The sequence below is a fragment of the Ischnura elegans genome, chromosome 4, assembly GCF_921293095.1.
Source record: "Ischnura elegans chromosome 4, ioIscEleg1.1, whole genome shotgun sequence".
NCBI classification, from domain to species: domain Eukaryota; kingdom Metazoa; phylum Arthropoda; class Insecta; order Odonata; family Coenagrionidae; genus Ischnura; species Ischnura elegans.
This window is the reverse complement of record NC_060249.1, coordinates 92,059,231-92,120,178: the sequence shown is the minus strand read 5'-3', so window position 1 is coordinate 92,120,178 and position 60,948 is coordinate 92,059,231. Positions and strand designations below refer to the sequence as shown.

The 60,948-nt window shown below is 40.9% G+C and overlaps 1 protein-coding gene across 1 annotated transcript; it reads right to left on the bottom strand.

Annotated features, from left to right (window-relative positions):
- Positions 1–15,965: 15,965 nt before the first annotated feature.
- LOC124158186 (leucine-rich repeat extensin-like protein 5) lies at positions 15,966–54,185 on the bottom strand. The gene is made up of 2 exons (XM_046533374.1): positions 51,215–54,185; positions 15,966–16,941 (listed from the first exon to the last, which is right to left on the bottom strand). Exon 2 carries the CDS (start codon positions 16,716–16,718, stop codon positions 15,966–15,968), a length of 753 nt encoding a protein of 250 aa, XP_046389330.1. The 5' UTR covers positions 16,719–16,941; positions 51,215–54,185.
- Between the last annotated feature and the right edge of the window lie 6,763 nt (positions 54,186–60,948).

Below are 60,948 nucleotides of genomic sequence, written 5' to 3'. Positions count from 1 at the left end.
GACTGCTGACGATGATGGCAGATGATGAGCTTAAGACTCGACAGGGTGAAAAAATTAAGCTAGAGCTCACGAGCATCTCTCGAGGTATATATGATGGTATATGAAGACTCGAGGAACAATGACGCTCCCAATTTCGCACCGTGCGAAAAAGGGAGGAACGCAAGACTCGCTAAGGAAATTAAGGAGAGTTTAGTACCGTGAATGACTAATTAGGCCTTCATCTCATGGACGACGACGTACTTCAACTAAGGATTTTCAAGAGGATCGTTTCAGCTCACTCCTCAGCCCTGTTATCTTGGATATCGCTTTCGCTCAATGGTTTTTCGGGCTGTTTCCGAAGGCCGTCGAACCTGTGGCTCCTTCCTCAAAGTCGTCCTCACGCTTTCTCGAGAAATGAAAAAAAAGGGAAGAGGAGGCTCGATTTATGACGCGGCCGTTTGGTGGGTGAACTCTAGGGTCGCCCATCTCCAAGATGGATGTCCTTGGATGTTTGGAGGTTAAGAGAAGAGATCTCTCGGGAGTGAAGGGTTGATTGTCCCGACCCTCCTCGCCTCGTCTCCCCAGAAAATGAGCGTCGTGCGGAGTGCGTCGACAAATTGGTTACGTATACCTCGACCCTTGACTCTATCCTCTGTTTCCCCGGAAAACACTCCGCTATCCTCTCAAAGGGAAAATCCACAAATATCACCACTTGAATAGATATGAACTTCCTACGCTATCCCTCTCATCGTTCAACTAACTTCCAGATTGTTGGAAGCAATTCGTGGAATTTGTGGATTTAGTGATTTGTAAAATATATTCACCTTGTAATTATTACGGGCAAATGTTTATAATATACTTTTTGCGAACGCTTTTTTAGCCATTATCTCAAGAAGTCGTATTTATTATAGCTCCAAAATTGTTTTCATAAACCCAAATGTACTGATGATATCATTGTGAGCATTGATCAAAAGTTTTTGTATGAAGTGAACACTGCTTTTATTATTTTTCCATATAATTAGGAAATGATTAATTGGCAAAAATATGCTCTAATTATTAAAGAAAATCTTAATTGGAAAGGTGAATTGGTAAGTATGCATTAAATAATTCTTTGCTCACGCGTTTTCATCTAAATTTCAATTATCCACTAATTTGTTCCTAATAACGAGCTAAAATGTTTATTTTTTCTTTGATTTTCTAAATTTGTATCAGTTTTTGCTTTGAAAGGATATGCACATTCTACTGCGATAAATTCTGTTATAACTTTCTAAGTATGTTAACCGGAAAGGCTTGTTTCAGGAATCCACTCTATATACATATATCTCGTTTGATATGCCCATCTCGTCTGGGGCCGGAAAAAAATAGGAGAATGGGATAGCAATCAAGGTTGGCCCGGGGGAAGGAAAGCGATTTCTTTCGTCTCGTACGGAGAAAAAATTTTGGGGTTAAGATTTACGCATGGCACGCCTGTGGTTTTGATAAAATGATGGAGGCGGTTGAATGTTTTTGAAGGACGGATGGAGAATGATGGAGGAGGTTCGTGATTCAATACCTAACTCTACGATAGTCACTTGGTAACCTCAAGATCAACTCATTGCCATAAAATAAATCTTGCCCTAAAATTGACAATATATTAGATGGTGTTGTGAGGCAAAATATAGAGAACGTGTTTGAAGTTTGAATAGACAAATTTTGCCAATGAAAAGGTTAGTCTTTAAAATAATATTTATAAGCATTTTAGATTTACGATAAATTTCATGAATACGAGTTTACGATTAAGATTGAGTAAGTGATTAAGAAAACTCTCGTCACATTTCAGTAATATAAGCAATATTTTAAAGATGTTAGACTTGTGGTTGGTACCTTGTACCTTGCACGAGGTAGTGGTATAGTGTTCCGATGTCATACTCACTTTGCGGCTCCTGGTGGCAAAGTGGGATGAGCAGTTGACTATTGATCGAAGGGTTGTGGGTTTAAATCCCGGGTGCAGCTTTCGGGCATCCCAAGCAAATTTAAGGTGGCCTAGGGAAATTAAACGGTCCCCCAACTATCTTGATTACGTGAAATTCATATACCTGTGGCTGAGTAAGGGGTTAGGCCCACCATCACCTATCCAAACCAGTCTTTGGGATATGTGAATGTGATATTAAACGATGCGCTAAAGAAAAATTCCCCGTGGCTAGTTTGAATTAATATATAATTGGTAACAAATGTCACTTAATCATTTTAACAGTTTGAATGGCATATAAAGGTTTAATGATTTTAAAAAATCGTTTACCGTTGAATGTTTAACTTCATTATTAATAGAACTAACCGCTCTGTTCAAAGATTTTAGAGTGTTTTATTGATCAAGAATACAAAATATTGGTGAATGTGTTACATATAAAACACGCATAAACTTCATTCTGGGCTAGGAAATATATGTATTCCATAATCGATTATCCTCACGGACGTCACGAGTTTAGATGGATCGCAGTTTAGGGGGGACGGCGTTGGGTTCTATATCCCATCGGAAATTCAGCGGAAGGGAAGGAAAGGTGGTTTTCCTACGGCATCCGCGTGAGAAATGTCATCCCTTTGGGAATATATATCCACAAACAGTCGTATCGGAGTCTGGAAAAGTTCGCAGATAGCTGCATATAAAAAAAAATCTCGAGGTTCCTTGCCAAAAGCGTCGGAAACTCTCTCTCTCTTGTGCGTGTGGAAGCTCACTGAGAGTTTTGGTTTTTCCCCGGGGTGTCATTAGATCGTTGAACGATCGACTCCTTTCGAAGATCCTTATCAGATTTCCCGGAAGCATCATGTGGGTGTGTGTGTGCGTGTGGAGCCTCTTTACTGGTATCCCGCTCTCGCCTTTATAACATCATTTTCCACCCGTTTCCCCCAGGGTGATCGGATAGTCTCGGGCTCGTCCTCTTTCGTGAACAGGGGTCGTCAAACTTCTTATCCCGCGCGGCAAACACCATCTTCGAGATGCTCGAACCCCGCGGAGTGTTGGAAACTTCCAGGAAATAGAGTTTGTCCCCAATTAATGGAGACGGTAAAGTACGAGCTCCAAAGACTTGCGCTCGGCATGCCGGTAAAAATTGAGTCTCAGGCTAAAAATTATATTTTACACAACCTCTAGGCATGTATACGTATTTACATATCTATCGAGCTCTTTGGTATATGTATGGCTTATAATCATATGATAAGTATTAAATTTTACAAAATTAACTACTTGAACAATAAGAAACTCTCTTCACAGATATAATCAGTAGTTGAGCCGCATTTCTCAGAAAGAGCTATCATTCATATCAGATTAAATTTTTCATTGTATACTGCATTAGAACACAAAATGTATTCTAAAATTTCAGACTTTGGAAGTGCGCTAAAGAGTTCGCGTCGATCACAATATTATAATGAAAGGATATAGATCGGTGTTTTAATAAAACTCGCAGAAGTACGCTGATATTGTTCTCGGAGCGTATTGAATGGAATTTTCCTTGGCTGATCAACCGCATTGCAGCTTCAACGAAAACCTTAGCTTTTCATATTTAATGAATAACTCACATTACTTTTATAATTCGAATATTCTCTCCAGAGTATGGACGTCAAGCCAAAATCCACAAATTTGGAGGTGCGTGGTAATTTGTACGCAAGGGAATATCATGATATCTTATAATCCGTCTTTCAATGTATTTCATTCATTAAGATGTTTACGCATAATTTCTCGGTGTTGCCTATTTTAATATACTAATGGATATTTTTGATGTGTGAGTAATGTAGGTAGAAATAATAGAGACAGAAAGGAATTGCAGAGGGGGCAAGCAAATCATTCCAGTAGCGATATTGAAGCATTATATTTGAGCATTCCTGTCCATTGAAAATATTTCCCGGTCAACTGTAAGGCATAACATTCCAGCATATCATTATTAACATTTACGAATATACCTACCACCTGGCAGTAGATTAAACTTAGAATGCCTCCCTCACCTTCATCTTTGACCTTCAGTTAATGGTGAAATACTTATGTGGATGGCCCCTATAGATACCCATTACATGTATTCATGAGGGAAACTCATAAAATTAGTTTTTGAAGCAATGGGCGGATGAATTATTCAGCGTTGAGAGCACGAATTATTTTCTCCCACGAGCATCAACTCCCTTCTTTCCCGCATCCCTTCGGAGTCCTTCATCTCCCGGTCGTCGGCACTGGACTGATGAAAATAAACGGGACTTCGGGTAAAAGTTTTAGAGGTGGATAAGTTAGACGCGGATTATTGATTCGAGGAGCGCCCAGGGAAATGCAGGGGGAAAAAAATTATGAATCCAGAATTGCCTCTTGGAAGGACCTCGTCTCCTATCGTAATTATTTTAGGAGTAATCAGTGGGTGAAGCGAGAACTTGTTTTTTTTGCATACGATGAAAGAAAATAGCTTCGAAATGTGATCCCCCAGACTATTTTCGACGAGTTACAAAGAACACTGAATTCTCGTTTTATTTTCTCAGGAACGGAGATGGAAGAGGGAGTGAAACTTGTGGATTTCGTGGAGCGACAAATGGGCTCCTACAAATTTGACTAAATTATTCTTCGATTTAAGCCCTTTAGCTCAAGAAGGTTGGAGGAAGGTTTTTTTTTTTTTGAAGCGACTCTTTGGCAGCTGAATCCTACGCCCGAGTCTAACCGTCTGCATAACTGTTTCTAATCCCCTTCTTCTTCCTCTTCCCTTGTTCCTTCCCTCGATATTCCTTCCGTTTCGCACACCATTTTCTGCTATATTCCTATCCCTGGGGGGGAGAATGGCTTGTGCGAACACCCTGCGAACCGGAGCCCTTGGAACGTTCGGAATGGGTTTATTTTGGAGAGACTGCTTCAGCCGTTCTCCAGGCGTTCGCTTACCTCAACCTCCCTCCAATAGTCCCACCTCTCTCTCTCCCTCCTTTAATGGTTGGGGGTGTTTAAGGGAGTGAGGATTATGGCCTTGCCAGGGGACCCGAAGTTCTACCGAGCTATTTTAGGGGGAGGAGGAAAGGTTGGTGGTGTCGAACTTTCCCCCCACCCTCTCCGCAAAAGCCTAACGGGGGACGATTGAGACTTCGGAGCGTGGTTGTGGGTGGTAGTTTTGGCATCGTCAGGTCACGAATTCAAACAAATGAACCGAGGCATCCGCCCTCAAAGGAGCGGAGGATCAAAACAATCACTCCCTGAGCTGAATGGTTTCGAGGGGATTTTGACGGAATCTGGAAAAGCGTGCCAAAGGCGTCGTGAATGTCAAAATAACCTGCCGTGCAAGAAGGTTTCTTGGCATTCCAACGGAGTGACAGGCTTCATGGTTACCGGAATTAGGCTAGGCCATTCGCACTCATCAGTCAGGGCTGGATTGATAATGGATGGGTTAAAGCTATTTAGCACATGTACTATTTGAAGTCAGCGTAATTTATGAGAGCAAGAGCCATTAACATATCCTCTACTGAGTAGGAGTTCGATCATGCGATCAGCAAGTCCGTTGTCAAAGCAAAGTATTCGTATCAAAGTCAAATCTTTTTCACGGCATGTCATTAGGGACAAGTCATTAGTCACATGGCTACGTCCCTAGCTTCATGAATTTTTTTTTATTCAGCAAAATTCTTTTACCCCTTCTATCTTTTCTTCACTTGCACTGATCCACTGGCTTCAATCGCGTGATGTGTGATGACATGCACGATCCGAATTAGTTGGCCTAATACTTTGTTATGAATGGGCTCCCCAGATGGATATATAAACAGCGTGACGTCGCTTCAGTGGCCCGGGTTGTTTTTGGAACTAACTGCCTTAATTGTGAATTGAACAATTTAAAGGAGCGTATCTGTTTCCATAAATGATCGATGGATTGGAGTAAATAAAAAACTAAAGCTTTAAATCTTCCAAGCAAATTCCCCTTCCACCTTTTCTGTTTTTCTACCGCTTTATTGGCTAAATTTAATGTGCTAAAATATCTCTGCCATAACAACCTTGGTATTCTGAAGTAATTCCTCTTTACCCAATTACAACATTTTTATCTTGTGCTAAATTCGGCATGAACGGATTAAGAATTGGTATTTGTCTCTATTTTTCACTTTTGGTTCGCCATTCTGAAAATCGACCAGCAATTCATGAAATGTGTGCCATTGAGAAGTGCTGAGAAGAAGATTTTCAGGGGAGCGAAGGAAGGCAGGCGAGCATCCTGAATATAACGTTAGTCCACTCATTGCGAAAGGTCTAGATAAACGAAAAAGTTTTCCACCTCAGGCAGTGGAAAACTTCGTAAGTTCTTCTCGTAAGTAAAACCTTCTCCTCGCATGATCGAGGTAAAATTTCGATCAATCAACCTTATCCACGTCAGGATCCAAACATCGTTAATAGGAATTCACTGAATTCTCATTCACATTTCGTACGGAGAAGTAACTTTTTTGCTTTCATAAATGGCGGCCGATGTTATAAACTACTACGTTCCATTTATAAAGGTGTATATGAGGGTATTTGAATAAATAGCGGGGGAAAAACATATCGCGTGATATCAAAATATCCTCCCCACTTCTAAGGTATTCAACCCTACCTTAGCTCCTTGATACGTCTCTATATCCATGTTCCACCTATGGCATCTCTTTCATTAATCATATCTCATCCACCATCTCTTCGTCGTCGCCATTTATTTTTTCTTTCGTTGATTGAAATATCGCAGTTTGGTTTTAGAAAAATGTTGTCCGTTAGCTCGCTCACATCCTCCTTTGTTCTCCCCAAACATTTACCTGTAATATATGTTCATTCCACTCAAGGTTCCTACTATTCTATACTTAAAGTTAATCCTTGTAATTAGCCTTTTTTGGTAATCCTTTCCCTATTATTGCCATGTTACCCATATAGCCTAGCTATAATTTTCATTTTCTCCGAGCATATAAACTACCACGTTCTCCTGCCTTACCTATCCTTTTTGGCGAGGATATCACCGTTTGTACCTAGCCAAAGGAGCGCCTTAGCGTCCTGTTTATTACTTATTCCGGGACATGGCTGCATCTCTGGCTACATGCAAATCTAATTTTTTTCATTAATCAGGATATTATATCTTTTCCCTCTATTCCCTCCCTCTTTTCATCCCTTCTAAAGTCCCCTAAAATTCCTCCATTATATCCCCTCTTTCGGTATTTAAAAAATGTAATATCATTGCTCATTCTTCTTTCCTGCATTTAGATATACGAATGGTATTGTAGCGTACTTCAAATAATTATTTTGTACAACCTTAGGTTAGTTTCTTAATTGGACTGCTTGAATTATTTTGTCATTTTAACAGCGAATTTTTTCTTTCTGCTATAGCTACTGTATCTAATAAATGAAATATCTGACGAATTTTCCTCCGAGGTATTCATGATATTAAGCAAGAATTCTCCTAGTTCTCAACAATTTATTTTCATTCCTTTCCCTTTTAATAAATATCCTCTCATATTTTGAATTAGTGCTAATGTAAGTTTTTTTGTGCGATTAATCTGAAGCTTCAAATCAAAGCTTCTTGCATTTCGAAGTCCTGATCTTCCATTGTTTACGCATCGGCTAAGAGCGCATTATTTCGTACAATTTATTATAAAATTCTTATAATATTTAAAAATTTCCTAGATACTGAGGAATGCTGTTTGTAGCAACTCGAAACGTCTCCCCCACTCGTGCCTTTACTCATTTGGCTTATGAAGCATATTGACTAGGTAGTTTTATTGCAAAATTTAAATTCAACAGTGCTCGTAGATGCATAAAAATAACATCCAATTACCCCGATAGCCCACCGCTTTTCGTTGGACATTAACGCTGTGCAAGGACTGGTAGGAACAACGCTTTTCCGCCCACGTTCCATGGGGTTTTTCCCCAGCCGGCGAGAATGGACGAGTCCTCGCCAATTCTCCGGTGCTACCGGATTGAGAAATAGGGATTATTGTCAGCTCTCTCTCTCTCTCTCTCTCTCTCTCGGGCGTTCCCGTTGGTTGCGACACGGTCAGGAAAGAGAGAAAGAAAGAGGCTTGAGTCGATGGGAGGGTAGAGAAAAAAAAAACCAATTAGGCCCCACGGCTCTAAAAGGATAATTCTGATTTCCCAAAGGCGGGCCCGTGCTTGGGAACGCGTGGTCGGATTTCGCTTAATTTCGGCTTTACCCGAATTCCATCAGTTTCCACCTCCAGTCCCCATGCTTATCGACCACGGGCTTGCTAGGTCCCGTGCGATATTGCGATGCAGAGGATTCGATGCGCGATATAGTGGAGAGATCGTGTTGTGATATTGATCGTCCAGCTTACGCGGCACAGTGAAAGATCACGGGATGAAGTAAGTTGATGTATGTTTTCGACATGATACCACGTTAGAGTACAGCGGAAGCATAGGTCCTGGGATTATGACATCCTAAGCATGATCAGAATCGGCATATTGTAAGATACCTTCAATTTTTGCGAAGTATTTGCTTGCTCAAATGCTACCTCATCAGTATATGTGTCTTACGTCTAATTACGTCTAACTTCTTTTTGGAGATTTGATTCAGCTTATATAATTATTGATGCTACTGCCGGATACCTCGGATAAGATTAATTTAGGTGTCTAGAGAAATCAATTCGTCTTCAAATCATCTGATAAACGTATTACATCACAATGCTCATTTCTGTGAAATGGCAGAAGCGTTTAAGTTGTATTTACTCCTGTTAAATCCCATAATTTTTATTCGTAATTGATCGGCTGTAGCATAATTATGTTATTATCAATATTTACCTGACGGTTGCCACTGTTGAATTTAGGCTAGAAAAATTAGAGGAAACGAATGGTGAATTGTGATACATTTTTCTTGAGATTTCTACTAAGGTATGATCAATCTTGTCTTTTTCATATATATAATATTAATTAAGAAACATGATATGGGATAAATATATTTTCTAAATGTATGCGTCATTTGCACCTCAATTTGAGTTTTTCCATAGTCCATATTGTAGCATAAACACAATAAATACTATCGTTGTTTTGCAGATAAACTGTAATTAAATTAGTCCCGGGATCAATGTCCCATATTTTAATTGAAATTAAACCATGACTTGGTCATGTGCTCTCATGATGCTGGCAACAGAGGAAGGGCAAAAGGATAGTTGAAAGGATAGGACGCACTAGTTGGTGAAATTGTAAGCATAATCTTAGATGCACTATTATTGTATTGTTCCAGATATTTTTAATGGTCCGACCCAGGCTTCGACACTGTACACAATGTTATTCTCAAAGGTAGAATTATAGAATTTCGAATGCTACCGCTGGATACCACGGATATGATTAGTTATAGCTCCGTTCTCCTCACCTTAGAGAATGACGTGTAGTGTCGAAACCTTCGTCAGGCCGTTCAAAAAACTGTGGAACATACAGTATTAGAAAATATGTGTTTCCTGTAACAAAGTTCCATCAAATATCACCATCTACCCTTAAGTTTATTAGTGAAATGGCTTACGTAGCTTAGCGGATACTTTAAGCGGTTGATTAATGTTAAAAATAATTTATATTAATTTTTATGGAAAATTCAGTCCTGCACATCGATGTCTTAGGTCCGTGCCGCGAAAGGAGCGATATCGCCTATAATAATTAAACTATTACTTTGTCGTGTTCTATCATAATGCCGATTACTATCATAATGACGATGAAGTGATGGTGGAAAGATGGATGGATAGGTCGCTGTGATTAGTGAAATGCCCTATGTACTTAAGCGTATACCTTATCGGCTGTTCAATTTTAGTATTAATGTGTATGCATGTATATGGAATATTCAGTCTTGCGCATATTGCTGACGGCAGGAAGAAGGAAAGGTAGGAAGATATTATAAGGATAGTTAGCAGTGCTTAATGAAATTCTCCATATACCTAAGCGTATACCCTAGCGCCTGATTAATGTTAATACGAGTTAATCGTAATAATTTATATTCATGTGGATGGAAGATTCAGTCTTGCGCATATTGCTGAAGACAAATAGAAAGAAGGGTGGGGAGATAGCTGGAAGGATGGATCGCAGTGTTTAGCAAAATGCTCTACGAACCTTAATGTGTACCTTTAGCGGTGTATTAATTTTAACAATAATTTATATACATGTGTATAGAAAATTCAGTCTTGCGCAACTTACTGAAAGTAGGAAGAAGGAAAGGTCGGAGGATAGTTGGAAGGATAGGTAGCAGTGTCTGTTGAAATACCCTTTAGCGTATACCTTAGGCGGGTGATTAATGTTAACAATAATTTATATTCATGAGGATGGAAAGCTCAGTCCTGCGCATCGATGCACTAGGGTCCGTGCCGCGAGTGGAGAGATATCGGGATTTTAATATCGCACAGCCCGAGCGCTTGACTCGCATCTCCCCGCTTTCTCGTTACGGCTCAAAAAGCCCAGACGTCGCTTTACTTTCTCTCTCTTTTCTCCTTCCCCTTTCGCCTGTTCAACTCTCCCTCTCTTTCTCCCTCCGCTCCCCTCACCTTCCCTGGAGCAACGATTCTCGCGTTTTTAACTCCCCCTCCTCTCCTCGCCCACCCATCCCACCCCCTTGTATTCTCCTTCTTTCCTCATTCCCTCCCCAGTCCATCATTCCTCCCTCTTCATATCCCTAACCCCATTTTTATTTATGCTTTTTAGTCGAGTTAAAAAACTGCATTTCTCTTTAAAAGTACGCGTACATACACTAAAGGGCATCTTCTGGCATAGTGTTACTAATTTTAGTTTTACCAGTCCGTTATGCCGAATGATGCAGCCTCTAGCTCAAGACCGAAATCTGAGAAGACGAAGCTTTACGCGCGGTACTTCCAACTTGGACAAGTTGATGAACCCCATTTTATTTATGATTTTTGGTCGAGTTTTTTAAAATGCATTTTAATGTTTTTGTCCTCATGCATGCACTAAAGATCACATATTTTCGTATACTATTGCGGTTTTTAGCCTTATCAGCGCATTATGCCAAATGAAGCGGTCTCCAGCTTGAGCCCGATATTTGAGTAAACTTAAGTTCCTCGCGTGGTACTTCCAACTTCAACAAGTTGGTGTTCCTTCTTTCAAGTCCGTTGCTTAAAGTTTTATGAACATTTTTTACATAATTGGCAAACTAGAAATAGAGTAAATAAATGCTGTCGCCCATCAAAGTAAAAAATCGAAATATTGGTGTAAAGTAATGTAAGTAATGTCGATTTAGTGGAAGAGACATCGAATTTGACTGTAATATGGAGTCAGTGCAAACCTTCGATTTCAGCCATGATTGTTTTTAGGAGCAAACAGGTATTGAAGTTAATATTAAAAATCCACATATTTCAAGCATCGAATATAGATCGATATGTTTTGAATATAATAATTCCGCCATCACCCTGGGCACTTTATTGATGCATCGTAAAATATCACGATATTAAAAAAAATCGGAATCTGATATTGATATATGACCATTGAAGATGTATGGTTATCCGAAAAATATCGTGATGTTAAAACGATTGCAAGAATAAAATTTCTCGGTAGTTCTAAGTATCATGATAATTATCGTGGTATTGTGTGAGATTAAAAAAATCGCCGTCCGATAAAAAAATCAAGATAAATAATCAGGTATAATATACTAACTTGGGTTTATATTTGTGCAAGATTTTCTGGAGATTTATAGGGGTATTATTATCTATCCTTATAAATGCTAGTTATCGCACTAATTTTGTCTCGGCGTACAGAATTCGCGGATTTCTCCATTTTCCGGGTTATCGCCGCGTCTCGTGGTCAGAGGTGACACATTAATTATCGTGTTAACAGGTACTAATGTTAATTATCGTGTACGCCAAATATAGATTGCAAAAACTTATCGTATTCGGTTACTGAATTTTCGATATTTCTCGGACCCACTTCCGCACGGCTTCAGTGATTTACAGGAATATTATTATCTATCCATTTAGACAACAGTTATCGTCCTAATATTAGTATCACGTTCGCCAAATGTCGACAGCAAAGAATTAAATTAAATTAAAAGTATTCTGATATTGAATTTCTAATATCTACGGTACCTACTTCCGCCCACCTTGAGTGATTTATAGGAATATTATTATCTGGCCATATAGACGATAGTTATCGTCCTAATAATAGTTATCGGGTTCTCCAAATATCGACAGCAAAAAATATCGTATTCAAATATTGAATTTTCAACATCGCCCGTACCTACTTCCGACCATCTCCCCCTCACATTCCCCCTTAGCAACGTTCCTCGCACCTCAACCCCTCCCCTTCCCCGTCTTCATCTCTCCGCTCCGTTTTATTTTCCTCTTTCTTTCTTCCTCATTCCGTCCCAAATCCTCCACACTCCTTCCCTCTCCCCCTCACTCACATCCTCAACCCCATTTCTCCGCGCTCTCTTACTCCGAGTCGCTTGCTTGCTCTGGCAACTTCTCCCCCCCCCCGACCGAATGGGCGACGCCCTCTGTCAACTCGGGCCCTGGCTTAAAACATCTTGGATTATCCTGAATATTTTACGAGCGATGTGTTCTTTTTTCTCCTTCTCCTCCTCCTTCCGAGTGAAGTCGACGCGGGTTTGTGGTCGTGAGAAAGGAAATTTTCCGCGGGGAAACAAGTTTCTCCTTCCGCGAGATTGGAGACGATAAACGTCCAATCAAAATCTCCGCCACAGCCTGAGCGTTTAGTGAGCGATAAATGATAGTCGATTATTTGATCCTCTTTGATTTTTTTCCTTTTGGAGTCGTACATCGCTCGGATTACATTTTCATTGTTTTGTTGAGGTTGTGTGGACGCCCTTCCTTGACTAATAAGGCTTGTGGGTTCGAGACCCACGTATCACCTTTCACCACATGACTGTTTTTTTTATTAATGTACGATTTTGTACTTTTCTGGTTGATTGTAGCAATAAATTGTTCTCGGACTTTATAATTACAATTTAGTACACACCAGGTCAATGAATTTCTAACTGCCAGCGTTTCTGTGGACGGTCCGCCACCGTCTTCAGAGCATATATTGACATTTATTTAACCAGCAAATTCAGTTTTCTTACATTATTTACTATTTGTATGTTAGCGGACTCCACCACAGAAACGTTGACAACCACAAATTTATTGAATGCTGTGATTCGTTATAAAAATTCTATAAATATTCTTGATGCAATGGGAGAAAATGACGATGCAGGTTTACTAAATTTAATATGCAATATCAGCAACTGTTATTTCCTGATTTGGATGAAATTAGTGGACCACCCCTTTGAGTTGCAAAAGTGCAAATTTCAAAATCTTATTGTGCAATAGGACCAAACAGTTGCAAGAGACCTGTAAATATTGTCAAAATATATTGTATGCAAATCCTCGTATTCTTTACTCTGTCTATCTTTTCCTACGTATCTCGAAATCTTTTTTCTACATAATATCTTATCGTCATAAATTATGAATTTTAGGAGTGTTACCGTTGCTCTTTTGCAAATCTCATGTCAAGCCTGATAGAATAAAGATTTTCTCGATTAGTAAGGAAATCAGAGTTTCTCCTGGTACTCGCCAGTCTCCTACATTGTTCAAATATTTTTTTTTTTAATTTCGATTTGAATTTAAGCTGTACGAACACCTTACTTCATCAAATATCTCGTAAAGTACTATATCACTAAATGAGGCTCACAGCGAAGAAATTATTTTTCCTTATGATGGGCGATTTGAGTTTTCAAAGATTTCTACTCCAATTTCCGAAGTACTCCACTAATTCATAACCCTCCACGTAAAGCGTATTAATACCCTGAGCTTGCATTTGCCAAGAAAAGGCACCTAATTAGCAAGTACAAGCGTTTCGTAATTCATACGATTCTCATTTGAATGGAGTCTAAAGAACTTAACGTAAAATATTAGCTAGTTTTAAATAGATATTGCTGAATATATTTTGTTCTCTATGACAACACAAAATTCGTCGCAGAGAATATTGTTGGAGCACTCCAATGTGTTTTTCATTAACGCGAGAGACTGGGCTTGGATCTGAGCGGTGCTTCTGCATTTTTAATGCCCAAGAATGGTGTACAAACTTAGGAACATGCTTTTTTCAGTACAGTGCCCCCATTAATTAAAGCTTGCTCTCTAATTACGGAGAATTCCGAGGAGAGCTTCAAGTTTTACGATACCCTTCTTTAAAATATGGATATGACGCGGGAGGAAAAATGCTAGAGGATATATTGCTCCATGGGAGAGGGTGATCTTCAATGTAATGATAAGTTATTAAAACAAAATTGAATGGAAACTGTTGTATTTAATTTTAGCTTACAGTAGAAGGTGCCTACGCAAGCTTTAAATAAAGATGTTGACCGTAAATAATGATGACCCCATGCATTCGTAAACAATTCAATGATAGAGCAATATTCCTTGGTGCCTCTTTGAAGGTTAGTAATACTAGGGAAAATCCATGCGATTTAAATGACTACATTTCAAATTTACTGGCGATTAAAACATCTGTCCGCGTAGTTATTTTGGCAAAGGCCGTCGTTGCTATTGAAATTAGGCCTCGCCTATTTCTGGAATTAAAACTAATTATTCGCTTTTTTGTGGGATCAAATCATTGTCAGGCAGTAGAAATTGCTTTTTTGATTTTGTGCGCTGTACACAATTCCATATTTAGTAGAAATACGGCAGATTTTAAAGCGAATAGTAACACTTGATGCAGATTTAAAACTATTAAACCTCTCAAAAAGCGAGACTCTCATTTTTAAGTATTAATTTTTGAAAGTTGTCACAGATTTGTTGCGAATCGATTCCCTAACACATCATTATTAATATCATACATGCTTATTTATTGTTATCGATTCGTAATGAGGGTATTTTTTAGGAACATGGCAATTAAAAAAATAAACAATGCGAAAAAAAAATCCGGAATTTATTGATCATCTAGTTTCATCGTTCAATTCTTGTTAGAAAAAAGCATTAAATGTGGTAGGATGTATAGTAGAGTATTTCAAGGAATATTTTGGAAGAGATTTTAATACGTCGCATAAGCTACAAGTTATGTGCATGAAAACTTACGCAATTTGTAACATAATAGTATATTTTCCCGTGATAATGTTTTCTGTAATCGTGTCAGACATTATTAATTAGTAATTCAAGCAAAAGGAAATCGCATTAATTCCATTGAACAGCTAAAAGAATACGTATAAAAAATCTAGATGTAAATTAAACGCCTTTCGAGTGCTGTTGAATATTAATTACAAGCATTGATAGACAATTTTGGGTTCTACAAACGATGTTACATAAAAAATCAATCAAAATTCGACCAATACCCATTAAAAGCCCCATTCTTCGTAATAGATCCAGAGCTGTTTAAACTTACTGACGTATTATGTCAAATGATGCAGTCTCTAGATAGTCCGAAAGCTGAGAAACCAAAACTCCACGAGCAGTGACTCCAAATTTTACAAGGAAGTATTTCACCCTTCCATTTCGTCGCTAAAGCAATATTTTTTATATTGGCGAACTAGAGAAAAATGATAATGACGTTTTCCTTCTAAGGAAAATAGTGGAAACGTGAATTCTGGTCCCCGGTTATGTCGTTTCATTGTAAGTAAAATCATATGCAATTATAATCTGAAAGAATTCCTCGCAATTCTCGGATTTAAGCCGTGATATTTTCATCGGAAGTATATGAAATAAATCGTTTCCGCCATCATGTTAGAAGGACTTAGTATTTTTCTTCCAGTGAGGTTTAATGAGAAAAATTAAAGTTACGCCAAAATGTGATTTTGCTCTTATTTAAACTGCTTTTTGCTACCCATATTTTTAGAATTTGTCTTCTCAACTGATCTATGTCCTCTCTTCACGCATTTTAAAATAGTGAATTTTGTCAGGGAATACAAATAAAATTCAATAACTTGACCTTCATCAAATGCTCTTGTTTGAGAGCCTTGTACCAACATTCCTGATGATGTCATTCAAAGGACTCCGCCCTCAGTAAAATGTAAAACACTCGGGCTGAAGGGCGGCGCGGACTCGGGAATGACCCGTCAACACGCACGCTGTCATGTGCAGGCCGATCGGGACACTTCACGCACACACACACAAACGGAGCAGGGAGAGAGTGAGCACTCACCTGTTTGGAAGGTCAGGGCCGCCAGAAGAAACACGGGCAGGGAGAAGGCGATGGAGGGGCGGAAGGGCCTCAGAGGGAGCGGCAGCATCTTGAGGGGGCGGCGGTGGTGGTGAAGGTGCGATGGGGGCGGAGGAGCAGGCGACCGCTCCCCGAGCCGGATGACGGGTCCACCGCCGTCGATGCCCTCGGGCCGGCGAGCTTGGGGGGCGGCGGAGTCTACCCTTCCCTCCTCACCGCTCCCGGGTGCGGCGGAGCGGCAGGGGAGACCGGGAGATCGCGGGGGCATGGTTCTGGATTCGTCCGTCAATGGTGCGGCGTGGTGGCGAGGTGGGGCGGGAGGAGGATTGCCGCTCCCGGGTGAAAGTGTGATGGCCGGGCGGCGCGGCTGCGGCGGTGCGGTGGAGGCCGAGGGGTCGCCGGTCAATCGGTTGGCGGCGGCGCGGCGCGGGGTGCGGCAGGAGGGGAGCGGGCGTAGTGCCGACGACCGGCTAGAGTGAATGGCAGCTTGGCCGGCAACCCCTCCCTCGCGGGCCGTCTCATTTCCGTCGGGGGCGGTCGGAACCACCGCTGTGGTGGGCGCCTCCTCCTCTTCCTTGGTCCTCCACCGCCTCTTCATCCGCCTCCGGAGGCGTCGGCGGGTGAGGACGCGGAGGACGGCCGCCCCTCGGCCTCCGGGGCTCATTCGCCGCCTCCGCCCCCCCGTCTCCTCCGCCTCCCCGCCGCCGCCGCCTCCGACCCACCACCGCGCCGCCGACCGCACGTCCTCGTCCTCCACCGCGAAGACTCTTCCTCCTCCCTGTCCTCTTGTCCGCCTGTCCTCCTCCTGCCTCCGGCACGCGAACCCGGCCGCATCGCTCCTCCTCCTCGTCGCACGCGCCCTGCCGCACCCGGGCTCTCCACTTGCTCTGCAACGATACGCAGGTTACATTAAATTAATAAATAAAATTACGCATACGACAGGAAGTTAACCAGAAACAGACATTCTTAGAATATGAGAACAAAAGTGGCATTTTTTACAATTTTTAAATTGGTCCGAAGATATGTCAGCTTCAGGAAATACAATGAATGGCAAACATCTAGAAATAACACCTTACAACGACAACGTTCCACTTAGGGGACAATGAGACAACAAGTTAAAAGGGACCAGTGTAACCTTTCCGTACACACTGCCTCATCAAATTACTCGCCTATGAGTCTTTCCTGTGTCTAAACCTCCTTAAAATCACAGATCTATAATTATTGCACCTGCATGTTTGAGTTCGTTGTTACGATTTTGTCATTTTAAAAATTAAAATGAAAAAAAAGAAACATTAAAAAGATATACATTAACAAAGGAAGAAAAATCACGAAATTCAAAATGGGAAAAAAGAATAATTGAAACGAAAGAAAAATTAAGAAATAATAATAATCAATGTTGCCTTTTTTGTGCATTGCTATATTTTTAAAAAATCCTGTTAACTATTTAGTTTTTCAGTTTCATTTTAACGCAAACAACACGCATACCTAGGGTCTCTATTGGAATGTTGGTTTCAGGGACGCCGACTTACAAAAAATATTGGGGGGGCCCAAACCGGGGATCTTGCCCCGGGAAATTCACCGTCATTAAGTTTTTTAAGCATTTTAGAAGAGCCATATGATCAAAATTAGAACCCTGATAACTCGAATCTCGATATCTGGACACTCCGGGGAAAATTGATAAGCCTGAAACATTTTTACCTCACACCCATAACGAATTTTTGAGGGGGCCCGAGCCTCCTCAAGCCCCATGGAGTCGGCGCCACTGGTTGGTTTTCCAAACGGATTTTTATTGCCTCTTTAGATGTTCTGTCCCTGTCATTAGATGTTCAGCAGAGTATTTCCGATTTGTCAAAATGTATATCTTTTTACATGCTATCCAATGCTCGGCAATGGCCAACTTGGTCGGTTGGGTTAGGACGAAAATCGGCACCAACCAATGGGAGGATACCGCAACTGTCATACAAGTGCAGGCCGCGGCAATGGCATCAGCATCGTTCCCTGATGACGATGAACGTTTCGGAAACGTTGGACACTTTCACCCGAAGGAAACCCGAGAAAATTTTGTTCATTGTATTCGCCGGTATAGCACGAGATCTTTCTTAAATAGTAGTTTAGTGTGATAGCATTGTAGTAAAATTGAAGCAAGGTAGAGGATAATATTTCAAGTTATGCTAGGTTCTCAAATTTGCCTGCAACGGTAAGCAAGTTTCATGAAAAAAATAAATAATATTTACTACAGACAGGTGCATAGACGCAGTCATTCTAAGCATATGGCGGTCAAAAAGTATTTTTCCATGTTGAAATTGAGATAAGGTGTTATTAGTAAAAGAAAATAGAAGGGTTGGAAAAGAACTGAAAGATGAAAATACCGGAAGTATGCCGGGAAAATGACATACATTTTTTGTTCACGCATTTCATCCAAGTTCTTAAATTTTCGTTTGCGGTCGTAGGTATTGAAAATCTCAGATGTAAATCCATCTCGAGCGATGCGCGCGGATAAGACCAGAGGGAGAGAATTCCGTCGACCAAGGCAGCACTCGGAAAAAGATGGGAATTGATGACGGGAGATTTGAGTGTGACATTAAGGAGGATTAATCAAAGCCCTCATATGGGCGGAGTTCCGTTCTGCGCAAAAACTCGGCCGATTTGGAAGAAGAATGAGCGCAGGCTGAAGGGGCGCAAGCACCGTGGAATGATGTCGTGGGCGACCTGCCTGGAGATCAAAACAAATTAGGAAGCGTAAAACAGGCAGTGGCGGGGAAAAAGCGCGGACATCGTGAAACCGTTCTGAAGACAATGTAACATCAAATGGGGTCTGATGAAGGATAGAGGCTGAAATGGGTGCAGCAGAAAAAAGATAAGAGTAGGCGCCTGGGAGGAACAAGTAGAAAAAAGTGTTAATACTTAATTATTTTCATTTATTTCCATATTACTGAAAACAGCTCTTTTTATACAATGCAGCTCTTTTTATATATATATATATATATATATATATATATATATATATATATATATAAAATACGAGGGGACTGGCAGCCAATCAGGAGACGCTGAACCGCCCTCGACCTCAGAATTATGTATATATACCCCGAGATTTTGAGGAATTGGTATTGGATTCCTGAATCCCTGAAGACGATGGGCGAGTTGTACATCGAAACGTTGGAAGGAGAAATGGAGGACCTGACCCGGTGTGAAACCCGAGAAAACTTCACTGCAATTGTTCGCCGGGAAAAAACCAAAAATTATATTAGCTCTTTTTATAGACCGAGATTTTCAAAATATTTGAATTTTAACGTACACGAACCTTTTGTGTAGCAGACGAGGGCTTTACCCCGACGCCACTGAGGCCCAGAGAAAATAAGGAAGAAATGAAGAGGACCAAATGGCTTCGGAGGAGTTCGCATTGGATTAATCTATTATTTTAGAGAGTAGAGTGGAGCATAGCAGATTATATGTTTCATTTTCCGAAGATACATTTTGGGGGTAGAAATAATGATTCATAGTTTGCACGAGAGAGAATACCTGAAACCCGCGGTAATTGATGGATTATCCTACTGTATAAGAAGTTAATTGCCCATTTGTACGTTTCTCTTTTTTAATAAGAAATATTATTGGTGTAGGAATTTACCCTGCGTAAGATTCTGTAGGAGCTTGGAGCACATATATACAGGAAAAGGTTGCACCTTTTACGTTAGAATCGGCTAATACTTCATGGCATAACCAATGGACGCAATATTATCCTTACAAATATCTCAGGACGCCATGCTAGCAAAGCTTTTGAGTCCACCCGAGGAGACAATAATAGAGTAAAGCCCCATCATTGGCATAGAATTAGCATGATTCTGATATATGGGAAACCTTTTCCCTACTATTGCACCATTCCAACCCCTTTGTAAACAGATAATACCAAAATTAAAAGAAAAATCTCAACATGCTGGTAGGCTAACTTTAGTTTTAACACAGGTCGTCACGCTTAGTAGACAGATTTAAGTAGCTAGATTTTATTTGCTGGAAAAAATAAATAAGCATATGTACTGTCAATTCACAGTAAATGAAGATAGTAGCAGGTATATTCAATCTTTATGACCCCATTTAAAGGTTAAGGTAGATAAAACAGAAGACTTAAGGAAATGGGAAAAAATCAGAATAGAGCCAAGTAAAGAGGCTTACGTATTCTTTCATAATGAGGACATTGTTGTTGAGAATACACGAAATCAAAAATCCATCGCACTGTTTTCCTAGGTCATCTATTCGATATGATCAGTATCCCGACACCTCATTCCCACTATTACATGGCTCCCCCGCTGACGCTCTCATTTGATTTATACGAGCATATAAAGCGCGTGATTCATTTAGAACAGTAATGTACATGGCGAGTTGGTATCTAGCGCATTCAGTTGGCTATTTTAAATTATTTTTTGGACGGTGAATTTAGTTATTGCCAAAATCGTAAAAAATACAATTGGATAGAAGTCTTCTGAGTCTCCTGAGGCCAGCTCTACAAGTCCGAGACAATTTTATCTCCCTCATTAGGGGTTAGAGTCCTGCATCCTCAATAGGCGTTGGATTCGGGATGGTTTTCAAGTATAGAGGCATCCCCACGATGAGCAAAACGATGCTCATGAGTTAGGAAAGAATTTGAAGGATAAGGGATGGAAGAAATTCGCGCCTTCATTAATGCGACGCGAGCTAACACCAGGGATGCCAGATTTACTGCTTCTCGAGATATGGAAGACCACCCTATTGAAGTGATGGCCCTGAGATTTTTCTCGAAATTTTTGAAACCACTTTAAACGATGATACTGAATGATGTGGCTATTTTTTTTGGAAACCCCGATATTGTTACGAATTTGATTACAAGTCGTGGAGCTTTTGCCAAAATTAAAACGTCGTAAATTTATTGTCCCCCTCATTTGCTTTATCACCCTCGAAAGCCCCAGTGGGATACCCCATCCATGGTACTTCAACTCAAGTGCTCGCATGTATGTGCACGGTTGCGTGAATGCGGTGATTGGTGGGGTGGGGTGCTTAAGGGTACGCGCGGGTAGGCAGTACGGTCTGGTGGTGCGGCACTCCCCTCTCCCCCGCACACCCCCTAAGGGATTCACGCCCCTTAGCCCTTCAGGCAGGGATCCCTGACTCTCCCTCTCAGGATCGCTACCCCCTTCGGCAATTAAGCCCTGCGGGCGGTCGGGGGAGGATACTGCCGACTCCTCACATACCCCGTCTCCCGCTCAAAAATACTCCTCTTGTCTCCACTCCGTTCTCATTCCACCAACTCCACTCCCTGAGTGTTCAAATCTCACTCTTTCGCTTGGCTCGTTAGGGGGGCTCCGTTCCCTGGAAGTACCTTGTACGGCCTCGCCGCAACACATAGACAATTACCTTTTTCGCTTGGTTTTGGTGTTTTTATGTAAAATGTTCATGCTAATGTCTTGCCAGCTCTACCCAAAATTTTGTGAAAAAGTACGAGAGTATAATCATGAAAATATAATTCGTCTCGCCTTTCTCAGTTGAACATTTTTTTTATATATAAGTCAAATATTGAGCTTAAAACATTGATTTAAAAAAAATAATTCTTTTCGTAAGATTTATTTGACGCGTCATGGTAGAAATAGAAAATGTCAATCCAGCATTTTCAACTTACAATTGATTTTTTTTTCATCGGTCAACATAAAAACCGTCTTAAATTTAGGGACTACTAGGGCAATAGCTTAAAGTGAGCATAAAATCCTTCCCGGAGTGGAAATTCTAATTCGTCTAATCATAAATGATGATTCGACGGCACTTCGGAGGACGGGGGCTTATTTAGGTTTTTCGGTACGGGTACGACGTAGAATAAAAAATACTCTGCACACTGCGAGTGAACTCAAAGTGTAATGGGTAGGACTTCTCATTTATTCTGGTCTATTGTTTGATAGATAAACCAGCTACAAGGTTGATTTTTTTGAACTGGAGGTCGATAGTTACATAGCTTCTCTAGCATGCCCTCACCTTATAATTCATGCATATCTGGGTCTAAAAGCTTTTGTAGCGAAACGAGCGGCATTTGCTTGGTGTGAGGCAACCTTAGCTACATGTGTAACTGTCTTTGTGGTAGCTCCTATTGGTAGCTTAGTGCATGTTATGAAGAAATACTCACACCCTACCGAGTAACCAAGGGGTGGCTCGCAGGGTATCATGTAGATTAGAAGTATCCAACCTAAAACGCCGGAAAAATTGCATTTAAAAAATTTTCAGACGTCCACTCCAAGATACTGATTTAATTACATGACTAAATCAAGGGCTTCTTCCAAGCCGTTTAAAATTTCAAATTTTGGCGTGGTGGTCTAGATAATACCGAATGATTGGGCGGAGATGTGGCACACTGATCTCTACATGGTTTTTACTATTAACAAAATGCGGAACGCACCATAGATTACTGCCCCCTGTTTCCCGCTCAAAAGTACTCCTCTACCCTAAATAATAGCGGGTAATGGGGCGGAGATCTGGTAACTCTGCCCCCAAATCTTTTTTTACTTTAAGAAAAATGCAGAACATACTATGGATTGCTGAACCACGTTTCTCGATGAGAAATACTCCGCTCTCATAGATGATGCTGGATAATGGGGCGGAGATCTGATAACACTGCTCTTCATGAGTTTCTTTTATTATTTAATACTATGCGGAACACTCTATGGATTGCAGTACCCCGTTTCCTGCTCAAAATACATCTTCCTCCTAAATTATACCGTATGATGGGGCGGAGATTAAGGCAACATTGCTCTCCATAAGGTTTTTACTGCTAAAAAAGTGTGGATCTCACTATGGGTTGCTGTACTCCGTTTCCCGCTCAGAAAAACCCCTTTCTCCTAAACGACGCCGGATGATGGGGCGGAGATTTGGTAACTCTGCTCTCCATAAGGTTTCTACCGTCGAAATAATGCGGAAGGCACTATGGATTGCTGTACTGCGTTTCCCGCTCAGAAATACCCCTATCCGATCTACACTCCGTTCTCCCACGGAGCCACTCCCTGAACGTTCAAATCTCACTCTTCTCCCTATTTTCAACCCCCGTCCTCTCGTTCCCACCGCTCTTTATCTCCGCTGGAAAAATCCCTTCCCCCTATCTTGGCGGAGTGCAGACAAACCCACAGACAGGAGCGCAAGGGGAAGATAACAAAAGGAGGGTCTCGGTTGGTTATTACGAGCGCGAAGATTGGAATTGAATCCCTCCTCTGACTATCCTCTTTCTTTCTCTTCTTTTCGTCTTCTCTCTCCTCCCTCATTCTTTCCTCGTTTTTTACACACGCCTTTTTCCAGTCACTCTGTCAGCTCTGAGGGAGGGCTTTTTCATGGCACGCAAGAGGGTTTCGGAGTCTTCTTGTTTTATCCTCCCAGCCCCTCCACGGTCTTTTCTTCTCTTTCACCTCCATCCTATTTTCCTCCTCCTTTTATATCCTCATCTTCTCTCCCGTTTTTGAATCCTTATCCTCGTGAGATCTCTTCTCATATTATAGCTATTGTTGTTTTTTTCGTCGCTCAATCTGTTCTCACTGCATTGTTACTCGCGAAGAGTGACGAGAAAGGTCTCAAGTTAATGCGCGCGCCCAATCTCGTGTCCACTGGGGTTAAGGTTTTTAACTGCATTGTAAACCTGTGTTCACTTGATGCATGTCTCTAGAGAAAAATACTAGCTGCCAACAGTAGTCCTCGGATTCCAATATGGGCGGGCAAAGACAAGCTGCTAGCTGGAACCAGCTTCGAGCGTGAGTTTTACCTACTGCCAATAGGGTAGTTTCCTTCATCAAAGAAAACGGAATGCATTGATTGCTATTCGTTACCCACCATTAGTGTATTCATAATATACAAATTATATTTTTAGAAATCCCAGTTTAAAAGAATGGCAATGGTCAATTTTAACCTCATTGGAAAAGGCCAGATCGGCGCCCATGCGATTCCACTCCACGTGACGTCACAGGGACCTAGTTTCTACACGAGAGGATAGGAGTTTTACATCGTCTGATATTACCAATGCATGCATGAGTCACAGAGCTCAGGGAAACATCTCTTAATAATCACTCATTGAAATTGTCTAAGGTCGGAAAGTTTCCTTTGTTTGATAAGGTATTAATAATCCTTATTTAACCCTAGCGCTCCCTGCTAGCAGGGTACTCTGCTATCTGCTAGCAGCCCGCGTCGTATCAGCGCTCAAGCCTCGCCTCAAGGTCACCTCACAGGGCGGCAGCGGGAACCAGAAATACGTCACACGGACCTTTCCCATCATTCCTACTTAGCCGTCGCGTTTTCGCGCGCTTGAAAATTTTCACTTTTCGTTTAATCGCGAAAAATAGATATCGTCATTCGAAAATTTAAGAGTGTGAAATTCGTACTCCAGGAGTAATAATCTTTCGATCTAGGCAATAAAAAAATAATAGGAAACCACCCTATTGATCAAAAGAAAAGGACAACCTATGAACAAAAATACGCTCTCCGGGGATCATTTTTTTACAATAGGAATTTGATGTGAATTTAGACATCAAATAGGATCATTATATGAAAAATAAGCAGTATTCAGAGCCCAATGATGTAATCTGTAATTAATGTTCAACTTCCTTGGTGAAATATTAGTTAGTAAATCAGCGTCCTCTTTCGAAATATACTTCAAACAGTTCCTCTTACTACGGCAAGATTGCACGTCTATTTTCACACCAGGAAATACAGATTCACAAAAACAACGTATTTCAACAAGAAGCACTGGCAAAATGAACTGTAGAAAGCAATGCAAATGGAAGATGACGACACCAGATACAACACTTCGTTCACGAGCAATGCAACGAGTGGAGCTTGATATCTTGACCTTGAACGGGACTTAGTATCTGAAAGAAGCGTTATCCCGTACGCGTATAGGTTATTCTAGTATACGCGTACGGGATTGTGAAATCAGTTCGAGTTATCACACTCCAAGCGCTCCCTACCCCTCCAAGCAATGCGGGCAACATAATTTTTTGATCTCATCTTAGGAACAATCCTACCGCTCACACCATTAACAAAACAATGATGGCGTAAGCTATAATAAAACCAATGTTTCCTATTTCCCAAATTTCTTTGAATAGTTACAAAAACATGCAAAATCGTCTAATATCCCACTCAGAATCCCGGTAAGCAATGAGAAAAGCTACGATCTTATTAAAATTAACACCATTTCCTCGACAAAACAAATACACTTTATCAACCCATTTTAAACTAAAAGGTTTGCAGCACAAAATCTCCATAGAATACATAGGCCACAACCCAACTTCAAGTCCAGTGTCCTTTTTTAAAATAAATTGCAAACCAGACCTGAGGGAAAGATTAAGAGTATTCCTCACTACCTTTCTACTGGTCTTATTTGTCTTTCGCCGCGAAGAAATGCACGGAATTGGCTTATATTATCATCTAAAAAATTTCAGGGTGGGTGGACCGGATTTATTTCAAAATTTTCATTTGACTCCTATGTTAAAATTAAATTCTGACTCGATTTTTTTCTAATTTGAAATACTGAAAAATGTTTTTAAAGGGTCTACTCCGAGTAGCAACGGAAGATTCAAGATGATAGCTTAAGTTTTGAACGATATATTCTTAATGAAAAAGACCGGTCGAGCGAAAGTAATGCGTTCTAGCAAGTTGCAGAAATATTATGGCAATGAGTTTTTTCTGAGCCTACAGATCATAGGCAAAGAGAAAAAGAAAAAGCATCTGACGTGGGCCACTATGTAACATTCCTGGCAAAAACTACATAATTGCGTGAAATAATCGGTTCAAATATTTCTTTCTCTCAAGTTTCTAAAATTCTTTCACCAAACCACTAAAAATCTCCATAAGATACCTCCCTAAAGATTTTTTATCCTTTTCTCTTTCTCGTTTTCTTTTGTTTTAAGTCCTGTTCATTGTTTCTCTTTTCCTTTCAATTCTTTTCGTTTTGTGTATTTTTCCCAGAAGGCCGGGTATGAGAAAATAAGTTTTTTAAGACCCGAGTTGGAAGAGTTAGTTGGCACGGAGTGGTAAAGAATGATCAGAGGAGTGAAAGAAATGTCTTATTTCGCAGTGGAGCTGAAATCATTCACCTTTTGATGAAAATTTACAAAATTTACTTCAATCCTTCATTCTAAATAATTTCAGCCAAACAGAACAATTTTGCTGGTAAAACGGAGTACTTCATCTGATTCATGGAATAACAAGTTTTCTGATGCCCCACATCGTTTTTCATTTTATCCTTATCTTTAATGTGCAGATATATTAGGCAACCCATCTTTTTTTCGCTGATTTAATTTTTGCCGTAAGATATTCATTTAAGTCATAATTCTGGAGATGATTTCAGGTGTCGAGGCACCGCTGATGAGTACTATGAGTTGAAGTTATGAATATTAACGTGTTCGAAGCTGTTCTGCTGTTGACCATTTTTGGTTTAAGGGAACATAAATCTGAGACATATTCACTGGAATTTGTTAGCAATAGCCAATAGTCATAGTCATTTAAATTATTTTTGAATTTTAAGTGGCCGCTCGATTGGAACGGTTGAGGAAAGCATGAATCAGTCTCAATATTCAACTTTATCCATTTATACATTAAACTTTCTTTTTCTCTCTTTGTCTTCCAGAGTTGACCAGTTATTGCTGTCAAATCTCTTTCAGAACAAAACACTATATCCCGTCTACCTCTTGTAATGCGTGCTGTACATTAAGTAGATCTCTATCACAATCATTCTTAATAAGAGGATGAGTGCTATGATTCAAAATTGGGTAGGAAAGTAAGTTATAGGTTAGGTTACATAATCACCGATCTAGGTACTATTAAATTACACCGGTATATTTTCCTCCAGCCAGGTTTTATAAAAAGGTTCTGCAGATAATATTTTAAACATCCACATTGGCGCGAGCTGACGCTGATGAAGTGTATATTCAAACTTAGTAATTTTCCAGGAATTCAATTTTACCTGGTCGCCTTGCGTTTCTTCGCCCTAAACATAGTCATGACCGTAAAGATCTATTGCCTAGAGTATAAGTTAAAATATCTCCTTCATTGAAAGTCATTTTATGTTCAAATTTACCCTTTTACAAAGGTATTATGCGGAAGACTGTTCCTTTTCGTTACTCATTTTATCTGATTTAGGTTTTTATGCTGTTCATACACTCGTATTCTTTGAGGAGATTGGTTCGTGAAAGTAAATTTGTATCATTTTCAGGAAACTTCCAAAATTTGCTCTTTATCAAATTATGCATCTCATCGACTCGGTCACAAAAAGTAGGCTTAACGAGCAATGTTTTATTTGAAGTACATTAGAACACCGGAATGTTCTACAATTTTAATAGCAATGCTTATCTAAGCATACAGAAAATTCTGACTTATGCTAGAATATAGGTCGTTTTCACGAAAAACTGATATATTTTGGCTTTATCTATAGAACCATGGTAAAATGAAGCATAGGCTGGTCAATAGACTTATTTTTGCAAAATAAATGCTATAAATTAAAGCCAAATCACTTTAGTTTCGAAGACGTAGCGCTGTGGCCGGATAAAACGGATAAAAAGTGCAAAATTAAAAAAGTTTAAGTTGTAATTATCCATAGTCTTTTCATCCTTATTTTGTTTTTAACTCGATGAATCCAGTCTATGGTAGATGATTATTTAAAAGCAGCGTAGGCGAAAAGTATTTTTATTGCAGTAAAGAACCTATCTCCAAGTTTCAGACTCTTTTACGTCAGATCCACACCGTAAACGACAGGGTACGAGCATGACTTAACGCTGTGAGAGGGACGAGTTGTGGGCATGGGAGTAATAGGGTGGTTTCCTATTATTTTTTTATTGCCTAAATCGAAAGATTTTTACTGCTGGATTACGTATTTCACGCTTTCAGATTTTTAAATGACGATATCTATTTTTCGCGATTAAATGAAAAGTGAAAATTTTCAAGCGCGAGAAAACGCGACGGGTAAGTATGAATGCCGGGAAAACTCCGTGTGACGTCGTTCTGGTTCCCGCTGCCGCAAGTGAGGTGACCTTGGGGCGAGGCTCTGAGCGCTGATACGACGCAGGATGCTAGCAGGTAGCTGAGTACCATGCTAACTGGTAGCGCTTGGCTTAAATAAGGATTATTAATACCTTATCAAACGAAGAAAACTTTCCGACCTCAGCCAGTTTTCATATGTGATTATTAAGACATGTTTCCCTGAGCTCTGTGCCTCATGGATGCATTGGTAACCTCGGACGATGTAAAACTCCTATCCTCTCGTGTAGAAACTAGGTCCCTGTGACGTGACGTGGAGTGGCATCGCATGGGCGCCAATCTGGCCTTTTTCAAATGAGAATAAAATTGACCCTTGCTATTCGTCTAAACCGGTATTTCTAAAATCAAATAATTTTTATATTATGAATACAGTAATGGTGGGTAACGAATCGCAATCAATGCCTTTCGTTTTCTTTGATGAAGGAAACTACCCTATTGCACCTGCGTTTCCTGCAACTCGGTAGTGTATGGTCGACTTAGGGTTTCGCTCGATGGAGTTTGCTCTTTTATCAGCACCCTCTCATCTATTTGTAGAAACTGTCTGAAAAAATATTTGTTGCGATAAAAAATGATCTCTGCTTCTCGATAGGAAATAGTAAACCCGGAAATGCCATCGAGATAGGGCAGAATTTTTCACCAATCACAATACGTTGATTTACTGTTTTTTCCTGATCCGCAGCTTAATATTGTGATGGGATGGAGAAGAAAGCAAACAAAACCCTGTGAAATCATAACATAAAGAGAATTAATTAAATAAATGGTCACATGAAAAAGCGTGATTTGATGGAACCGTTTTCCTTGTTCCCGAAATATCGTGCGGAGGATTTATCCTTTCCTTCGCATATTGAAATGAAAGGTAGTTGCACTTTTCCTGGATTATAGTTTTTTTCCAAGATTTATAAAATATAATCTAATTATAAATATAATCCATTTCTAAATATAAATATAATCTCAACGTGATCCTTTAATTTCTTCGTACTTTCTCTTTTATGTTAACTGTTTTGCGAAGGTGCTGGTAGTGACAGCAACATTGAAACTCGACGGTGAATCGTAGAAAAGTTTGGAAATAATTGTAGAAAAGTGCAACAATCTTACATTTCAATTTGTTGAACTTCCATTATATACGCCTTATTCGATCGAACATTTCCTTAGCACTTTCTCTCTCATTTAAAATTTTTACATTGTAATATTCAGCTTATTTTTAAAGCCGTATTCAGCTCACAGCGACAATAAAGCGACGCAATCCACTATCACTTCCTTTTAATAGGAAACATTGGAACGAGATGAACCTTTAGGCTTGAATTTTCGACCAATCACAATGCGGTAATTTATTGATATTTACCGCGATCCTATCTTGAAGGCGGAGTAGCTGAGGAGCAAAAGAAGGTGAAGGAGCGTTTGAAAATGAGAATGAATTAAGTAAATTGCCTCTTTAGTAGAAGTGATTTAATGGTATATTTCCCCTATTCTTGGAATTTCAACCTGAGGATTTCATTTCTTCGTACTTTCTTAATTTTTCTTACTTCAACTTTTTTACGCAGTTGGTGGGAGTGATAGCAGCATTGCTATTCGAAGGTGGATCGTAGATTCAAGGAATGCATATTCAGTACTTAACCCAAAGGCTGGTTTGATTAATTTTGGTGCTCGTTTTATCTGTAACTCGATAGTGAATTGTCGGTGGTAGGCTTCAAACGAAAGTCCTCATTTGCATTGACACAATTACATAGAGAGAGGATATCTGCACCGTCCTAAATGATGTATGCCGGCGAAAAATTGTAGCGAATAACAAAGCAACAGGCGACATCGGGCGAGAATAGAATATCGAACGACCACAAAGAAGAGATTTAGTGCTGTATTCTTCAACCCTAAAGTTTTCGTGGAGAGAAGAAGAAGGTGAAAAAGAATGTGAGTGGATTTTGGGGGTAACTCGCGTCAAGATATGAAAATGGACAGCGTTTTCTCTCCTAAGCTGGAGACCGCATCAGGGCAAATGATCCCTTTCTCCCTTTACTCAGCATCAATGATGGGAGGTGGTTGTCTAGAAAATTCTTTGTCAGCACCCACCACCTATAAATTGATGCTCAATATCGGCGAAACGATCATTTGCCCTGGTGAAGTCTCCAGCGTCTAAGTCTGATTTTTCTTGATTTGCAGTGCCGCAGTTTCTAACCAAAATGGCTATATCCTGGTGTTTCGCTGAATAAATGGTTTCTCAGGCATTATAAAATTCTTTTTTTTTAATTAACATAGGAGTCATGGCGTGTAGGATTTAATTAGGGCTAGGGATGTTGGTACGGTTTAGGGCACATTTAGGGTATCGATGTTTGGTTTTTTTAGGTTCTTACATGACTTAACTGATGGTTATTGGTGGCAGCAAATTATTTTGAAAACTTTTGCTATGCATATTTCAGGCATATTGAGCTGGACGAAATTTTAAGATCTTTCCGAATGTTGCGATTGCTTACGAAACACGTAGCGCCGTTGATTCGTGTCACAATTTTGTTTTATGTTGTGTGGATTTTTTAAAGATGTGACGGAGATGCGTTTAGCCATGCCGTAGATGCGTAGGTCAGGTTTGGTTTAATTTTGGAGTTGTACAGGAGAAGTTTTTGTCTTGACTGGAAGCGGGAAAATAAAGAGGGGTATAGAAGAGGAAACGTTGGGCATTTTAAAGTCTTAACTCGGGTTACCCCCGAAATCCATTAATATTGAAAAACATGTACCGCGAAATTTTGAGTAATTCGAGGTGAAAAAGTAGTTTGAAACCATAGGAAAAGTCAGGATTGAAAAAATTAATTTCAACTTCATTAATAATCATGACTTAGCGGTCGATATAACCTCGTTGCTAAAATGTTTTTGGCGGAGGCTTTCTTTCCCTTCCTTTGCACTTTCTCTCTCATTTTTACGTTATTGTTACAGTATCCTTCTTCTTCTTCTTTTTGAGAGTTTCAGACTCTCCCTTTCCTCGAGTGGTATTTTTTATTTTTTTTGCACCCTGATGACGGGGTACGAGCATGAGGATTTACGCCGGAAGAGAGAGACCAGGAGGGGCGTGGGAGTAATTGCAGGAGGATAATGCTCGGCTGAAAAGGCGAGGTGGGTGATGAGGGGGCGGGCGAAGGGAGTGCATAAAGGTTGTGGCGAACTGAAGTAGGAAAAGAGGAGGAGGAAGAGGGGAGGGTGGGGGAGAGAGAGGAAGGAGGGGAAGGAAGAAGAGAAAAGGTTGTGGAGGGGGAGCAGAGGGGGAGGGAATGAGGAGAAGGTGAGTTGTTTGCACGGAGCCCCGCCCTTCGCATGCTGCAGGATCATTCGAGACATTTCTATGAAAGGGAGAGGGTTAAAGACCATCCTTTTCGCTTGCACGGGCAGTTTTGTTAGAGGGGGGAAGGGGATTTATATTTTTTTCTCCTTTTTCTTCGCTTTAATTTTTTCTCCCTTTGTAAATGGCATTATCTCCGCGCAAAATTGATGCGTGACCATTAAAAGAGGAGACTCCCTATAGGGTGGGAGTTTTTGGGAGAAAGATTCATGGAACGGAAACACAAAGCGTATATATATTTTTTTTTTTTTATAATGCTCGGCTTTGAATAAGACGTTTATCAAGGAAGTAAGGAAATCATCTCGGGGCGCGTCTGGAGTAGTTTGCGTGGAGTTCTTGCGGGTGAAATATTGTGGTCCCGATCGAGATAAAGAAATTTCCCGTTATTCAAACGCAAAGTGGCCACGGGAACCCGGCAACGGTGAAATGTTTACCCTCGCGGTAACCTCTCGCCGGAAAATGGGGAAAAGGGTTTCCTTTAATCTTGCCAGTGGTTGAGATTAATTTCTATTTGGAAGGTCATCCTCGAGGCTCACTATTCGTGTAGTGCGAGGAAACGTTTTCACTTTCGGATATTGCATTATCATCACTTGAAAGAACAAAGCACCATTTTTTACGCAAACATCAATTTTTATTAACTGTTTTATTGCATCATCCAGAACTTCTTAAGTAATTGAAATCCATTCAAATATCATCTGAAAATGAAAAAGTGGCTGACAGCATTTGAATAAAAGACCGAATGTATGCACGCAGAAATACTTTTCTCGAGGTTCGTGTTGGGAGATCTAAGTTTATAATCTCAGTAATGTTATAAAAGTGTTGTATTCGAAAGGAAGATAATATAGTAGTTGGTTAACGTATACTCCTCTTTAATGCGTAATATTTTTAGATAAACGAGAAGAAAAAAACTTTTGCTATCATAGGTGTGGGCTAGGTAATAAATGGGCGTGTGACGATGGAGGTAAGTAGGTAGCAAATAAAACTGATACATTCGAGAGAAAAAAATAGCGTCTAGGTTGCAATTCATTTCACGCGTGGAAAGTCGCGGGGATCGGGCAATACGGGTAACACTGGACGCAATATTTTCTTGCTCTTTTTTTTTAGTTCCTTTCAACGCACCTGACTTTGATGGCAGCGGCGCGTTAGTAAGTAAGAATGTACCTTTATAAATATGTGTATACGTTAACCTCCGTGAGTAAAGGTGCTGCTTGCATACAACATTATTACAAACAAGGAACACATTTAATAAATTATGTCCTTGTATTATTCCTTTTCAAATCATCTGGAGTGGAAATTCGATGCCAAATTCTAGGCTTTTAAGAGCAGATAGACACTTTTTAAGCATATGAACGTTGCTCAAATAAAAATGAACTTAGCAAACGCCTTGTCTTGATGGAAAATTATTATATTTAAAATCGTTAATATTTACAGGTTTCTTTCAGTTGCAGTTTCCTTCTGGAGGCAATAAATAAGTCCTAAATGATTATTTTTCCTTTTAAGCTCTAAATGTAGGCGTGAGTTACCAACGTGAGTTTACATAATTTTTTATTAAGATTCATCTTTCTGACTGCAGTAGCAATATAGAGAGATAAAAAATCATTATCTAGTGATTCCATATTGCTATTCCGTAGTGATAATGCAGTGGATAGTAATTGAGCAGTGCTACTGAGTTGGTGCTTTTATCATAAATAGAGATGAACAGAAATGATTACCTTTTAAAAATGGCCACGTTATCTCTATTTAAAAAATTATGTTAATTAATCTTGGAACTCATAAGATGCCTAGCATTGGAAACAATGAACATTGATAGAAGTTGTAACACTGAATATTTTGAATTTAATGTGAAGTACTTAATTTAATTTGAAATTTGCTGCTACAGAGCTAACTTAATCGAGGAAAAAGCCAACGAGAAATTAATGGAAAAATAATTATTTTTCGTTTTAAACTCTAATCGTAGGAGTGAATTACATCGTAATTCCAAGTTCCACGGAGCTGGAATGAAGCGGGGTACCACTGTTGTAAGCAATGCTTAATAATAATATGTTTTGCGAGTTTTCAAAAGAATGGCTCACATCCCGAGGGTTTGCGAGTGGTCCCTTTTTTCTCCTCAGGAGGCAAGAAATAAGTCCTAAATAATTACTTTTCCTTTAAATCTCTAAATGCAGGCGTGAGTTACAACGTATTGATCAACACGACGCACAGTGGGGCCAAACCCCACTTCAGACGGAAAAAAAGATTAAAAATTTTACCACCAACTCAAAGGTATGCATATATATGTTTTAGAGATGGCTTACATGAAATCCGTCATCGAGTTTTCAATGCTTTAGATTTTTTCTTACTTTACTTCCAGATTGAATTATTTTCACAAATTTGGAAACAAAATAACTTTAATACAAAATTGGAACGAATCAATTTTTAAAAATTCAGGTCAATACTTCTCGTCATTTGAAAAAAAATCTGATATAAAATTTTATACATTATTTAAGCAAACGCTTAGCGAAAAACTTTTACGTTTCACTCGGATGAAAGTTTAAAAAATGGAATCGAGGTGATCGATGTGCTCTACTCTTAGTTTATATTCAGCCGTCCATTTCGGACAAAGTGAGACAAGTGCTCCGCTCTTCTCTCACTTTGTCACTAATTTCTACGCGCATGTACATATTTACCGACCTGTGAATTACGCTTTTATACAGTTAAAACATCTACTTACCCAACCTAATATATTAGAAACCATAATTAATAATTTTATTTTTTGACTTTTGTCCACCTAAAGTGGGGCTTGACCCTACTGTGCGACGTTTACACCTCCTAGAGGTTCCATTAAACTGGAATAAAACGAAGCAGTACTCCTGTTAGAAATGCTTAATATTAATTTGTTTAGCGTGGCTAAAAAAAATGGCTCACATTCCGAGGATTTGCGAGCGGTCCCTTTTTTCTCTCTCTCCTTTAGGAGGCAATAAAAAATTCCTAGATGGCCCCGATTAAGGTTTCCTCTTTCTCTCACGTTTGTGTGCCCCCGACAGTGCATTGCGACTGCAACCGACACGGAACGTGAGAAAACGCTCGAGGCATTTCATCTGGTGGACAGGGGGATAAACAGAGCAGCGTAAGAGGAGGGGGTGGAGCAGGGAAAGAGATGGATATACGGTCGGGAGTGGTGGGGAAAGAAGGTGGGCTTTTGCGGGAGCAGCGCTCTCTTGTTGGCAGGAGACAAAAGAAAGAGCAGTCCAGGAGACGGAAAGCGGGCCATGGGAGACAGAGGAGCAGGCACGCAGCCTTTATCGGAGGTGTATAAACAAACAGATTACGCGGTGAAAGGAGTTTAGGCCGGTGGGAAACAGAGGGGGGGGGGGGGGGTAAAAAAATAATACGACCTGGCATCGTTGTGTAGACGTGTGGAGATTTCCCAAGTATTGGCGCCACCTGAGAAACGTGGGGAGGGGATTACGCTTCCGTAGGAGTAGTCGTTAAAGGAGATACGTTGACGGCTACAATATCAAAAGCCATTCGCGTTTGTTAAATTGAAAAAATTTATAACCGCCATTAATTTCATCCTTAGAGTTTGAAAAGCAAAAAATAAGATGCGAGGAATGTGGATATGTCAATCCTTATAATTGGAAGTTAATTTTTTTCCAGGTGAAGTAAGATGTAATGCTTTCCCAGCGAGTCTATTCAAAAAAAGGCTACTAAGGCTTCTGGAGATAGCTAACCAGGCTAGAAGCTGTAACAGCCTTTTTTGAGTTTTTCCAAGTGTTTGAACTGACCATAGGTCCAATTTCAACCTCAGTAATTTGACTTCGATTCGAGCATACATTTTGTAATAACTAGTGCGCTTAAGAGCCTAAATTTTTATCGTGATTCGCACGATAAACATTATTCCAGATTTTTTCCAATATAAAATATTAATTTTAGGAGTCAAAGGAAAACATTTTTCCTTTGCTAGGACAAGAACTGCTACAAGAGCCTGGGTAAAAATGCGTATTGTGTAACGCATTTTCTAGAAATTATTACATGGAAAGGCTATTTTTGTATGCGACAGTCGTAGAAGTACATTGAGAAGATTTTATTTTAATTTTTTTTATGAGAAGGTCGTATTCAATATTTTACGCCACAATGTTCTTGAGAAGGTTTCATCCGTAAATGAAGGAAATGCCATTATAATGAAAATATAAAACATTATTCTTTCGTCTAAAAGCGAATCAGGCTTATTTTTTGGAAAAAAATTACATTCGTTTCAAAAAGAAAAGTCACCGGTTCTTTTACGCTCAAAATCCTCGATAGCTCCACTGAAACAATGAATTATTAAAGCTTTTGCGAATACAATCACTAGTTATTTTTTTGATGGATATGCTCTTCTAATTGTACTTCAATTAATGGCGAACTAAAAAGTGGAATTTCAATGGTATAAATAATTGCTTAAAACATATTTGGAAATCAGGATGCTTACGCGAGATTTTTCGGCGTTGCTGGATGCAAATAATAAAAAATATGTTAGTCACATCTAAACTTAATATCCTTTTGTGACTGAAGAGTGATATAATATTCCCTACACTATGATAACCAGGAGAGAGCATAGTATAGGACGTAGCAACGCTAAGTTTTCAGTACTTAACCAGTTACTTTTATTACGATTGAAGCCAAACCCCCTTCATTACATCAAAGTGGTGCCACAGTCGGCTACTTAAATTTGGAAAAGCATTGGTTTAAAACATTAGCTTTGAATTGTCCACATTTTGTGAATCATTATTTGGTATTTTGACATTTGGAAATATTTCCTGAGAAAGCAAAAATATTCCTGCAAAATGTGCTAAAAGCATTCGAGTCGTTCTGTTGCAATGCAACTTCCTATGCGAGGATGCATTACTCCCGCTCGAACGAATTTTTGTTTGTTTGATATTACTCGTTCAAAAATTCTGCTATCATCTTTCAAGGTATATGGAGTGGAACTTTGTCAACACTAGAGTGTATCTCAATTTTAAAAATTGTTATTCATTATTATCTCTGATGTAAAATTTGAGATACACGCATGATTTTTAATAAGTTCCGTTCACCTTTACCCTTTAATCTGGAAGATGATTCAATGTAATAATTTTTCAGCAAGTAATTCATCGTGAAAAAATGCAGAAAATGACCGGTCGAAAGAGAATGATGAGTTATCTTCAGGGGGCATTTTACGGTGAAATTCGTCGTTGCCCACCATCATGATTTTCCATTCGGTCGCTTGAACATGACCACGGTATACTCAAACATTTCGGTATTTCTGAGGCTAGACTTCGCAGTTATTTCAAGACATTATTAAACTGTATTGAAGCAGAAAAATAGATTTATTTTCCTCAGTTTTTTTTACGCATACGCTTGCCATTTCAGCCTAAAATATGAATATACCACGTTATAGATGCAGACGTTGGTCCTTTATCGTAGTGTGAAAAGCATGAATTTCTTTTTTTTTATGAATAAGAAGGTGTACTTATTTTAGAATGTAACATTTATTTCTGCATATTTCACTGATATTTTCTCATTGGGATCGACATAACTCCAAATATGCGTTAGTATAGTCTATATTGTACACTTCGAAATTTTATGAAAGGATTAATAAATATCTACTAACTATACGAAGCAGGAAAAATAAGTAACGAAACAAAAAACACTCACGTACTAGGTGGAAGCGTTTCGGAGCAGTCTGGCGCCTATCTCTGTCAGGAGAATACTGAGCTATATACTATTATCAATAGCAGACACTTTGTTACTCCCACAATATATATGTTTTTTTTTTATTTTTGTTTTTGACCGATTTCAGCTGTTACACCATTATTGAGTACAGAAAATACTTGATAATGGTGTGACGGCCGGCCGAAACCGAACAAAAAAATTAAAAATATATTGTGGAACTAACAAAGTGTCTGTTATTGATAATATGGAGCCCTTCCACCACGTAGAATCTTCAAGTTCGATTTAAGCTATATACTGACTGAGTATTATACACGGACATGTACGAAGGCAGTGTTGCAAACAGTTTTCATGGATAGATACACAACCAATCGCTTCTATTACTTTACGATCGTCGCGCTGTTCGCTCAGGTATCGGGCCCCTTTACTGGAGAGAAAGAGGAAGGTAAGGGACGAGTTCACAGGGCTTGGCAGTAGTCCGGGTTTTTATGGGACAAGAGCGGTTTATCGGGAGGAGAGTTTGAAATTCCCGAAACCGCCCTCCTCTCACGGGGAGTAGTACACGAATCACGGGGGTTTTCCGCAGTCGTATCACCCATTGTCCCTCACATAAGAGGGGGCACATCCCCACCCACTTAAGAGAGAGAACCTTGTCCCCCACGTCCCAGTCCTGCCAACATGATCCGGCCCCTCCCTCCCTTTTTACACGGCCGAACTTCGCCCTCGTTTTAGAGGGTCCAATGGGAAACTCCCCCTCTCGGCGTCACCACTACCTCTCCCGGCCGCCACTACTACTACTACTACGACGACAGCAGTCGCCGCTGCTACTACTACAACTACTCTTCCCTCCCTCTCGCTCTCTGTCTGAATCGCAGCCCTCTTTCGCCCACTTTGCTGCTCTCTCCTCTATGCTCGCCGCACCCTCCCGCACCCCTCTCCCTCGTCCTCCCTTTTCGTGTGTCCTCTCTCTCTCTCTCTCCGCCCCCACCACGGTACCGCATTCGATTTTGAGGCCGGCCGCCCTCGCTGCTGAACGGTGATTCCGCCAGTGAGTAGTAGTCGCGTTCGGATGGGGTGGGGGTGGGAGGGGTGGGAGGAGGGTCACTGGAGGGGAAGGGATGGGAGTAGGGGGTTGTGGGCTGGACCACCACCAAGCGAGGCGGTGGCCGATATTGGCGGGGGTGGTTGGTGTTTGTGTGTGTGTGAGTGGAGGAAGAGAGGTGTCTGGAAGCATTGATGGATTCGAGGGAGAGTAAAATGGGAGTATTCGCCTCCCACCATCCATCCCCCGCTTCGGAGCGCTAGAGAGAAAATTGCCATTTCACTCCCGTCTCTCCTGATTTTTCCGCATGACACGTTTAATCAACGGAAAATTCATTGCAAATAAAAAAGGAGAAGAGGGATTGGTTTATCGAAAGTTGCATGGTCAGTCGTGTTTAATGAATGATGTGCAATGCGAAGTTCAGCAATATGATTTTACGCTTTCTACGCATCGAAGACGAAAATACCATACATCGTCAACGGACTGGTTACAGACAAGTAAAACATAACCCCTCAAGTGAATTTCTTTGACGCAAGTAATAATAATACACTGGGTTTCAACTTAGTCTCTCTCGTAAAATGATTAGAAAATTTATCCAAGATATGATGAGATGAGAAGCGTTCTTGAAAATAGCAACTGGGAGTGTCCACCATCCCCCACACAGACCCGAAGTTTCGGAAGGAAGAAATAATTGCCATTTCACTCCCTCCCTATCTCCTGATTTTTCTGCATGACAGTTTAATCAGAGGAAATTTCATTGAAAATAAAAAGAAGAAGAAAGATTGGTTTACTGAAAGTTGCGTGGTCAACACTGATTTTGAATGATAGGCAATGCGAAAGACTTAGTAGGAAGGTATGGTAAGGAAAGGTAAGAGTGCAAAAATGGGCTGGCGTTGAATAATGTACTTTTGCGTTTACTACTCATCATAGAAATTCATTTATTTATTTTCATACCGCCGAAATCAGCTCTATACGGCCTTTTACATCCGGGTCATTATAATGTTAGTAGTCTAACGTACACAAACAACCATGCCCTGGATATCGGTAACTTGCCCAGGCGGGACTAGAACCTGCGACCTCCTGTTTGGCAGGCGAGAACTGAACTCCGCCGCCACCGAGGCCAGTATCATATCATGTATCGTCACCAACAGACGGGGTACAGGCACGAAAAACATTCCCATATCTCCGCAGTTTCATTTATTTGACGCTAATACTAATACTTCACTGTGTTTCAACTTAGTGTCTCGTGTAAAGTGAGTAGAATATTTATCCAAGGTATGATGAGATGAGAAGCGTTCTTGAAAATTGCAACTTGGTGATTTATGTCACCCTTGTCGACGCGGCGCTGCATAATTCGATTCCTACATTATCCAGCAATAATGCATTTCTATTTGAATTCGGGAGACGCCATGTGCGTACGATTTTGACCACCTTACATGCCTGAGTATGTATTTAAGCGGGATGACACCTTTTTATGGTAGCGTCTGAGTAGCGCAAAACCTGCCCTATAGATTCTAAGTTAAACGTCGAAGTGTCAACAAAAATCAACCACCTCACTTGATGATAGACAAATGGAAACTTCCTTGGCAGTAAATTCCCCAAAATCGCAACATTCTTAATCGCTCAGATATGGACTTGAGGCCAAAAATTTGCGTTATTGGGGATGGCATGTTGAAAATCTATCCTGAAAACCATTCATTTTCGATTTTTCCCCGTATGAGACTAACTTAATGGCTAGAGCACTGAAATGATAAAAGGTTTTCGGGATCAAGTTTCAAAGCCACGTTTGATCGTAAGGCCATGGATCAGTGGTTTCGGTTTCATTCAACACCATGCAAATTGCCTTCAGTGTTTTCTCGGGCTTAAAACCCAAGCTTTGCGATTTTCGCGTCACATTATCTCCTGTGGAAAATGCTGGTGACCCTGGGAAAGGTAAAAGACCCTTCTATCCAAAATGAATGAAGTTTGCTCTCCCATGGGCTTTGCATGGGTGATTTACATCTTCACTGCCCAAAGTGACCTCCTTTTTGAATGCTTAATGAGTAAATTAGACCCATTTCCAACAAGCCCCTCGGTATTATTCTCTAATGACCGCGTGTTTTAGAAGTTTTGAGTGAGTGAAATTTTTTTAAGGCATGCCGACTTTTAGACTGAAATGATAATGGTCTAAAACCCTAATTCAAAGAGCATGGGTCAAGAGAAACCTTGGTCAACTCCGGGTCAACTAAAACTGTTCCAACTGCGTTAAAGGCCGCGTATATTACCAGGGAGGACTATAATGGCGCCAATGGAAATTCTGCAAACCACTTGGTAACGATGTGAAGGGAATTTAATAAATCAGAATAACGTCCAATTTTAATATTGAGTCATTTTCTCACGGTAAATTGTAGCGATGAGCATGAGGTATATTGTCTGGTTAGGCAGAATTGTCCGTATTTAATTTATTCTCTTTTTTTTAGAAACAATAATTTTCTTTCCATCAAAATTTTGCATTCGTTAAACTTTATCCTACTACCTTCGCCTGCGAAGTGAGGTTACTTGCGAGAGCTCAAGCTCTTGAAGGATTTCCACATGTAAAAAGACGTATAGTTCTATTGATGAATGTGCTGAGGGTGATTTTGCTTTGAATACAATGATAATGATTGCACCTGCAATAGGAGAAATGATGAGTCTCCTGGATTTTGAATATATTTAAGGATTACTACGCTGATCAGGATCTTCAAATCTCGTAAATAATAATGGCTTGATATTTGTAAATTTTACCGATGACTTTTCCTGGCCTATGCTGGTCTCATTTTCAGATCATGTCTGAGTGAGATAGATGGAAATGGCCCTCTACTTATATCATCCTCAGGGTGGCCTACCAATGGCGCGACCAATCAGCGCCGAGGACCTCAATTTTGGCGTGCTTTGCAAATTAGGCTCTTCCAGGTGGTATTTAGTCTATTCTAATCATCTCTATTGAAATTTTCCGTTAGTTTTTCAATTCTAATAGCCTCACGAATGATGGAAACCATGGAGAGAACTGCAATCCAGCGCTGCGAAAGCCTCAAGCAGAAATGTGAATTTTATCGTTGAAAATTTCATAATTTAAGAATGTTCCGTGAAACCTGAAGATCTTTTGTTTGATTTATGATATTGTTGGATCAATTTTCGAGACTTTTTCATTATTTCCACGTCCGTTATTGCACCCGTAAAAGTCCCCGTTAATTGTCAGATTGGAATCTTTCTGCACAATTTGAATATCAACATTTACTGACCTCGTAATTATCCTCACCTGAGTCTATTCACTAAATTTATATTTAAAAATATAATTTCTCATGAGATAAACTTCTTTACTTCTAGACATACTTCAGGTTTCAAACTTATGGAAGAAGCATGGGAAACGTGTGGCTTCACATAATGAAATTTAGCTGTTTCCATTTGGCTGAGAAAGGTGAAGATCACCAGGTGCTAAGCTGAACGGTGGGAATATAACTTTTTCAATATCTTTCTTTTTCCTCCTGAACTACTTTCACTAATAGTTCACAGGTTAAGAGCCTCAAAACCCTCGTCAAGTTTGCATTAATTCTTTATAACTGCCAAGGCAAAGGCCAACGGTAGCTCCTAAGACTGAAATTTCACATTCATCTTGATAAATGGCAAAGCAAAGAAAGAAAATCATCTTGGTAATTTATTGTTAGTGTTCCGGTAACAATCTACGAAATAAGATTACCTTTCCTACAATTACTAAGATAACCCGTAATTTTTTTTTCTTTGAAATACTTATATTCATAATAGAAATACTTTACATTACAGAAGCGCAGTTCGATAAATTTCTCTGTTTGAAATTAAATTGAGAGATCTTCAGGAGTGCATTAACATAAAGGGGTCAATTCATTTGACTGTAACCCAGTTTGGTATCTTATTAAAATGCCCTCCCCCATCTTGTTCGGTAAGTATTCCATTCAATCCGTCATTTCCGAAAGCATATAGATTTATCAAGCGAGGATATTTCAGCTCAGTAAACTATGAGCCATGAACTTGCGAACCGTGCCAAAAAATAACCAGTTTATCCATCCCAAGGTGAAGATATATCTTCAGGTGTTTTATCGTAATTGGAAGGGGTCAAAGCCTCGCTGTGTGCCAAGCACGTAAAGGAAAGGGAAGAAAAGGAATGAGGATTTGAACCCGCGAACTGTGCCCATTCATTCTTGAATTTATTTAGGATACAACCCTTTAAACCGTGGCAACATACTTCCTCCATTATTTGGGGAAACTTATTTACTTCCGTGCTTCTTAAAGGGGTCAACTCTTACTTGTGTGCCATGCACGTAAACGATAAATTTCTTTGAGAATGAAAGTGCATTGTACCCAGAAATAGGCATCAATTTATTCCCTTTTAATATGGTAAAAATGCAACCCTTTATTATGGCCTAGTCCATAAAACCGCTCTTTTCTTTGAAACTATGACTTATGCTTAAGAGCTGTGCGCTAAAAATAAAAATTTGAGATTACATGCGTATTATACCGACCAAATTGTCTCCTATCATTAGTTTTCAATTTGTTTAAAATTAAAACTCCTATTTAGCATTCTCTCCTCTAAACTATGGTAAAAAAACCTTTTCCAGTCATTGAAAAATATTATATCCTTCACTGCCTCTACGAAGGGTAAACTAATCTCATGCGGAAAGCACGCGAAATTGAGATTTGTCTGAAGTTAATGTTTATCACACACAAAAATATGCATCCATTTATTGTAAGTTTTTTTTAATTTGGCAAAAATGAACCTTCTCTAATCTTGCTCTCAAATCCTCACAATATCCCCATATCCTTCGAGCGAAGCTCTTCTATCCTTCCGTGTCTCTAAAAAGGGGTCGACCGAGACGTGAGTGTCGTGCATACGAAGAGGATGAAAAAAAAAGAAGATCGGAAGGCGGTAAAACGTTTGAGGCCGGTGTACGTGGGTGTTTTCGGGGAGGAGGAGTTTGTTGGATGGATTGTAGATCAACGTGCTGGGGATTGGTGAAGGGGGGAGAGAGAGAGAGAGTAGGGGGGGCGTTGGAGAGGCTAGAGACTGTGTGGAGAGGAGATAAAAGATGCGGGGAACGCTTCTGGACCGGCTAAAAGGGGCAGGAGGAGGAAAGAGGGAGCAAAAGTCCAACACCACGTCTCCTCCACGATAGCCTCCCCTAAGCCTGGCTCACAGAAACTTAACTTCCCCTAACTTGGCGTGAATATAGAGTCGGTAGAGCGTCTGCTATCAAAAAGAACTTAGGGAGCAGAGCAGCTTTACTTGGTGAAACAATTTGTGTGAAATAACTCAACTTTCTCTTGCTCCAGCAAATACTTATAAAATTTTGTACTTGCAGTCATAAAACGCTATAAAAAAGTTCTCTGTGATAGATAAAATTAAATGATGGACGGACTGAGCTGCGATTAGTGAAATATTTAACTAAATTTTCTGGGTTCTATTAAGCCTAATTTAGTTTCTGAATGATATACCCTTATTGTATTTTTATATTAAGTGAAACCAAATCGCAGTGCAGACGGGAAAACAATCATGAGAACGATTTGAGAGGTCCTTCGTCTGTTTTAGAACTATTAATAGATGTACGTAGCTTGATTACCATCGGCTGGATTTAAGGAACAATTTAGCTTTTATCCACTAATGACCGAACTAAGTCGAATTACCCTGCTTTAAGTGTTTTATCTCCAGAAACCGCTCTTATCTAGTTATCAAATCATAAGTGGAATTGTTAATCCTGCACGACCGTTGAACAAATTCATTTATTCAGATATATAGCGTCTTTATAATTTATATTATAATCCTGAAATTTTCATCCTAGCCGTAAATCTCAGTCACTATTTACCTATATCCATTTTCTATATTAAAAAAAAGACGAATATTTGACATGCAGGAAAATTTTGACAAGGGTCTACTATCTTCACCCAGAATATTTCATGAGCATACAGTTAGTTTCTAAACCTACCCTATGGTTTAATCGCTAAATGAGAGTCAGTTTTAAACAGGTTCTTATCTAGTTATCAAATCATAAGTGGAGTAATTAATCGTACACAACTGGTCGTATAATTTTATTTATCCAGATACATAGCTTATTTATAATTTGCATTATCATCCTGAAATCTTCTTCCTAACCGTATCTCAGTCAGTTCTTACTTGTATCTATTATATTTCCTTATACAATATAGAATATTAGAGATACAGGAAAATGTTGAAAAAGATCTAATATCTTCACCCCGAATATTTATAGAGTTTTACACGATTTGCAATGAGAAAAAAATCCCCTGGACTGGGAATCGAACCACGGACTTTTGACATTCTGGAGCATTGCGCAGATCACTACGCTATCGAGATTCCTGAATTCCATGGGCAATTACACCGAGGATCATAGTACCAAATGTTATATTTAAGATTATGCAGATAGCTTCTAAACCTATGCTCTGGTTACAGCCTTGAGTGAGAGTAAGTTTTGAGCATGTGATAAGACGGGAAATTAGACCGATTGACCGGGAGCTTAACTTAGCGTCCTGTTAAGTCACGACGCTAAGTTAAGTTGTTGTGAACGAGACTTAATATTCCCATCTTAATCCCCCCCGTCCTGCCTCCCCTCATGGCCGCCAGGGCGGCGGCGGCGGTGGCGGATGGAATAACCGTGTGGTACGTTGACTTTCTCCTTCAGAGAACTCTCTTCCCATTCCTTTCACGCCTCCACACTTCTCTCCTCAATCCCCCCACTACCTTTCCCACAACCCCTCAACTCGTCCAGAAAAGCTCACCCTCCCGTCTCCCTCGTGAGAGATCCCCGCTCCCGCCTAAGGGTACGCATCCCTGCCCCTCCTTCAATACAACTCCACGCCACGAATGTCGTTCCCCCCCACCCCCGCCTCCCCCTTCACACACACACGACCCCCTCCCTCAGCCCATTGAAGACGATCACAAAAGAGGTTTTTGCCGGAGATTCACTCTCTTCCACAATCCCTCCCGGCAAATCAGTTCCGAGGTGGACTCACTGGTGGCGCGCTTCCTTCTCTCACATTCATACGTATCTCGTGCCGCTGCAGCTCAACGTGAGTGGATGAAAAAATGAGGAGGATATCATTTTTTGCTTCCTTAACCCCTTTTCCTGCTTCCTAAATACATGTCTTCATTTCGGTCTCTGGAGAGTTATAATTTCTTTTCGGATGACGTTATCACGGGTTCTGCATTAGGTAAGTGACACGGTGGCTGCAGACGTTTCGACGCCTCTTTCGCATCTTCCTCCTTCTTAGGTATGGAAACGTCGGCAGCGGCCGTCTCACTAACCCGGTGAAGACTTCATTGGTATCACTCGCTGGGAACACACCAAATCCTTCATGATGGTTTCTTTGCTGAACCGTAGCGACTCGGGTTCGCGTGAGGACGAAATTCTGTGGAACAGGACTTTTATCTATACAATTTCGGTGTCCGTGAGTACTAGTGCAATCAAATTTAGATTTTTTTCTTTAACAACGTGAAAAGAAAGTTTTCGATAAGGATTTTGGGAATTAGGGAACTCAGGTTACGAAATCACTTATGTTTTTCTGTTAAAATGTTTCTAAGTTCCATCGCGTTCTCATTGCATAATGACTTCGACATGTGGTCATTGCTCTCCGTAACGCGCTCTCTACCGATGTACCGCTCATTCATATTTGCTCGCGTCGCGGTATTGAAAAGGATGCGAGTACTGAGTAAATTCAGTGGCGGCAGGAATTCATTCATATTCTCCTGATTCGATTCCGTTTGGTGGACTACTTTTTTGTTGAATCCCTCTCAGTTGTTGAGTAAATTATGGAACTAACGTCATGTACTGCAATCTGACAATCAATTGGCACACTTTACTGCGGTCTAGTTAGTGCTTTTTTCCATATTAAGCTCATGCTAATGCTGGTTTCTTGATTCCCGTACACTCACCATGAAAGCATATTCAGCCGACTCGTATATCCTCACCGGTATCAGAGTCATTGATTCTGTCAAATATTACAGGATATAAAAATCATAAAATTGAGGAAATGTGTGTGGTTTTAAAATGAAAATGAGTGTTTTCATTCAAGAAAAATGAATTCCTTTTGGTATCAAATCTACGTTCATTTAAATTTCCAGTTATATTTTCTTTCCTCTATCCCACTATTTGTTCATGTTTTTTTTTGGGGGGGGATGGGGGGAAGTAAGGATATATTTCATCGAAAATGCCATCGGATATGTTATGGTTTCTCTACAATTTTGGACGCCAAGCATTTATTTTTTAAACGCGATTTATATCTTAAAAACGACCAGCGGAAGAGAATATAAATCGTTCGGCGGAACAAAAAGGTCGTGTGGCCACTTCATCATTTCCGCTGATGCGTTTCGTTGGTCCGCGCGTAATTGTACGGGCATTTGGGAGCGTGAGTAAGCTTGTGCGTGAGTACGGAATTGCTCTAGTGTGTGTTTATGCCACGAGAGAGAGATTGAGAGAGACATAAGATAACACTCGCTTGTAACGATCACGCATGCAACAAAATCCCTCCTTTAACAAGATGAGTTTCAGGTCCCTTGGACTTTCCTAAAATCAAAATTCACTAACTCTTGGTTTACTTTGTGGTATTCCATTATAAGTTTTTCCAGGATGTACACTATTACTAATACCACTTATTTTTTTATCAGAGCGCGACCCGGGTTTCAATGAATTATCATCATCTTCTTTTCATTGTAATTCTTATAAATTATCATTATCATTCTTATGAATTATCATTATCATTCTTTTGAATTATCATTATCATTCTTATTATAATTAGCGCCCGAAGATGATGATAATTCATTGAAACCCGGGTCGCGCTCTGATAAAAAATAAGTGGTATTAGTAATTGTGTACATCCAGGAAAAAATTATTTCCTATAATCGCCAATGTTAATTTCCCCGTATGTAACGAGTTCTGATGATATGCAATTCCCGCTGTTACAAAGTATTCTTTGCTCCCTTAGGGAATTATCTCCTCTTTTATAAAGAAATTAAGACCATCTTCGGTACTTAACCGTTCCTTATCTTATCATAAGTTGTTTCCACGTGTGACCGTCACAGCATAGTTCTACCGTCGATCTTAATATCCTTCCCTTTATAGCCGTTTGATAGAAAAGGTGGTACGATTGTTAATTGTTACGGACATGTTGCTTAAATCACGACGATTTACGGAATTTTAGCCGGCAATCCTTCGATATATAGGGCAAAATTCTTTATGATGGATATAACGAAAACCATTTTATAACGAAATAGACTGATGGTCTACTGAAATTCGTTATAAGCGAGTTTTACTCTACGTGCAAATGCAGGGACAAGGGGGGGGAAGAGCGAGCACGAGGCTGAAGTGGACGACGGGGGCGGAGGGTCGTCGTTCATCAGCTTGATATTGCGTGAGTCATCGCGCGCCGAAAATTACACGACGAATTTTCCAAAAATTCGTCGTAGCTTTTGGCTTTGGACGTATCCAACGATTGGGATTTTTTTAGTGCGCAAATTTTTTATTTACGGCGCGGAATATTAGCGTGTCCCTCCCGCCTAGCTCTCTCGTGTGTGTGGATGAGTGTGATTTATTACTGCATTAGGCCCGTCCTCCTTTCCAATTAAAAGAAAAGTGTTAAGAAGGAAGGCGTGGCCGAGCAAGGAGGGGTGGAGGGAATGAGACAGACACAACTTAATTGCTTCCTTCGAGACGGGGGGAGCGAATTTTTTTCTTTACTACGGAACGCTGAAATGTAAAGATAATGAACGCGCGTCGTAAGAAGCATAATCATGCGTGGTCCTTGCAAGCGTTCTTGAAGTTATGTATGCATATATTTCTCAGGTTCCCCCGACCCCTGTCGTTACGAAATCCGCTGCAGATGAGATGCTACATCCTTCCCAGACAAATTGGTCAAGCTTTTACTTAAATTTACGACGTTGCATGCAATTAACATCCCTCACCGCTTTAATGGGCGCAAGAGAAAATTATTCGTGATGATGATGATGGGCCGTCGCGATGAGTGGACTAAAATCTGCTTGCCTATGTGTAATTTGTCCGTCTCGTTAAAGGCAAAAAAATGAGGAGGGAGCCGAAGTAGTGAGATTATTAAAACGGGAATGAGTCATTATATTTTTAGGACGCACACTCCCAGATCAGCCACATCGGAATATTTTAATGGATATATGGGGCTGAAAGTCAATTTCTTACCGTGCGTAGATGGGGGACGTTCGCAAATAGGCGTTAATGTCACCCTTCGAGAATCCACATGGCTGGAGAGATAAGTGCTTGTGGGGAAGAGAGCAGTGATTTCTACTCATCTTGATTTGAACCTACTGATTGGACGCTGATTTTTGAAAGCATTTCTAATTTGAAAATTACAGACGCCAGATATTTGAAATATATTCGTTGAAGCGTGGATTTATTCGTTTGATGATGCATCAAGAAGAATTTTTAACGAGTTAAGCTCGAGGCTCAATCTGATCATCTCTTAATTGAAAGAAATCACACTACTTAATGCTCGTCTCTTTTGGAAATATGTACTTACAAAAACGTTCAATTTAGTAGACATGGAATTAGTTGGGGGATCTATTAGTCGTTGTGAAATGTTTTATATCGGTGGAGAAAGGTAACTTCCGAGGCATAGATAGCATTTTTGAGGGTTTGATTGTTTAAGATTATTTGAAATTTTCGTAATTTTTGAGTAATTGCTTTTTTAAACGGCTGGCCCAAACTATTAATGCATAGAAAAACTCCGTAGATTTGCAAATTCATGAGAGGCTGGATAACATGCATGCCATATGCATTTCAAATCGTTACCGTATATCTAAAATTTTACATGTGAGTCTTATTAATTGAGTCTGTAAAATGTAAATATTTTCAAACATAAAAATATCAGTCAAAAATGAATAAGAGTTCATTAATAACGAAGCATGAAATTATTAATTGAAATACCACTCAAGAAGGCATGTATGCGAAATATTTTTGTGTTGATTGTATATGCTTTTAAGTGAAACTGAACGCTTACGCTGGCACAGGAATTGGGACGGAGATAGATTTGTAAATATTTTTGCGCCTTTAAAGCATGGCTCTGGCCAAACTTAGCGAATTGACAATTAAGGCGAGCTTAGAAAATATGAAGGTAAAATTAGTTTTATACAAACTGTAGTTTGCAGAAGAGACATTTCCCGTACGTTGTCTTTGAACTACCTCATTTAATCATATGGATAAATTACTTAGGAAAATACAAATATTTTTTCAAATCTATGAAAGGCTGCCAAAAATAATAAAATGTAGATAATTCCACTGAGACTTAGAGGAAAAATTCCATTAAAACCTTTTCGCCGAAAAAAATATAGGTATATTCGAAGAATCCATTTTGAGAGTTAAAAAAATCAAATAAATATAATCAAAAAACTATCTAAGCCGAAGAAATTTCCATGTTTGAAGCCTAGTAGGATTGAGGATACTTTCAAAAATTATAATAGTTGAATAATGCAAAAAATTTTGCATTTGCAATTTCCATTTTGCAAACCGTCTGCATGATAGCTTTAGAGGAGTCGTGCAGAGTCCAATTATTGCGCTGGTAACAGCAGAAAATTCAAAATATAGCTAGCTAGTCGTGAATATTATCAATTACTACTGTTTTATGTAAATCTTTAGAACGATAACCACCTGAGAAACTGTCTCTCGCTCACCTAAAGTCATTGGTAGGAGGGAGACCTTTCTACCAAGAGCCATTGATCTTTGAGGGGAGGCGATGCAGCGAACGCATGACCGAGGTATCTCACTGCTTCTACCATTTGCATCACGCTGGCAGATAGGGTGTCACCCTTTCCCTTCCCAGGGGCAGGACATTAGCCGACCCGCTTTCGGGAGAGGGTAAATGTATGGGCACCATGGAGAGGAGAAAGGAATTCGCCCTTCGGATCCTGTGACGTCCTCCACGGGTCGCCCCGGAGTCCTGAAATTCCAGTGACACCTCCGAACGCTTGCACGCAGCAGACTATCTTCGCATTCTCATACTTCCCTTTTACCCAAATCTACCCCTGTCCACCGCATCCGACACCATCCTTTCCTCTAGCACGTGCGTGTTGGTGTGCAGGGTCGCCTATCACGAGCGCGAAAAGTGACACTTTATCCTATCGGACCGCTACCGGTGGCGTGCGTATTAGAACAGAGGGGAGGGAGGTCTTTTCGCTAGGTCTCTCCACTCGACAACCTACATCCACGTAATACCCCGGTAGCTTCCTATAAAGGCGTATGGAAGGGGATGTTAGGAAACTAGCCAATACAGAAAAGGTGCGCGGTGGAGTGAGTTCACTGCTTGTCACTGCTTCAGGTAGATGCTGGCCTCGTTGGCTCAGGGGTAAAGGCCTTGCCTCCCACGCGAAAGTTCGCATGTTCGAGTACCGCCTAGGTAAGTTGTCCCAATTCAGATCATGGATGTTCGTGTACATTTAACAGTTAAGGTATAAAACTCCAATTTAAAATGCCAATTGTACTTTTTTTGGTGGCACAGGAATAAATAAATTAAAAAATAAATTTTACATTTACAGAAGTCCTTTACAGTTCTGAGAAAGAACGAGTTTCTATACCCATCCTTTCATAAAAATGTCTCGCTATGAATGAACTGCACCGCACGATTGCCTGGAGTCAGGTGTACCCTGCCACTGTAGATTGACTACTTTTACCCCAGTGCTCCGTAGTTCAAAGGACTCATAAGATGAAATAAGGTTAACTATTTCTAGCCTCCGATTGTGCCACATTGCGATATTTAATGAATTTTCAGCTGATTGGCAGAGGTAGGTTAGCGCAAGTATTCACGTAATGTGGAGAGTAATGCCGTGGTGCGTACAATAAGTTGTAACCAATGAATTTCGGACAACCTCAGGCATTTTAATGATATGATTGACACAAAATGTTTTTTTCATACTCATCACTAGTTAAGGACATTAATTTGACGACCGAATAATTCTTAGCACTCTCAAAAAAATTCAAAATATTTTCTAACTAACGTATTTTTTGTTGTATAAGTGTACCCTGCCAATGAAGAATAAAGGGGGAAATACGAAAATAAAGGGAGAACTAAAGAGAAGGGGCATGACACTGACCTATGTCCAGACCGCCAGCGCTCTCCTGGAGGCACCCCGCGGCGGCTTAGGCGTCGGATGACCGCTCCTTCCACGGCTGCGCGTTGTGGTCAGTGGTCGCCACCCGGCTGCGGGGTCGACGTAATTAGTTCACGCCTTTTCTCCCTTCCCTCCACCCTTGATAAGGGTAGCACAGCACCTCGACTCACCCAGGTGGGAACACTGGTTCACTCGGGGGGTTAACTATCAATGCACGGACGTGCATTCGTCAATGCGATGCAGGTACGGGCGTGAAATTTTATCCCCTCTTTTTTCAATCTTCTGGCACACGAGGAACACTCCTAGATACCTGTCCTTACCTCCACACGTACCCACTTCGTGCCGATCTGTCACGCACCCAGTTTATCTCACCTCAACGTGCAGTCAAATTCGTGTGGGGGTATCTGTTTTCCTCGTAGATCCTGTGGGGATCAAGGTATCACTGCGGCACCTACAGCCTCTTCTCCTGGACACTCCGTGCTTTTCTAACACACGCTCAGCTTAGCACCGCACAATGCCGGCTGTGTTGGTTCTGCGTGGGCAAAGCTGTGTATATATATTCAAAAATACCCTACCGGTCTCCGTGGACCCCAATGTTACTGAAATTGTAGATGCACAATACCGGCAGTGTTGGTTACATGTGGTTTGAACTATTTCCTCCTCCAGATCCTTGCAGCCTCCGAATAGACCTCAGCTTCACTTAGTAATTTACTTTCTTCCACACGAGTTCCTCCCTTTCTTGAGTTCTTCCCTTTCCCTATCTCTTCCTCCTTTCTGTTTGCGTGGACCTCAAGGTCACTCTGTAATTTTCGATGCTGGTATTATTGGTTCCGTGCGGGCGAAACTACCTCTTCCTCCCATCTACTTCCTCGTAACTCAGTGTCACTCGGCTGTTTTCCACCCACTGGTAGATATCTCCGGCACTCTACACGCGAGGTGGTCTTCCCCGCACGCGTGTCTCTTCGCGCGTGCCCGCACGACGGCTCTCGTGGCAGAGGGATCACACGCCGGAGCGGAAGAATCAACGGTACGTGACGGCAGGGCCGGCCAACAATAATGGCAAGGGCGACTCCTCGCTTCCGCCACCGCACACTCGCCGCGGGGAGGGGGGGGGGAGTAGAGGGTGGGGATTCTCTGAGCCAAAATAAAGTCGCGTGCCGGGTCCTGCCCGGTGAAAAAAAAACTCCTCCCACACACTCGCCTCTTGCTGCCGAAATTGAAAAAAAAAGAGAGGATGGCGCGAGAAGAGTGCCGGCTGAAGGTCTACTACACCCCTTCACACATACACGTTCCCTTTGCCGGGGAATGGCTGGGGGAGGGAAGAGGGGGAGTGAGTTTCGTGGGGGGTGGTGGTGTTTTGTGTGTAAGTGCGAGGGCTTTTAAGGGGTGGATGGGAACTAGAGTGGGGTCGCTTGGAGGGGGTCGAAAGAAACGACTCGGGAGGGCTGGATCGAGAGGAGATGCCGTGTTACATTCCACTCTCTCTCTCTCTGTCTCTCTGTTTCCTCGTGGCTCGACTTCGCGGGGAGGATGACTAGTAGACGCCGATGGGATGTTGATGAGGGAGAGAGGAGCGGATCAGGGTGCCGTTTGGGGGTGGTGCGGAGAGAGACGGGGGTGTGTGTGTGTGTGTTTTTCTCGGAGGGGTGGTTCTCCAAGGGCTCGTGGGTGTGGAAAAACGAGACGACAGACGATCTCGGGGTAAAACTGGCTGGGATGAAAGGGAGCCAGGAGAAAGACAAGGGAGGAGGAGGAAAAAAGATGGATGGACCGCCGGCTTCGTGAATACGACAAAAAAATATATGGGAAACAGAAACCACGTTGAGAACACACACACTCACTCACACACTTTGCACACGCTGATCGCGCACACGTTTGGGAATCCGGGGAAGAGAAATAATAATGAAACGCGAACCGAGAGCGGGCTTAACCGATAGAAAAAGGTGCTGTTTTTTCTGCAACGGATGGAGACAGGAACGTGGAAGGGTAGTCCTATCTCACTCCTCTCTTTTTATCGCAAGCGTACAAATGCCTGCGCGAGTACGTCAATATATATAAATGAGAGAGTGCATGTATGTATGAATGCGGCCCGCGCGGGGGAGGGGGGGAGCTCCGATGATGCCAAGGGGGAGGAGGGATACGGGGAGAACTCGGGAGTAGGGTCGGCCGTTTTTTAAGACGAGGGGAACGAGCTTAAGAGAGTAAGGGCTAAGGAGGTTTGATGGGGTCGGTTCAGGGAGCGTAAATAAAATTTCCCCCTATGCTCCCCAAAATCCGGGAGGAGGAGAAAGAGGCGAGTAGCTCGTAGGAGTGGGCTAGGATCGTGTGCGTACGGCAAGTGGCTGCACGTGTTAGCACAGGGTACGGGGGACAGGATTAAGGGTGTCGCACAGCTCGCTCAGGCGTGGAAGGAATGAAGGAGGGTGATGTTTGGCTCAGGGAGAGATATTAAGATAGACTACTGGAGGAGGAGAGGTGCAGGGTGAGAGGGAAAGGATGGGAGTTGTCGCACGGAGCGTTCAGGCGTGGAGAAGGTAGTGGTAGGTTCGAAGGATGTTTGAACTTGGAGATATGAAGATAGGAAGAATAGGGATAGAGCATGGAGTAGGTTGTCTCTCGGAGCGTTCAGGTGCACCGTTAGAGAACGAGATGTTGCGGGAAGTGTGGCAGTGGTAGCGGATAAAATTGGAGATGGAGGAAGACAAAAAGAGAGAGTCGGATGGCGATACGGTTTTCTGGGAAAAGATAAGGGAGGATATGAGAGGTTCTTCGGCGTGGGGGAATGATGTGCGTTCCGGAGGGAGTGGTGGTTCCTGCCTGCTGCTTCAAACTCCTCCTCGTGCTCTTCCTTCTCTCCTTTTCGGCCGGGCCCCAAAAAAACCGCCGCCGTTGCGAACACGTGAGTGTCGGTCCCCTCGCAGCCTACCGCGTCCTCTCCAGCCTCCTCATGCCATCGCCGCTCCCTCGCGACTACAGAGAAACGGTCAGCCTACGCCCGATATTCCTCCCTCCCTCCTTCCTGGCCCCCTCCCCATGCGAATATCACCCCCACCACTCCTCCCCGCTCCCCCCTTCTCTCTCTCCTTTCCCTTCCGCCTCCTCCTCCTCCCATACTCTTTCAGGGCTCTCCCCTGTATCTTTCTCCCCACATCTCTTCCCCTCAACAAACCTCCCCTATCCCGCCTCCCTCCCTCCTTTCGCCTCCTCCGAAAACCTCCCCTATCTTCCCTTCCCCTCCTCTCTCTCTCTCGCTACTCTCTCAACCCCACCCCCCTCCAACACGGATTTGCGTCCACTCGGATCTCTCACCTGCTGCTGGTGATGCTACTGCTGCAAGGAACGGTAGGCAAGGTGGAAGGGAAGGGGCAGGATAGGTAGGAGGGTGGGTGGGTTTTTTGGAGTCCTCATCTCAGGGGTGGGTCGGATAGGGCAAGGAGAGGTGTGGGTTGAATTGAAGAGATAGGGGGACGGTTAAGATGAGTGCTTGTAGACGTAAATTCTGAATTATTCATCGAATTAGTTTCCTTGGCGGGGTCATACATGTGTTTAAGACATTAGCAGATGGGAAAAATCTTTAAATCGGTACTTTTTCGCATTTGAATTTAGTCTTATCTCGTCGCAAAATAATAAACGGAAAATTTTAGACGCGTTGCGTGAGTATTTAAAATAGGTTTAACTCTCCGCTATTTACAAAATCTCATTATATGCGTCAAAAATAGTTTTATTTTCACAAATTGTACTGCATTAAACTTTTGATAGTGTATTTAAACATCACGTATACTATTGGCTTAAGTAACTCATGACAAACTTAATCAACATTTAATTTACAAGGGGACGTGACTGCCTTTTTATCGTTATCGTATCTATTTTCAGAAAATTATTTCGCCTCTGAGGTATTCATTCATTGCCTAGTTCAAACTATGCTGTCATAAATACTTAGGATTCCAGCATTAATCCTTCTCTTTAAAGAACCTCAAATCATATTTACCAGAGAGAGACGCGAGGACGAGAGAGAAGAGAGGAACGGAGTCAGGTAAGCGGGATAAGGAGAGAGATAAGAGATAGGTTGGGAGAGCTCTTTAGTGGGGCAAGGAGGAAAAGGTTTCGTATCAGAAGGTTTGCGAGTTTGAGTTGGACGTAAAGGGAAGAGCTAGGGAGCGAGAAAGCACGGCTCAGAGAACAGACTAGATCGGTGGACTGCGTAGAGAGGGTTGAGTATAAGGTGAAATGAGCTTCTCTCGTCTCCATCTCTACTTGTATGTTTCATTATTTATTTTAGCTTTTGAAATTTCATCCGCAATAAAAATATATGTTTTAATTCGCTGTCTCTAGCGTGACTTCATGGAACTGACTTAACATGGTGACATATATATTAAAAAAACTCTGTTCTTCCACATAAATTTAATACTGTACTAAATGACAGTACAAGTACAGCATTAAATTAATGTGTATTTACAAAGTTTTTTACTTTAAATTAAGAATTTATGGCGTTATAGATTTTCATCATTGACAAGCGCTAACTTCGGATCATAGTCAACTTGCCTTTCAGAGAAAATTGAGCATTCAATATGGTTTACTAGCTTCTCACAGTTTTTTTTAATCCCTGTCAACCTCTAAATAATGAATGGTTTTTAAATGATGTTAAAAGGTTGTCAATTGAAATCTTACGTAAGTATTCAGACTTAAGCCTTCTCAAATGGTGGAGGTGAAGTATAATATTTAACCATAAAATTATTAAATTAGATAGCATGTGGATAACCTTATTATTTGAAATCAGGGATTAGACTCATTCACGCGCAATGAGTTTAAAAATGTGTTCCAACTATCAGAAGCCTCGGTATACCTTTTTTGAATTAGAATAGCTCTGTGGTAATGACTGTGAGTGTTCGGATAAGAGAAATCCTGAAGAGAGAGGTTGAGGGACGAGAGGGGGATAGGGAGAGGAATGTGTATAGAGGAAGGAGGGGGAGGACTGAGTTGAGGGAGATGGTATGAAAAGTAAGGGGTGTGGTGACTTTTTTCATTTTTTATCTCTCTCCGTTGAAAAAAAAATTTTTCTCCTCCTCCGTACCTCGAATGAGGGGAGGGTAAAAACAGGGCGCCAACGAGGGGAGTGGAAGGGGCGGGGAGGGTGGAGGGTGTAAGGGAGGAGAGAGAAAAGAAGGGAAGAAAATTTGAAAAGAGGGAAGGGGTAGTGGTGGAGGGGGAAGGTGTGCATGTGGGCTGGTCGAGGGAGGGTGGGACAATTTGGTGAGGATCTGAGAAAGCGTTAAGGTGGGGTAGAAGGAGAGGGGGGTGAGAGGGACACACAGGGGGTGGAAGGAAAGTCGGGGTGGGCCCCTTATTTTTATTTTAAAAAGAGAAGGGAAGAGGGTTGGGGAGGCTGGGAGGGGTGTGAGGAGGGTGGGAAAGGGTAGAGTGACGAGCGTAGGCGGCTGTGTCGGTCCCTGGTTGGGTGTGCTCGCATCGCTTACACATAAACACATGTTTAAAAACATCCATATATTCATGCATTTTTTTCCACGCATCACAATTATTTTTAATTCATCGAGTGATTTCCACACTCTCCCCCCCTTTCCCCATCGCGTTTGAAAAAGTTCAGTTTCCGTAGAATGATTTTGATTTCGAACGATGAGTGCGTATCAGGTTGGAATTTCAGTTATTCCTTTAGATACGCATATATATTTATTTAAAAAAAATTCGTTTCGGGTAATATTGATATATTCTAACTCAAATATTTTATAACCATCCATTGCTTCTTTTTTTTGTTTTATACTCATCCCCTTTCCAACATTTCATCAATCTCGTAGGGGAAACAGACTGCGAACCAAGGGATTTCTTTGGCTTTAATTTTTGTTTAAATATAATATTAATTCCCTTGGGTTCGAGGGGATGAGGGAAAAGCAAAATAGGAGGGAAGGGTTAACGCGTAGGGCGAGGAAGGGGTTGGCATGCTATTGCTTTTTGAGTGGGTGGTAGAGAATAATATATATATATATATTTCTCTCCCACCCTCTCCATCCCCCTCTGCCTCTCTTTCCCCCACGTCCCCAACCTCCCATGACGGAGGAAGGAGAGGAGAGAGAAACATCGTCGAGGGAGAGGCGAGAAGGAGGTATAGCGAGGCGGAGAAGGTATGAGAGGAAGAAAAAAAAGCACAAAAATCACGAAGAGGGAGGAGAGAGAGAGAGAAGGAGAGGGCAGTGTGTGGCAGGGGGTGTATGTGCTCGGAAGAGGAGAGCGCTGATGGTGGGAGAGATGGGGAAAAGTTTTTAAGCATTTTTTACTTCTCTCTCTCCCTCTTCCTTTCCCGTTCCACTCCCTCCCCACCTTCCCCTCCTCCCTTCTTCTCTCCTCTCCTGGAGACGCGGGGGCCGCAAAAGAGTGTAACGAGGCCGTAGGAGGGGAGAAACTTAAGGTGGGCCTCGTTTCAGGGAGAGGAGGTTGGGGAAATCTCTCTATAAAGGGTTGGGTGGGAGGCCGTGTTAGAAGGGGTAAGGGAGGTACTCGTTGTGATGGGGAAGGAGGTAAGGGCGCGGAGGCTTAAAGACGTACCTAACGGGGAGAAGGTGTGTGCGGAAGGCAAAATAGGGCTGCCAACTCCGGAGGAATAGATTCCGCGAATTGACCTCTCCAATTAATGAGATCCAGGAAATAGCAAGCAGGGGCTGCGCGGGGCCTAATGCCGTGAAATCTGCATTCTTCTTTTTATTGAGTGAGCGGTGTCAAGACTTGTGCTGAATCATAATTGCATTTAATTTTCTTGGGATGTACTTCATGAATGATTTGACCGTATTAATTCCCTCGGAAGACTGCACACATTAACAGGTAAGTGATTAACCCATTATAACCGAATGTTGCTTCTAAGTAACATAAAAAATGTTTACATTTTCAGCTCTATTTAGTAAATATGTAAACTATTCATTATTTTGTGGTGACGAAATGACGAAATATTTAGCTACCACGATAACTATGATTGACTGCAAAATTTTCAATTTTTCAAAATGAAGAATCGTGAAATTTGAATGGGGAACTTGCATGAATTTTTTTTATTTCACAGGCGGACAGAAAATTATTTTCTGAATACAACAAAGAAAACCGCATGTTTATCTGAGTTTTCCTTCGCGAGATATTTAATGATAAATATTACGAATTTTAAAGCGCGGGAAAAACTACCTCACCCCCCAAGCCACTGCCGACGAAGCCTCGATGACGTCAAAGGTGCCTAAACATCACGCGAAGCTATTGTTGTGATTGTTTGTAATAGTTGCCAGCAGTTGTGAAAGCTTCGTTTGTTAGACGTGTTGATTATTTTATATTTAAAGATAAATATCCGACGATAGAGGCTTGGAAGCCCTCATATTTTGCATTATTTATAATATTAATATCTGAGTACGGGCATAAAATATAAAACTGGTGCAGTTAAACCAAAAATTATATAATACCTAAATAACATCGTTGTAGGAGTCTGAGCCACGGCCATTGGAAGGGGGATACGTTAATTGTAAGTTGATGTTATCGACGGTATATCATTCATTTAAGTATGCAATTAGAACGATTTTGATGTTTACTGATGTCCGCTTAGCTTTTATATACAATAACTTCATCCGTTTATTCGTAGGTACCGGAGAATTCGTCGTTTAGGACTGTCTGTGCTTGTATTATGGGGTGAATTCCAGTCAATGCAACTTTTGCTCGCTGATTGGAGATCTCTAGGAACATTTTTGTGCCAAAATAGTGTTATTTTCAACGTGACGTCTCCCGTTAAACTACTGCTAATAATCACAGTGTCAGTGGTTGAAATGCACAAAGTTTGACAAGGTTGAAAAATATCGGCCAAGAGTTGTCAGTGTTCCATCGTGATTGAATTGTAAAAAGTGCTATTACGCTATCGATAAATGTCTAACAGTAGTGTAAAAGTTGTCAGTGGCGTGCTAATCTCCGTTGTCACAGTAGATATGACATTTCACGATCACGCTATTGAAATAAAAACTGTGTGTGAAGTTTGTTATTCCATTATTTCAACGAATAGTAGTGAGAAATGTCACCTGTGTCACTTGTGTGGGCTAATTTAAGGGTGAATCAGTGAATAAATAGTTGTATTCATCATAACGAGTTCTGTTATTGTAAGTTGTATGTGATGAATATAAGAATGTGACAGTGACATCCAGTTTTTGATAAGAGTATTTGCCTATTTCCCGCTATATTTTTATGGTATATGCTAGTATATTGTTTATGGATTTACCTATATTATTGAAATAGGTTGTAGCTTGTGTGTGTGTTGGCAGCGGAACCGATCGCGATATCACATGTGGATTGTGTGCAGACTGTTTTGCTGTGAATTCGTACCGTAGGACGGATAGGACTACCTTCTCCGCTAATCGGGCGTTGCCAAATTCAACAGCACAGCTTACGATCGTTATCCTCCAGTATTACAAGTTTCTTTTACAACTCGATTTGCCGCCAACGTATAGCAATAATTTGTCTTAGCAAATTCCATGAGGGTCATGGCATCAATTTTTGGTGTCCTAAAAAAAGGCTGGTGTCCTAACATCCCATGCCACACGCCTTAAAGGCGGCTTGCGGGGTATTATGTAGACGTAGATGAATTTCAGGTGTACTATTCGAACGAGTGGCAACGTTATCATCCATTTTTCTGATAACTAAAACACACGAAGTGAAACGCTTGTACTTCATCATCCCGATGCCGCGTTATTAATATCCCAAGTAATAATCTAGGCACAATAGCAATAGGAAAACTTGCCCAAGAATAACAGAACAAAATAAAGTGATGATGAGCGGCTAAATACTCCCTCAAAACAAATTTTACACCAAGCGCTTAGCGTATTTTCCAACTCCCTGCGGTTGTTTAGGCACCTATGACGTCACGCCTGGCCTCGGCAACGCTCGGGTGTCTTCGCGCAGTGGTCGGCTCAGAGAAATTTTTCTCGATTTTAAATGCAATTTTTTTATTTCTTTTGATGTTGAATGGAGAAACTGAAGGTATTTTTGCGAGCTAATGTATCCATTTGACCTATTCAAAATAGTTTTTAGAGCAATCTACGACCCATGCAAGTTCCTCATTCTCCCAGTTGCAGCTCTGGGTTAGAAAGGGTTAAATTGTCTGAGAAATAGTTTTATTTTAAACCCATTGTTTTGAGCCAACTTTTTCGAGCTAACGTATCCATAGTTTTTTCATTTGTTTCTAGCATATTATAAATAAGCTTACTGATTTTTTTTTGTGCACGAAAAGAACTCACTGTAACAAAACTATTCTCAGTTACTTCAATTCTCATGAACCTCCTTCAATTTTAAAGCTTTTATGGACTACCTAATTCAAATAATGCTATTCCTAATGCTATTTCCAGTAAAAAAAAACTCGCTTTCACGGCCTCCTCTATCATATACACTAGCCAATATGTCAATTGTTCTTTAATGTGTGGCGGCTCCTTTTTTCACTCCACTTTCATAATCCTGCTTGTTAATCGACTCATCCATTCTCTTTACGTGTCCAAAGCAACGGCGTGTACTCCATCTGTGTATTTCTACTGCTCGAGCAACTATTTTACATTCTTTTGTTTTTTCTCTCTTTTCTCCTAATGTCCCTGCAGGCACTTATAAGATAATAATATTAAATTCCGCTAATGTATATCCAGGCATAATCAAGCTTCCTTAAAATGAAGTGTTGTGGTTTGGAGTTTAATTTTGTGCAACGC

Excerpts from the sequence above, each read along its gene's own strand:
- LOC124158186 (XM_046533374.1), bottom strand. The coding sequence starts at position 16,718 with ATGAGCCCCGGAGGCCGAGGGGCGGCCGTCCTCCGCGTCCTCACCCGC.